Source organism: Lethenteron reissneri, chromosome 14 (assembly GCF_015708825.2).
Source record: "Lethenteron reissneri isolate LAM-NWPU_2019-01 chromosome 14, ASM1570882v1, whole genome shotgun sequence".
Taxonomy (NCBI): Eukaryota; Metazoa; Chordata; class Hyperoartia; order Petromyzontiformes; family Petromyzontidae; genus Lethenteron; species Lethenteron reissneri.
The window spans coordinates 6709130-6772490 of NC_083792.1; the positions used below are offsets into that span (position 1 = coordinate 6709130).

Sequence of the window (63361 nt, forward strand, 5' to 3'; positions counted from 1 at the left end):
AAAAATGTGTTTTGTCGTGAAAGCGGCAATTTTATGAAAAATGTCAACAATTACCGCACCCCCTACTGGATGTTACTAGGTTTTGCGTTGTTACGTTGTTTGAGATTGCCAAACTTTCCGCAATTTTGTGAAAATTCATGATTTAAAGCTGCAATACGTCGAGTATCCGGTATAAATGCATTTATTTGCAAGAAAGTGACACTTTTAATGGGTATATCCATAGAATAGCGCACCCTAGTTGTAAATAGCACCCCTAGTGGTGGGACAGCGCCATCTAGTGGTCACAGCTGTTTTAACTCACGTAAAAATAAACAATACTGTACTTCTACGTAGTCTATTTCTTCCTCTGTCCTCTCTCCGCTCCAAGTCACCTCCACAGCTGGTCCTGGTCTCCACGCCCTTGCACTGCTCCATTATCTCAGCTCCACCTGCACTCACACACACGCATGTTAGTACGTTCACATAGTAAACACACACGTCAATACGTTCACATATTGGACAGTTAACTTTCCACGTCGTGTCTATTCGCCACCCACCTTTGCCAAGGTTTGGACCTCGTATCTCCGGACTATCCAGGCGCCAGGGTTGTCTCGCATCGCCTTGCGCCACCGAGTCTTCACACAGGTACAGGGGGCTCCGCGTGGTGTAGTGAGTGCACTGCGCGCGCACGTGGTTGCGTACATACAGGCCGTGCCGTCGTCACGTGATTTGTAAATGAGCAAAAATCTCACTTGGGATTTCAACCCGGGTCCTTGACTTTAGAGTCAGTCACGATATCCACTCCACCACGCAGACTCACGGATACTGTGTATGTTCCGGTTATACTGGTAGGAACCTCCTGGTTACACCAGCCCACAGGGGATTATTGTGTCCGTCCATCGTGCAGGGAGGGGCTGGGTGTGGAGGGGCTGGGTGGGGAGGATGGGGAGGGGCTGGGTGGGGAGGGTGGGGAGGGGCTGGGTGGGGAGGGGCTGGTCACCCCGTGGTGCCCTTATAAAACTCAACGTTTAACCTACTCACGCCGGCTTGTGCCCGCCCTCACAGTCGGGCATATTTGCAGAATACACCACGCCGCCGTTGACCCTGGCCATTGACCGAGCAACCCAACGTTCCTACCAGCTCCCTCCGCGGGACAATGTGTTTGAACTCTTGAGAGCTGCCCACGCTCTCCGCTTGGCCACCAAACGGTTCCTGCATGCAGCCAGTGGCGCCTATTGCATTGTAACCGTCTACAGACTCAGCAGTGACTGCCACCGTCTTAAGCTTTCACCCCTGATGGTTGTATCTTGGGCCGAAGCTGCCTCCAGGCGGGGCAGCAGAAGAGGCGAGTCGAGGGTACAAGTGGTGCTAATTTTTTTACATTTAAACTAATCTGTTATTTATCAGGGAGAGCCCACTGAGCTAATAACCCTTTCTCAGAGGCGAACTGGCCACACGTAATATCTCATCAAGTGGCTTATAACATGACATTTGGATGATGTGGCAATCATTAATAGCAGCAGCAACATCTATTTAAAGGCACGTTTTTGAACGTGGAAGGCAAAACCGGATTGTATCCCTGTAGTAAGGTTAATTCCTTACCCTGCAGTCTGCCTGAGAGTACGTATTTGCCCTGTGGGTGTAGGATTTGTAGATTCGGGGTGAAATTGACCTTAATATATAAGGATGGCAACTTCTCTCCTGCCCGGCTGTACCTGGCTTCTCAGGTGAGTCTCCTGGACGACGTCAGCGTGCCGCCTGTTTACAAAGACAGGGTCAGGGTGCGGACTTCTGCTGATGCCTTTTTCTCTTATCGATGATTCATCTCTTCGTTTTAGTAATCACAAGAAACCCCAGAGGGACCGTGTGTTTTTTTCTATTTAATTCCGTCGAGCCGATTTCTACTGTCGAGGCCTAACGCCCTCTTTGTTTGACTGGCGCCTGTGCATCGCCTCGGCTAGTGTGCCCCTCCCCCACCCGTGACCGCGTGCTCAATGGCGGACAGAGCCCCAGCGAACAACTCCCAAGGCGTCGTCCCCGCCGGCTTTGCCGGTCAAGGTAGAAAGCGAGCGGCTTCAGCCCGTTATGAAGAAGATCCAACAGTTATCTCGACAGACGGAGGAGTTATTTCTAGAGAGATTGGTGTGCCGAGTTGAAAGTTTAAATGTAGCGGGGCGGGGGGGAGAGGTCACTGCTCACACGGCCATGAAGTCATCAGTAAATATTGAAAAAAATAAAAACATCGAGTGATACATAACAAGTCTTGTATTTATTCGTATTATATCATCCATCACGACAGTACACCTATCATTTATTTAAACAATCATTCAAATATACTCTCTAAGTAATTATTTGTTCTCCGTCTGAACACAAGTAACGGAGGGGGGTTGGGGGGAGGGATCGACGCTCAACGCGTGTATTCGTGGGATACAACATTCCTGTAGGATCACTTCAGCGTTGCCCGGTTCGTCTGTGGAATGAGACACACCTGGGCGTGTTGCTCCCATCACGTTGGGCACGGGATGCCACAAAGTGGTGGGGGGAGGGCGACATTCGGCACAGCAAAATCACGGTGAACATGTCGACCGCACACACGCACAGCGTGCCATTTACAAGGCGTTCGTCTTCGTTCAAGTAATCATACCATGTGTTAGTGTCGGACTTACGAACACGTTTAAATAACCCCTTCACGATTCACACGCATCATTATTGCTCCACGATTGACGATTTTGCACGTGAGGGTTCTTGTGCTGCGAGCGGCGTAATTCATGTCAATCATTAGTTACGCAATTACGTAAAAGCATTTTGTAAACTCAAAAGTAAACATGATTGACTAGGCCTGAAGTAATTCTACACGCGCGAATGATTCGTTAAAAAAAGCTTCGCCTGCGCCCGTCGTGCAATTATCGCGTCACAATTGGTCAACGTCGACGTGGCCTGCGATCCCGATCGGGGGAACAGAAACCGCGGGGGTTCGCGGACTCTCATGGCACCCTCCCCCCCCAACAGCCTACGAAGTTAGCCCACACGGTGGGGGTGTGGAATCGTCTCCAGAACGAGCAGCAAACCCTCACAACGGCACCAGCGGCTGGCTTCAGCCGACCGTCGAGTGATGATCACACGTGACACCCATTGTCCCCATTGTCACGTGTGATGAGACCGTCGAGCGATGACCACGTGACGATGGGTGCCACGTGTTACCATCACAAGACGCTCGAGCGATGATAGCACGTGGCACCCGTTGCCACGTTGCTCGTTTCGGCTGTAATCAATTTTCGTAACGGATCAACGCGCCCCTGATTATTACGTTGTGGTTGCAATTTCTAAAATTACAAGTTCGATCGCCCTCATAAGCATTTTTCGATCGGCAAGTTTTCGGATTAATGAGTGGTGTTTATAATTCTTAAAGAAACAAATTTACAATTTACTGTTATGCTCGTAGAGACATTTTGAAATACCCATCTGTCACGCTCCTACTTATTAGTGCCCCCGCAGATTAATGCTATATACACAATTGCTGTAATTATGGCCTAAATTTAGTTTGCAGCCCGCTAATGTCAGAATCTTGCCGCTACACGCGCCGTGTTCCAAAAAACCTCATCGCAGAGCTCCTCATCAGCCGCGAGCCAAGGACCACGGCAGAATTCCTAATGACCGACGGTCGAACAAAATGCATTTTTCTTCCCCCCCCCCCCCCCGACTCTCCACGCACCCAGCACAGATCCCCCCTCATCCGCGTTGGCTGCGTCTTTGTGCACAGTTCCCGCTGCAGCGAGCAGCCATACCCGAGAGGCACGCGCACCAAGAAGGGTCAACTAACAAAAAAAGAGAGCTCCCATCGGTTGATAAAAAAAAAATTGGTTCGAAAATTAGGCGTTCATTTCTAAGATAGTGGCCCGGAATTCTTACTTGAGTATTCTCACTGCTGAAAATATAGCACGGTATTAACTTATTTCACACTTTGTTATTTTCACTACCGTTTTCTTGCGAGCAAAGGGTTGAAATAGCTCACAGCTCACACCGCCCCATCCCCTCTCAGTCAGATAACAGATTATGGGACTAATACACATCCTGGTTTAAATTTTTGATTTGAAATGTAATTATAAACTTTTAATCCTCATTACAAATTGAGCATATATTTACCCGTGGCTCTGGCGTGACAAGCTGTCGTGGCGGAGAGAATCTGTGCTTTCTGCATGAACGCCGAGCAATCCTCATCTAATTCTGGAGACGGCGTGCGCTCGACAAGTCTCACAGACGGTCGGTTCAGCACTTCAGGCAAACTCTGCAATGCTCCCGTCGCCACTTGTCCACTATTCGTCAATGCTATGGGTTAAACTGCCGTTCGATTGGTCCAAATGTGCCATGTGACCTCGTGGAATTATATTTTGGAACCAGAAAACATGGCGCCGACAATGCTTTACTTACTCATCGTTGCAAGAGCCGCTTGTCAATAAAGCTACCCGCTGCAGAATCCTGACGACCGACCTTTTCAACCCAACATTAACCGCGACACCAACCTCGACATTGCCACGGCTGGCTAATGTGTTTCACCTTCGACGCCGACGTGTACCCCGGCCTAGACAACAAGGCCAAACACGTTTCAAGGTTAAACAATTAAGCGAACGCTGACCCTTAAAAGTGGCCTCCGGTTTCACATCCAGAAACTTGTTGGCTTTGTACGGGCACAAGAAGGTGCGGTTCAGAGACGCAAGCTGCGCTGCAAATGGATCAGGCTCGGGAAAGGGGTTGGGGCGGGGGGATTTGGGGGTTTGTATTCATCCCATCGCGCTGGTATCGGTTAGCTAAGGCCGTTATCCAACAAACAAAACATCTCCAATTAAATAACAGTGCCAAACGCCCACGATTACCGGCGGATTCTAGGCGTGGCGGTCGACACGCAATGTGTGTGCAGCTGCCTGGTGACGAACTCGCGGTTTATTTTCACGAACTCTGCCGAGACACACGGACCGCGTTGACGACGGCGAGGCACTGTCAAGTTTCATTTAGCAATCCTAATTGCGATCAATGTGAGAAAAATACTTTCATTGCACTTGGTCAACCCCAAGCCTGGCGTGGACAGGACCTCGGGATGTCTGCGGGCGACATCCCGAGACAAACGCGAGAGCGCGCGCGTGCCGCTATCTGCCCTGTTCACTCGCGAGCCCCGGAAAGCAGAGGGCGGAGGTAATAATTTCAGTGTCAATTGCTGCAATGGTCAGATTCCGCGGCGATACCCAAGAACGGCCACACGCCTTGCTCCCGGACGAATGGTGCGTGGACGCTAGCGCAGGCTTTTCCCGCAGGCGCGTCCAAACGCGTTTCATTCGACGCGGGAGTCAGAACCGTGAAACTATCGCACGGGTGAGGGGACAAGCGCCACGTCCCACGCAGGTGCGGAATTCACGCACGCACACAGCGCGAGGGAGGGAGAGATGGGGGGAGGGAGGGTTAGGAAGGGGCGAGGGATTGGGCTGAAGAGGTGAGGCCCGAAGAAACGGAACGCGACGAGGGGCCGGCGCGGCATGACGCCCGTCACTCGATCTCCAGGATGAGGTCGTCGCCCTCCAGGTGCATGCTGGATTGCACGTGCAGCTTGGTGATCTTTCCCGTCATGGGCGCGTTCACCACCGTCTCCATCTTCATGGCGCTCAGCACGCACAGGGGCTGCCCCTTCTCCACCTGCTCCCCTTCCTTCACCTTGATTTCGATCACATTGCCCGGCATGGGGGCCCCCACCTGCCCCTTCACGCTCTTCAGCGCCTTGGGGTGCACGTGCATGTTCTGTGAACGAGAGCAGAAGCCACGCTTACGCACAGACCACAGACTGCTTTCCGCCTTTTGTTTCACGAGTACTCGTGTTTACACACCAGGTACTCGTTTAAGGGTGAGTTGACCTAAGGCCCCCCGAGCGCGAGCGGAGCGCGAGCCGCTCCCCTCCATCGGCCGGTGGTCGATGGGGTCGGAGAGGTCGGCGGTCGATTGCGGCCAACGCGGCACAGGGCGGCGTGGCCCCCCTGCTGTGCGCATACGGAGGCGACGACGCAACAAGGCGCGTTGCCGTCACCGCGCTTGCCACCCTCGTCCTGGCGACGCTGCCGATCTTTACTCTTTTCAAGACCACGCGATTGAACCCCGTTTTTTATTAAAGGAATCAGAGCATCGCGCGGAGGCAACGGCAATACATAAAATGCAGCGCGTCTCTAACGCGGCCGACGATTGGATCGTGCGTCTCTACCTTCATGGCCTTGGTGTCCTTGACGAGCACCGATCGGAGCTGCCCGTTGAGCTCAAAGAACACCTCCCGGTGGCCCTTGTTGAGGTCTCCCAGAGCCAGCGCCTTAATGATCAGCGTCTTCCCCCTCTCCAGCTCAACCTGCGCAACACCCGTCGCATTGTGAATTTGCGGCGATATGAGGTTTTGTGAACATTTCAGTGCCCTTACTTTCTGGTGGAGCGTCGCAGTTTGCGGCACGACCCATCTTAGGGCCGACGAGTGATGACGAAGTACGACGAGGTGTGAGGCCTCACCTGGAATTCTTCGGCAATTTGGGGCCCCTCCAGGAAGAGGCGAGTGTTGAGGCAATCGACCGGCCCGTACTGCGCCGTGAACTCCTTGAACTCATCGAACACCTGCACGACACGGCCACCCCAACCCCTTGTGTGAGTCTACCATCAACGCTGGCTCACTGCGCCGCCACTTCACCTCATTCCATCTTTGAATTTGTTAATACAATGTTTTAACATCCCCTTGAGCGGGGGGGGGGGGGGGGGGGGATAATTACATTTCAAATAAAACCTTTAAAAACATCACAGAGCCAAAGCATGTCACCTTATGTTTAAAATTCTACACGTACAAAACACTTTTAAAGCCAACTCTGCACTGAACTTGCAGACTGAGAATAAACACATGTATTAACATGCGCAACAACAAACCGTGGCCATTGAGGAATGCTCACGTCACCCGTGCGGTTGAGCCACACGGAAGCTCGGGGCTTGCCAACGCTCGATGCTCAGTAATGGACTGCTGAGTAGAACCCAGTCAATACCGCACTCCGGAATGTCTCTTATATTTTATAATTGCTCTTAGCATCACCCCTCTGCCCTGCGATCGCGTGCGGCGCACTCCCTTGCCTGCGGGTACATGGAGGCTGACACGACGTCCTCCGGGGTGATGTCCCTCCCGTGCCGCCCCTTCAGATCCTTCTCCAGCTGCACGAAGTCCAGGGGAGGCAGCGACGCCCCGGGGCGGCCCTCGGTCCGCTCCATGTCCTTCAGAATCTGGAGGGACACGACGGGGAAAGACGCACAGGTGAACGGACGGGCAAGCGGACGGGCAAGCGGTAGGCCTGACGGACAGCGGGCAAGTAGAAACGTAGGCAGACAAACAGATGGACAAACGTGTAAGCAGACAGATATATAGGGCGGGCAGACATACAAAGATGAATATATAGGCAGACAGAGATAGACAAATATACAGACAATAGCCTTTTGCGGGTCCAAGGACGGGTGCATTTCAGTAAATCTGAAACTTGCAAGCAAAAAGCAGACCGCGACGTAGTATTCATTGCATCAATTTGTGCGCAATTTGTAAGGCCGCGGTGACACAGACTTATTTCATTTAGAGGTTATAATCCCTTGTTATTCTATGTCTCAATAGCGTTACGGAGATCGCATGACGTGAGGGTTCTGCCTTTGTCGTGAGGGTTGTAAGTTGGCGCTGAGGAGGGGGGAGGAGTGATGTCACCCACTAATTAATATTAATGGGGGGTGTCCATTTGGAAGACGTCACCTCTTCATGATTATTAATGTGGGGGGCTGTTCGATGTGGAGTGACTGTTAACGAGGGGGGGGGGGGCGGTTCTCCATGCGGAGTGACGTCACCCGCTCATGATTATTAATGAGGGGGGGGGGGTCCATGTGGAGGACGTCACATATTCATGAGTTTTAATGAGGGGGGCTGGCCGACGTGGAGTGACGTCACGCGCGGGAGACACAGACATTCTTGGCTCATCATAATAGTAAATATATACAGGCCAGTGGCGGGCCGTGTATTTTACACCTAGGCCTTCAGTGCTATCATCCCGCAATTAAACCGTCTTCGAATAACCTCACCATGACACTAGGGCTATATGCTATTGTCATTCGACGTAACCACCCAATATTCAGTGGAATTAAGTGATTTTAACACGAGGCTCAACACCTATGAGAGTTACAATACACTAATTGCAGAGACATGAATACATGGTGACTGAAACCATCAAAGATGTACCACTATTACGCAGTATGACAGGATGCTGCATCACAAATAGACATCGCGTAGCCAAAATCAATGTCATTACCAAAGAAACAAGAAAAAACTCGCAACAACCAGTCACATTTAATCATACGACCACCAAGCAAGCAAAACAGCCGTAAAACACAAATAACACAAACAGGATTCAACAGGCTTTTCCACAGAAAACAAAAAACTAAAATCTAAGGCACTACATCAAAAAATCTAAACCTCACGAAAGAAAGTATAAATACATCTTAGATCATGCTACGTTACGTGCTAGCTAGTTTTACTTCAGTTAGCTAACTGGCCCTCCGATCACGCCACACGAAAAATGCTGACGTAGGCGGCTAGGCCAGCTAGAAGGCTCCGGCGTGTCAAAGAATACACCCAACCATGGCAAACTCGAAATCTGATTGGTTAAAGAATATGACAAACAACAACATCGTCCCCATTTGCTTCAACAGCAGAGGGGATTCACTCGACATTCTGAAGGCCTCAGGGACAACACAGGTGGAAAATCTGATTGAATAAAAGCTCTCATTTATGAGCTGCACTGGAAGCAGCGCAACTGAGGGAGAGAGTAGCAATGAAATGACTGTCAATAAACTGATGGGAACGAAGTTTGTTAAATACACATAGCATTCATTAAAATATATACCCAATGAAAAAATATATAATTTTGGGATTCTGACAATCTCTAGGCCAGCAGAGAAGGCCTTGCTGGCCCCGACTGCCCGCCTCTGATACAGGCAGACAGGAACATACGCGGTCAGATAAGCAGACAGACAAGTAGGTAGCAGACAGACGTACACAACGGTGGGCACAGGAATATGGGCACACAGACATATGAGAAAACAGGCAGGCAGTATGGCAGAGAGACAAACAAGCAAGCACACAGACAAGCGAGTAGGCGCCGCATATCAGCTGCGGCCTGACGCTATGTGGAAGCCCGTCCTTGCCTAGAAATAGCGTGGGAGGGGCCATCTTCTGCAATGCTGCACAAGTCTTTTAGCCCGGAGGAGCTAATTATAATGTTTGAAAATATTTTGGAGACAGAAACAGGTTTAGAAACTGTTGATTAAAGCAGGTGTACACACATGAGCCTAGTGTCGGGGCCATAGCCATAAAATACGTTTGCAAATGTTACCAGCGAGTTCAGGGCAGAGAGTTATTTTACATTAGTAATATTTCAGGTAAATCGGTTAGCTGTTTCAGGTGTTTTCCAAATTTCAACAGGTGCACCTTGATAAAGTAATTTCTGAGGATGTTCATTTGAAAGGTACATTCATGGCACATTGTGATCATATTTTAGTTTTCAGGCATAGTCAAATGAAAAACGTTATTTTCAGGTTGTGTTAGAGTCTTTCAGGTAGAGAGCTGAGTTTTCAGGTAAATTGTTTGACACGGGAAGCATATTGGCAGGCTTCCAGTGTTACAGGCAGACTGATTGATATAGGTAGTATATGAACAGGTTTCAGCGTGTCAGACAGAGTGTTTGATACAGCAAGTGTATCAGCAGGTTTGTGCAGGGTTACAGGCAGGTTTGGCACAGGAAGTGTATGAACAGGTTTTCAGCGTGACAGACAGTGGTATTTAGACCACTCCCGGCGACTGGGTGGTGGTCGTGCCATGCCTCTGCCGTACGCCTTCAGGTAGGGAGAGTTCGCCGTTGATTAACCTCCCACATTTTTGCAACCAGTGACGATGTCTCCAGTACTGCCGAGTACGGAGGCTGGGAGTCTCCTAGGCATGCATGATTTCTGCAACAGTTGGGCATTCCGCGTCTACAATACCGCCGATTACGGAGGGTTGGAATCTCAACAGGTTTTTGCTGAAGACGGGGTTGTGTGGCCCTACAGAAGGCAGCTAGTTCTCGGTAGAACAGCCATTATACAAAAGATATGGAGAGACAAATGCATTACCATAAACACCAAGGAGAGGCTTGTCAAAGCTCTGTTATTCCCTGTTTCCCTACATGGATGTGAGTCATGGATGCCGAGATTGAGTGAGCGAAAGAGGATCGGCGCATTCGAAATGTGGTGCTGGAGAATAATGCTACGTATACCGTGGATAGCCAAAATATCAAACGTCCGTCCTGAGAGAGATCGGTCCCCATTCTTCCACTCGAGGCCTTATTCGTGAAGCAGAAATTGACAAACTTTGGACATGTAAATGACGACCCCTGGACTAGAAGAATCGGTCTTGCTTGAGAATGGAGAAGGTAGTGGGGACAGAGGTCGACTTCAGAGGAGGTGGATGGACGACATCAAGAACACCGCTGGCCTTACACTAACCCAGCTACGAGAGGCAGCGAGAGACAGGTGTGGATGGAAAAGTCTGGTCGTGAATGTCACCAGAGGTCGTACGCGACCTGACGGCACAAGATGGCAAGGTGAGTCTCCTAGGTACACACGATTGCTGCAAGTTAAAAACTGCGGGCGTTCTACGTCCACAATCCTGCCGAGCACAGAGGCTGCGAGTCTCCCGGGGCTGTCACCCTGCTGCAACTCGTGACAGGCGTGTCTTCATTGCATCAGAGCCCAGGGGTCTGAGGCTGCAGCCACTCCTGAGTCTAGCTCAGGGGTCTGAAGCTGCAAGCTGCTCCTGCATCAGCAGCCCAGTGGTTTGAGGCTGCAAGCTGCTCCCGCACGAGGCCAAGAGGAGTTTCCAGAGTTGAGACCCCAAGGTGCGGTCGGGTGACTTTTCGGGGGGAGACGCGAGTGGGTTGGTTAATGTGATTGTTTTACAATAAGTTGTTGTGTTGTGTTAAATATTTAAATATTAAAGTGCAAAGTGCATTTTGTATGTTTTGGTCATGGGTCGGTCTACACGACGGACCTGACAGAACCATCAGCCAATACTGCAACGTGACCTTTTCCTGATGTCAGAGCGAACAGTTTCCCCGTTAATTCTGTGTGGACCTTAAAGTCTTTAGTCCCTGGGCCACTCTTCCTCCGCTGGCCACAATCACGAGCCAAGTGCCTGGACTTACCACGTACATAAGCAGTTTAATTATTCGTCAAGATCTGGCACTCACAGGCTTCGCACTCGCACCTCCGATTTGCACGGTTGGCTACGAATGGTGCAAAAGGAGTTCAACATACATACATTTTTAACCGACCAATTTGCTCAGCGGTAGAGCGAGCATTCCTCGATCGGAAGGTTGAGAGTTCAGATGCTGGATGGGAAATGGAAAGAGCAACGGGCAGACTCTCACCTTGCTGCGCAGTGGCTCTGGGTAGCCCCCGGGGGGCACCCCGATGGCGCCCTGCATGAACTCCACGACGGACTTGGGCAGCGACAGCTCTTCGGCTCGCTCCTCCACCTCCTGGCGGGTCAGGTTGTTCTGCACCATGAACTGCGCGAGGTCGCCCACGATCTTGGATGACGGCGTCACCTGCAGCCGGGTGGGGGGCGGGGGTCAGGCGGGTGGTGACGCCACGCGGTGCGTCCTGTCAGCTCACCGACGGGAGTCTCACACCTCATTTTCAAGCAGGAACATTTAATAGTTCACACTCTGCCGTGCATACAGAGGCGTGCCAGCGGCGTGTGCAAACGGCGCCTGCAAGCGGCGCGTGCAGGGGGTGCGGGGTGGGGGGGCGGCACCTTGATGAGATCCCCGAGCAGCTTGTTAGCCTCGGCGTAGGCCTTCTTCACCTCCTTGAACTTGTGTCCAAGCCCCATGCTGTGCGCCTGGAAGTGCAAGTTGGTGTACTGGCCGCCGGGGATCTCGTTCTCGTACACGTCCGAGTTGCCCGACTTCATGGTGGCCGTGCAGTCAAAGGGCGCGTAAAGCTGGCGAGCCACCTCCCAGTACTCGCTGTAGTCGAACACCTTCTGCAGGTCGATGCCTGCGGGGAGTCCGATCCGCGCCCGCGTGTTATTGAGCCGTTACTAAAAATAACGGCGAGCGCTCCGCAGCGACCAGGTCGGGATAAGGGTCAGGCCGCACGTCTCCTGAACGACGAGGGAGGTCGCACGCTCGTCGTTGGCTGGCGGCGAATGCTGCTGCCTGGCAGTTAACGTTGAACATCGTGCCAAACGGCGCACAGTATAGCCAGAAAACCCAGAGGAGAGCCACACGGCATAACTAGGTCAACCCGCGCAGTGGTGGCATCTGTCCCCCCGCGCCCGCCCCGAGCCGCGCACTCCCGCCACACCCACCCGTGTCGAACTCCGTGCCCTGCAGCGAGGCCACCATGGCGCCCATGCTGGGTTGCGAGGTCATGCCGGACATGGAGTCCACCGCCACGTCCACCACGTCCGCGCCGGCCTCGGCCGCCGCCAGCATGGACGCGACGCCGGCGCCCGCCGTGTCGTGAGTGTGCACGTGGATCGGCATGTCCGGGTAGCGCTCGCGCAGCGCGCCCACCAGGATGCGCGCCGCCTTCGGCTTCAGTAGCCCCGCCATGTCCTTGGAATTGCGGTGAACGGCGAGGGGCGAGGGTGATCAAGATCATGATGTCATCGAAGCCCAAGCGATTCGCGGTAATGAGCTTTGTATTGCTCACGCTGCCGGTGTCTATTTTGAAATGTACATTATGTTCCTGCGTGCCTTCGCCGATCTGACGTAAAGAGCCCCAGGTTACTTATTTTCTCTCTGTTTTGGGAAACAAAAGTACTTCTGGACTGCCCAACTATAGTCGTACTTGCGAGAGTCAATAAACAAGACGCTCCCCAGATAACAATGTTCTATAAAAGGTTGGCAAAACGCTTCGAGAAGCCTACACTTGCCAACCGGGAGTTACGATAAAACTTGCATTACTCGTGAACCAGAGTGGCACGTAGTGCACGTCAAGCTGCAGTATCATTGTAAAGACTCAACTTGCTCGTTAACAACAATGCCCCGATACGAAACGTCAACAATAGGCGATGTTTTGGACAACGACCCTTCTTCATAGCACCCCCTCACCCGACTATAGACAAGGGTCCCGTTACTTTGTCAGTCGCTGATCACCGTCACCTGACTCCGGCTAACCGCCCCATCGCCCGACTGCGGGTGAGGGCCCAGTCACCCGACTACAGCTCATCACCCCATCACCACCTGTCCACAGGCGAGCCCCCAAATCGCCTGTCCACAGGTGAGCGTTCCCCCCAATCAGCCGAAGCGAGCAAGGCCGACGGGGCTGGAGGCGAGAGTGCCCGCTGTGGTCGGTGGGCCGCGTCGGTACCTTTATGCCCAGGACGTGGGTGCCGGCACGGACCAGGTCAGTCGGCCAGCTTCAGGTAGTACTCGAGGTTGTACTTGGTCTTGGTGGGGTCCGAAACGTCGCCCGTGTAGGAGATGGAGGCCTCAACCACGCCGCCTGCGTTGCCCGCCGCCTCCATGCCCAGTACCATGTTGGGCAGGTAGTTGAGCGAGTCGAATACGCGGAAGATATCCATGCCGTTCTCTTTGGCCACCTCGCAGAACCTGCCACGGAGAAAGGCAGCAGCCGCAGCAGAGAATGCCGGGGCCCTTAGAAAGCACGATGGAGTGACTTCGCTATTCATGCTGCAGGGAGCTGCCACAGTGGTGTCACGGCTGGCAATCCGGAGGTCACCTGAGTCCATCTTCCAGCATTAGTCATTGCCGGCAATATTAACTAACTGTGCAGACAATTCACATGCTGGCAAATATACAAGTGAAAACATAACAATAAAGTTACTAAATTGATACTGTATGAACCCAAACGTCATCACATTTGTCATCAACACCGCCTTACAGCAGACCAATGCACAAGGCCAGATTCACATCGTGAACAAAGAGCCCAAACACGTCATCCAAATGATCTTCGTCTCGTTACGTCACGCCAATGGCATGATTGGGGAATAAAACTGTGGAAAGAGAAACCGCGTGGCCCAGATTTGGTATCGGCACACTCGCGGCGCCGTTCGGCACAGACCGGCTCGTGCGCCGCACCTCGCGAGAGCCGGCCGCCGCGTCTCCATCGCGGACGATTTTCCTGCATTTCCCACGGCTCTGCCCGTTCGCAAAACCGATGAGCCCGGCCGTGCAACGCGCGGGGAGGCGGCAATTAGGAGACCGAGAAGCGCCGCCGGTCCCGTGAGAGCGCGTTCGACGCTCACCTCGCACCGCAACAAGAAAACTGACGGTGCCGGCGTACAGGGGGTCGCCCCGATATACGTCGCCCCGCACTCAAGTCGCTGACTTTTTGAGGAACGCAACGTAAAATGTCCCCGCATATATGCCACTATGTAATTTTCAGCCAAGCCGAGTCGAACATTGCGCGTGGATGAGTAGGGGATCAGCGCGCTGCGCTACTAGCCCGGCGGCACCAGTGACGATTATAATGATCGATTATCATTTTCGACACGGCTCAGCTGAACACAGCTGTGTTCTCTCTCGCATGCATAGCTACGAGTGTTCGTTGTAATCGGCGTGGATTTTATCGCAAAATATTATCGCAACCCTTCAGCACACAACTCATCCAATCCTCTGGGTAAGATCATACACATCATAGGTTAAGTTTCTGTGCACTCTTACATAAAATATAATTATGTTTGAGTCATGGCTTAAGCATGTCACAAATACGTTTGAAAGTGTACAGGGCTGCTTCAAAATGCTCTTAAAAATGGTTTTCAAATAAGTGTTTGAGTATAAATGCTGTTTAAAGGTTAATGAACTCAGAGTTGGTTTCAATATGTGTAGAGTATGCAGTTGTGCAGTATAGAACAGGTAGTGCACACGTACGATACGAATATTTTCGTTGCTATTTATTCTCTCGGAGGGGTTTGGGAATTCTGCCGTTAAACGTCGTTTCGTTCCAGGTCGCAACTTTCCGGTCCCTAACCCCGACGTATATCGGGGACCCCCTGTATCCCGCCTGCCGCCACGAGAAGCGGGGGATGCGAGGCCGCTCACTTGAAGACGGAGTTGTCGGGGTAGTTGGTGTAGCCCACCGCGTTGGCGCCACGCAGCAGCATCTGGAAGGGCACGTTGGGAATGAGCTTGCGCATCTTCTGCAGGCGCTTCCAGGGGCACTCGTACAGGAAGCGCATCGCCACGTCGAACGTCGCCCCTGGGAGGTGGCAGAGGGATGGGAGAGGGCGAGGCAAGGGCAAGGAGGGGGGGGGGCAAGGCAGAGGCTTACGGCTGTGGAGTGACGCAACTGGAGGTTGTGGAAACGGGTATCATTCCCCTGGCTGACAATTCAGATATGAAGTGGGAGCCACACGAGGCAGAGGGAAAATTTGGTGGACGCAGCAGTAAGTATGCAACTAAGCTCGGAATGATGGCAAGGGGGGCTAAGGCTGTGCTACAAAAGTACAAACACGTACTGACAAGTAAGCCTGGACAGACATTTGGCAGAAGCCATATCCAGTGCCTTTAGCTGAGCAGAAAATTGCGTCAATGAAGGACATGGGGGCGAGAGTCACTCATTCTAGTCCCGTGGTGTGTGTTGGGAAGAAAATTGGATCAGTCCGCTTTTCTACAGATTACCATAGACTGAATCGGGTAACAGTACAGGAAGCGGAGCCAATTCCCAACCAAGAGGCACTCTTTGGACAACTAAATGGGGTGCGATATTCTACCCACCTAGACTTGCCGAGAGGCTACTGGGACAAATTCCAGTGGCAGCTGAAGATCGATGCAAGACTGCTTTTGCAACGCATGACGGGCTGTACGAGTTTAAGGTGATGCCGATCGGAGTTGTGAACGCACCCGGCAGTGTTTACATTTTTATTGAGGCAATGCGCGTGCCCGTTACATCGCGTTGTGACGCACGTACACACCGTCGAGGAAACTAAACCGATCATAGAAGGCAGGGGATTGAAAGATGGGAACGAACCCGCTGCCCCAGCACTAGCAGTGTTTAGCCGAATGATACGATGACTGCTACAGGGGTGTCACACAGGCAGTCAAATGCATCGACAAACGTACTGATTTACATCGAGACATGGGAAGAACATTTGACGGTCCTCGAGAGACAGTTCTCACAACGACTCGCCAACGGACACATGACGGCTCGACCGACAAGGTGCCAAATGGGATACGACGGTGCTCGACTCCCTGGGACATGGGGTAGGTGAAGGGCATCTCCAACCACAGGACGAGAAAGTACAGAAAAGGTCTCAAGCAAAAGGCTCCAACCGGTAAAAAGAAGCTTCTCGCTCATTCTTGGGTGTCATGGGGTATTCCAGGAAGTTTATTCCAAAGCGAGCAGAGATTGCAAAACCCCTGACTGGCAAGACCAAGAAAGGGGAGCCCAACAGGATCAACTGGGATCTAGAGACACGGTTTAATGAGTGGGAGGTGGCACTCAACTCCGTTGATGGCATTGAGCTGGAACTTCAAAATAATTTGGTGGGGGCTTTTTGCGGTAATCCATTATTGAGCCGAGTTGATCAACGCCACACGCCAGATGACTGCTCCAGCCCGGCATTAGCTCAATGTAGCCGCTAGGCAACCTCCATGCTCAAAAAGAGCCAAGGAGATGTATTGCTAAAATGAGCGTTGAGGCGGTGCTCACTTCCTGCTTACAGCCCTGAGCCAGTGATGTTCCCCACGCTCCTTTGGTGGGGGTGAGAAATATCCACAGGACAACCACTGCTGAATACCCAAAACTTAGTTTTTTAATCAACCCTGGGAGGAAGGGATGATATTCTGCGTCAACCTCCATCCAGGATTTGAATTTACAAGCTTCCAATCGCAAGCCGCTCCCGACCGCCGAAGTATCTCCAACGCCACCGACATCACCTCCGGGGTTATACGCGCAACCCCGCGGGGTGGGGAGGGGCGGCGAGGGAGGGCATACGAGCTGGGCGCCACTCACCTCCCCAGTTCTCGATGCTGTAAAGGTTGCTGAAGGAGTGAGCGACGAACGGAGAGATGGCCTTGAGGTCGTGCGTGCGCACGCGCGTCGCCAGCAGCGACTGGTGCGCGTCGCGGAACGTGGTGTCCATGAGCAGCAGGACCGCGGTGCTTGCGCACTGCCTTGGCAAAGGCCTCGGGGCCCTGTGACACCAGCACGTCCCGGAATCCCGACGGGGGCCCGCCTGCGCACAGGCGAAGCGGTACGCGCCATCAGCTCACCTGGGGTGCGTTCAACGGCCCAGAGTGCTCTGCCGTGGCGCTACGAGGCAGAAGCTGGCTCTTACCGAGCGGTGCGTTAAGGTGGGCCTGCTTCAAAATGGGGGACATTCACTATCAGATCTTGAAATGATCTGACACCACGCCCACCTAATGCTCGGTGAGAGAGCTCATCAGACGGCTAGCTCCTGTTACGATGCGCTCTGGGCTAACAGGACGTTCAATTGAAGAGCACTCTACCCATTGAATATACATGTGGCAGGCTAGGGGCAAGGTCCACTCACCTGTATGTAAGTTGGGGTAACCTGCGCACAAGTAGGGGAATGCTCAACTACCCTGAATCGAGATGGAAGGTACAATCGGCTGAGCTGCAGGCAGGCGAGTGTGAAGTGAACTAGACTGCAGGGTTTCGGTCAGGTCTGTGTGGGTCGGCGACCCAGAATATAATTACGCACCCAGCACACCACATCCACAATGCCTCTCTCTATGGCCGTGCCTACTCGCCGCATTTCACGTACTTCAGTATACCAGTAAGCCTGTAATTATCGGGCGAGAAATGAAGCCCTCCACAGGGCTGCGGTGGCACAGTCGCACGCTTATCACCTCAACGTTGCAGTATTTTCGCTTTAATTACGTCCATGGGGAAATGCTGCGATCCTCATCCTGTAGGTCCAGAGCCGCTCATTTTAGCAGTTTGAAAGATTTACAAAAGTGTGATTGCTTCTCTTTGCTTCACTTTGTTCGTCACGAACAACCAAGGTGAACAACGGGGGTTCAAATACTCCCCATTTGGCATCACGAATGCGTTCCTTATATATGTAAATACCCCCCAGCTTGCATCATGCATTTCTAAAAAGTGCGCCGACGAATATTCAAATCATGCAAATCAAAGCAATTTACGGGGTAGGTGGTGGTGGAGGCGAAGGCTGAGAGGCGACGGATACGAGAAAGGACAGACGGTGGTGATGCTGTCAGTGACGTGAGCTTGGGGTTGAGGTGACGCGGAGTAATAAAGTGACGACGTGGTGCGTTAAATCGCGAATGAGTAGGATGACGATGCTGATGGCATGCACAGATCACGTCATTATACAACGTAAATAAGAACATAAGAAGAGTCACAAACGAGAGGGGGCCCATTCGGTCCATCTAGCTCGCCCGGCTGTGAACAGCGGATCGATTGTGGAAGCGAATCCATTACCAAGAGGGACGTCCGGCACCACGGGATCGATGTCGGAGACCTTGGCCTTGACTGGAAGCGGGGTCATGGCTCCATTCACCATCACGTGACCTGGAGGGGGGAGGGGGGGGGCGGCACAACGTCCGATTGTTCCGACATCAAAAACCGAAGAGCCGGCAACGTCATAAGTCGCGCTGTTCCTTCACTGCTTTATTTACGCGAGCGGCCACTTCCAAAAGTTGCCGAGGGGCAGGCCGGGACTCCGACGTCAGTGCCCTGGCCGCACGCTTATTGTTTGCGTTGTGAACTACGGCGGTGGATGTGCACCACTCGGGGGGGGGGGCCCTGGAGCGGGCGGCAGTGCCGTTGGCGCGTGTCCTTCCCCTGCTCAGATCCTGGCTTCGGATCTGGGCTTCGGCCGCCCGTGACAGAAACCAAGGCTGTGTGCCACCGTGCACACGCCCGAGGCCTACCCAGGTAGTAGAGAAGCTTCTGGGCACGGTTCTGGCCGGGCTTGAGGTTGAAGAGCTCCGGGTTCTCGTCGATGAACTGCGTGTCCACGGTGCCGTACACGAACTGGGAGTTGTTGAGGACATTCTGCAGGAAGGGGATGTTGGTCTGCACACGGACAAGGACAGCGGTCGCCACGTTAGGCAGACTAGACTTTGTTGTACTCTTTAGAATATTGAGCTACACACCGTGTGAAAGATGCTGATGTTGTTTTTGCAACAAAATTGCAGATCACAAAACCATTGCAGTCAAGGTTCGTGTCTTAATACAGGACGGGGTGGAAAGGCCCAAAGCCTGACTCTCTATCCTAGCCACTAATCCGGATGGGCCGGACCAAGGAACTCACAACGAGGCTGTGCCCCTCCTGCACAACAATCGATCCTCGTGCACACCCGTTATTAGCGCAGCGCGCTAACCTTTACCCATCTACACCCACACACAATCGTCAATACCACAATTACAAGGGCGTCCCTCCTGCGACCTCCATCAGAGAGCTTGCCCCATGCATGCCTCGGCAGCGCTCCCAGGGTGACGCGTGCACACATGGTGCGTCATGGAAGTGTACTTGTCAGGACCGTGTCACTTCACGAAGAAAGGAGCCATGTGTCGCTTCACTCGCAGGAGCGGGCGAGCGAGCGAGCAGCTGGGCAGGCGGCGGCCCCACGCCATCCATTGACATCGACAATCCCCATGGACTGGCCACGGCTCCTGGCGGCGCTGGTATTTGCAATTTTTATTTTCAATAAACGGGAAAGCGCTGGAGAACGACGCTAATTTGCCACAAGATCCAGAGCCAGTAAAACCATTACCGAAAGTCACGGTCTCTAGAGTGGAGAGCGTAGGATCAAGCCCCCATGCAAACCGCCCCAACGCATCCCAGCCCCACCACCCACACCACCCACACCACCCCCGCCTCGCTCACAGCTCCAGCGCGGACGGGAGGGCGGGGCGAGCGTTCATTTGTCGAGACACGAGATGGCCGATCGCTCTCCCGACCCATCGCACGCTCGGACGCTTCACTGCCTCGCCGCCGCCGAGCGACAGAGGGAGAAGTGAATCAACGGCAAAACCAAAAAAAAACACGCAAAAAGAACGATCGCGGAATGCGGGTTCATCCGTGCCTGGCTGCCGGTGAATTCGAGGAGCGGTGGCTCCGGTGTCCTCTTGCCGACGCCATGGCGCGTCCCTGCGAGAGAGCGCGCGCGCAGCGCCGGGGGCACCGCACTGCACGTGAACGCGTGTGCAGCGAGCAGGCGGGAGGCACCGCTAACGCATCCTCGGTGCTCGCCTCACCTTGACCCCGCGGATGCGGAACTCGGCCAGAGCGCGGCTCATCTTCTTGGCGGCGGACGGCTGGTCCTTGCCCTGCGCGATCACCTTCACCAGCAGCGAGTCGTAGTGCGGCGAGATGACGGCACCCTGGAACGCCGACGCGCTGTCCAGCCGGATCCCCATGCCCTCGCCGCTGCGGAACACCTGCACCCGAGGCGGCAGCGTCGTCGCAACCGGCAAAGGCTAAGTCAATTCCCGGCCGCGGCTGACATCAGGGGCGAGTGACACGTGAACTGGTTCTGGGCGCGCTCCCCACCCCTTCACCAACCCGCACTCGCCAGCGTGGTGAAGTATGATCAACCCACCCCCGTGACTGATAACGGTGTTCGAGGGAGTACTTCATCCAGCAGTGGACTCAAAAAGTTCTTAATCGCTATTCAATTACATCTCAAGTGCCTAAAGAAGAATTTATTTCCCTCTACCTACGACTACACAATAATCAGAGACATAGACATTTCAAAACCAAATGTATTTTTTTTTTTTACTGCAAGAGGCACCCGCGGAAGTGCGCAATGACGACGATGCTGAGAAACAGGAGAGGGGGACGGATTGGACAGCATTAGACGCAAGCCAGAGACGCCCCACGCTGACCGTGAACAAACGTAATTGGGCTTGGTGCCAAACGCGTCGCGAGCGGCACGCACCTCGATGCGGCCGGTGTCCGGCTGGAACCCGCGCGCCGGGTCCTCGGTGGTGACGCGGCACTGGATTGCGCAGCCGTTGATGCGGATCGTGTCCTGGTGCAGGCCGAGGCTGGGCAGGCTGCGCCCCTCCGCGATGTGGATCTGCGAGTGCACCAGGTCCACGCTGCCGGCGGACACGTGACGACAACGACGACAATGAGAGCAGCAGAGGTTGGCCGGCGCAGAGGAGAGTCGGGCAAGGTCAACGGGCCTCAGAGGTCGTGTGTGGGAAAAGTAAGATGGAATGGCGGGTGGATGCGAATCATTGACGCGAATAATCGATTTTTGCACACACAGTTTGATGCGTGCGTCTCGAGCAGAGGACTCGATTATCATCGACAGATCGCAACGTCTCGAGTGACGATCGTCGTGGCAGAGGTGGTCGTCCTCACCCGGTGATCTGCTCCGTCACCGTGTGCTCCACTTGCAGCCGAGAGTTCACCTCGATGAAATAGTGGCGGCCGCTCTTGTCCAGCAGGAACTCCACGGTGCCCGCGTTCTCGTAGCCGACCTGCGTGCGGGACCAGAAGACAGGACGCGTCACGTGACGACCGACGCCAAGCACCACAAACAACAACCACCACAACAACAATCACCACAACCACCGCAACAACCGTCGTCAAGGCCGTCGCCATCGACACCGAAGTGCGATCGCTCACGCACGCGCGCGTGGTGCAGCCACCGACACACGACTCAAACGCCGCCACGCGGCCAGCGCCAAGCCCTGCCGCGACCCTTGACACGGAAGCAGACGGGCGTGAGTCACGACTCGGAGGGGGCTGCTCTGGGATCCCAGGTCACGTCCGCGGTCAACTTAGTCCCCCTTCGAAGCGGCCACGTAAGCAAATCGCGAACACGCCGGTCCCACTCGATCCCTATCCCCGTGCGAGTAAAGACACACACTTACACCCGTACACACACAATGACAATCGCCATTCACCACGAAGTGGCAGTTATGTCATCACAGCGCTTGCGCCAGGCTACTTTAAGGCCACGTGGAGTGTCGAACACCCGCTGGGAGGAGGTCACGGTACAGACCCAGGTGCCATGGGTTGACCGACTGAGATGACTGGCCGATGCACCACCTTTTCCCCGCTACTGTGCCAACTCGCTGTTTTTTTTCCGCCTGGTGCTCCGCTCGTTGTGAGCGTCGCTCCTTTGCCTTCCGTTACACCCGCGCACACAAGTAAACACACGCACACTGCAGCGTCGCCAAAGGGAGCGGCTTGCGCATCGCCCGCCCACCTGCTTAGCCAGCTTGACGGCGTCGTTGGTGAGACGCTCTCGCATGGACGGGTCGAGGTTGGCGCCCGGCGCGATCTCCACCACCTTCTGGTGGCGACGCTGGATGGAGCAGTCGCGCTCGTACAGATGCACCACGTTGCCGTACTTGTCGCCTGTACCGCGGCAGGGTAGGCGGAATCCGGCAAACGTATGCTCGTCATCACCGAATTACTATCGTACATAGAGAGTGGACCAGTGGTGCGCCCAGCCACCGAGAGTGCAATGTACTTATACAGTATGTGTGAATCACGTACAATTTTACATTTGGGAAAAATCTCAAAAATGGTCTGTGGCAAAAACATGGCCCCCCTCCTCCTTCATGGTGCACCTCTGCAGCAGCCCCGCACCCCTGCAAAATGGATTCGTTCCCCACCCCCCCCCCCCTAAAATCTCCACCGTGGGCCACAGCGTCGCTCGGCGGCACCTTACCCAGGATCTGCACCTCGATGTGCCGCGGCTTCTCGATGTACTTCTCAATGAAGAGCGAGCCATTGCCAAACGCAGCCAGCGCCTCCGAATACGCCCTCTGGAACGACTCCTCTAACTCCTGCGTTGGTCAGTGTGGGAGGGAGGGGAGGGGAGGGAGCTACAGTTAATAATATCATCCACCGTGGAGATGAAGCGATGGTGTTGACTCGTGCGTGGGTGCTGGGTGGATTCCTGCATTGCAGGACCACGGGGGATGGTGGCGACTTGGGGTGGCCTTCATCCAGCAATGGACTGCTTGTGGCTGCTGCTGCTGATAATGAATCCACACTGCATTGTAATTGAGGACGGTTTTCAGGCGAGCGGAACTTGCCTCGTAGCTGCGGACGACGCGCATGCCGCGGCCGCCGCCCCCGAACGCTGCCTTGAAGATGATGGGGAAGCCGTAGGTCTCGCAGAAGTGGCGCGCCTCGACCAACGAGACGACGGGCTCCTCTGTACCCGGCACCACGGGCACGCCTGCGCCACCACGTGGCCGCACACGGGGAGTTACGGGGTGAGCGGGGGTCCGCGTGCCGGAGAGTACAACTTGTGCGGCCAAGTGGGTGAGATGTATAAAGTCCACGCGTACCGCACGTCGCTAGCTCTGGTCGCCGGGTTCACAGCGCAGTGTGCAGACAGCTGTGCTATGAACCCGGCTTTGTTAATATCAATGGGCAGTGATATCTGGATGGGTGCGTGGGTGGGTGTATGGATGAGCATGTGGGCAGGGAAGTTCGTGAGCGAGCGAATGGGCGAATCGCGAGTCTGTGAGTGAAAGGCTGCCACCTTGTGGGAAGCAGCGGTGAGCGCGCTGCGCTACAAAGCCGGCGAATCCGAGCTCAATTCTCGCTCACGGCCAAACCAGTGGTGCATATCTGAACCGGTCCTGATCTACCTGGTGCGGTGCGTCAACATGGGGAGACAAAGGCGGCCGGGGCGTGATGCTGGCCACCCACCCCCCCTCGTGTGCCGTGCCGTCCTTCACAGCTGCTCCTAGCAACAGCACTTACCCCAACAGTCCGTGAAGGCTACACGGGGGATCTTTGTCGTCATCACGCAGGGGGGGGGGGGGGGGGGCAAGAGCGCTCGCTCGCTCACCTGCGCTGAGGGCGATGGCGCGGGCCTCCACCTTGTCGCCCATCTGCCGCACCACCTCGGGGCTGGGCCCGATGAAACGGATGTCGGCGTCAAGGCAGGCTTGCGCAAAGTCGGATCGCTCCGACAGGAACCCATAGCCGGGGTGGATCGCGTCCACGGCGTTTTCCTGCAGACACGGCGGCGTCAGCGGTGCACGCGGTCTTGCATTGCACGCGACGATTCCGACTCGCGATACCATCAGTTTTCGCGACGTCGTGGTTATTTGGAAGACGATATCGATATAATCAGTGTATCGCGAGATTGCTTCGGGAAATTTGATTTCGCAGACAATTTTCGCGAACTCACGTTCCAATAACCTTGTATTTGCGATTATAAATTCGGTGGTGTCGTGTTTTGCGCTCTGCCATACTTCTCGTGAGAATACAGGTAACGTTAGAAGTTCTTTGAATGGAGTTCACTCAACATGAGACTGCCATACGTTCCTAATCATTTGTTACAATGCACGTGCTGTCAGTAACATGCGACATCAATTATTTAATTAACTTTCACAAGAGTCTAATGGTGAGCTATTTATTTTTCTGTTGTTTCACAAATATAAGTCAGAAAATGAGATGTTATTTTCAAGTAAAACTATGAACTATTACGATATTTTGCAAAGCGGACGATAATTTTATTATTTTATCGTGGACCTTATATCTAACGATGCACCGTAATAACCACAGTAACGCGGGGCATGCCCGCACCATGCGGCCAGCGAGTCAAAGGGGTAACGCGTCGGGGAGTAAAGGGTCATCGCAGTACGATCGCCGAGGGCTCCGACGACTCTCGCCTGCAATGCGTTAGGGATTTATCTCGACCTCTACTCGTCGCAAACAACTCACGGGGAACGGGTGTTTTGTCGAGTTTGATTCGAATTTCAGTCGTGCTCCATTACACGCTTGTTAAATTACCTCCGTGGCATCAGCGAAGAGGACTCGAGTGCCAAATCGCTTTGAGCAGAAACTCGCAGAGTTCCGTGGAAAAAAATATTTTTAGATTTAAAGCTTTCGTGACTGCAGGGATTCATCTTCTTGGTTCTTTCGGTAAAGTCACGTAGAAGGGAAGTAATAAAATAATAAAAATAAAACATAATAAAATAATTCTCACGACGTTTCGGCTACAACGCAAGCAGCCGTCCTCAGCTAATTATGTTATTACTTCCCTTCTACGTGACTTTACTTAAAGAACCAAGAAGAGAAAAAAATATATTGACAGCATTCTTCTCGCTAGCCCGTTGACTTTAGCAGCTGGGGGGGGGGTGGGGGGGGGTTCGTGGACCAGCGCTGCGGACTCGAGGGGGGTCGGTGGGGGTGACGCAGGTTTGGGAAATGCCCGAGGAGTGCTGGAGGCAGCAGTTCCGCAAGCGGGTTCATGAACCAATCTTTGTTGTCCTTTGAATGTTATCCCTTTGTACTTGTTTTTTTGGTCCGGGTGCTCGGGTTTACTCCAAACGCAGATTTAGCATCTGAACGCGAGCACATCTCAGGACCCGTTGAATAAAGTAATTTTTTTGTAGAAATATATTTTTGAATGAAATCTAAATATGCAAACAAAAATATAACCACCTTCGCCATTAACACCATCCCATAAGAGAGATATATGCGTAAAAAGTTAATGCAGCGTTTCAGGCAATGCCCCTTCTTCAGTCGAGAGGGCAGCCAGATTGGAGATTGGAGCCAGTACTTTACAGTGGGGCGTGTTAAAATTGACGGTTAAACCCGAAAAAAGTTGACAAATGTGGAACAAAAGTAGAATTCTCACATGGGGTTTGAATAAATGAATACAAAAGTGAACGGGTCAGACGTCTCATTTACAGGATAGTGAATAAATACTTTGAGGCCCCCCTCGATAAATGAATGAAGACATTATTTGTATTGTTATTTGTGGTATCACAGAGGGTTGTCGCATGAAAGTGTAAAACCCACAGAGGCTGCAGAAATGTCTCTGTGAGATGGAGAATGATTTACAGGTTGGCATCAATTATTGCCGGTGCAGCCTCATGCCACTGGCAGGGCCTTACCACAGTTGGCTGGATGTACCAATGTCACAACAACAACAACCACCGCCATCACCAGAGCAGTTCCATAAACTGGGCCACCTCACAGCCAACATTTCATAATCATCTCAATAAAACAATACCGAATGGGAAGTGTCACTTTGAAGGGGATGATCTTAGCTTCTGAAGATAAGGCTCAGTTATGGAACAAGTCAATGGTTTGACACTTGCACGAAACTGAATGCGCCATCACCATCCCAGCGTGCATGGCAAGGTCAGTTCGTCGGAGTACCATTTGCATCACCAGCAGAACCACCAGCGTCATAGCCAGGGCACTCCATGCCCCAGCGCGCTATGTCGGTATACGAGCCGATGGTATCGGTGTCATAAGCAGCGACTTCGGCAATGTGTAATCAGGGACACTTGCACAAAAGCATAATTCCACATAATTGTCAGCAGAGATCACAATAACAAAAAGCGACTGGTGCCAAGTGGGGAGACGTGACGAGCAGATGCCTGCGAGATTGAGGTGGTGGGGGGGGGAGACGCATCCCGAGGACGGATGGTGAACATGTGGTACGGTGGGTTCTGCAGGCGGGCGTAGGAGTCACGTGACCCAGAGGCAGGGCAGCGGTGAGCAGGAGAGACAGGATCAAGGAGGGTATGGCCAGCGTTGGTCTCGGGCAGCAGGTCGAGGGGGCAAAGTGGAGATTGAGGGTGAGGAGCGGCGCCACCGACCCCGTGTGCATGGGGCCAGGCGACGAAGAAGAAGATCACAACAACAGCATGATGGGCGAAATTAATGGACGTCTGTTTTTGCTTTACAAGACTCTGCGGAGCTACGCGCGGTCGGAGCCTGCCGTGGACCTAACCAGCGATGCGTTTAGGAGATTTGGGATTCATATGAATATCGGGAACACACAAGAAAATCTAAAAAAATGTAACATGCCAAAAATTAGACAAAAAAAATTCCCTTCAAATTACTCAATTGAAGTTATACACAGCAACAATGCCCTCTCTGCTGCAACAACTTTGCAGGATCCTCCTGAAAGAGAGTCTTAAAGACTCTGTGAGGATTTCCCTGGGCAAGCAAGCGTAATTGTAATAAATAAATAACACCTGTGATTAGCTATGATGAGGAGCTACTAAAACAGCAGGGTGTGAAAATGTCAAATCGCTTTCTCAAAGGGCCTTAGCCGAGATTACCCATGACCGCCATTACCGTGCGCACATGTGTGTCTGTGTGGGGAGCGGCGATGCAACGGTTAGCGTAGTGCGCTACAAACCCGGTGACCAGAGTTCGATTCCCACGCACGACCAATAACAGTGGAAATATTTAAACTGGTCCTGGGCCTCCCCCCTAGGTCGACTCGGCCTCAAATGAGTACCTGGTGCAGGGTTTAAAAATCGCCACTGAAGGAAACAAAAGGCGTCCGGGCGTGGTGCGGGCCACCCACCCCCTCGCGTGCCGTGCCGGCCTTCGTAGGTGCTCGCTACAGCACAATCTGTTACAGGCTATACGGGGGATCTTTGTCATTGTGTGGCTCGGCTGTTTACCGAGGCCGTGCCTTTCATTCGACCGATATCGCCTTTCAATTGCGTTACCCAAGCTAGCTCCACTTATTATTTAATCTGCTCCAGACCAAAGCAAACTAAGCGGAGGGAGCCCTCTCTGTTGCTCTCCACACACAGAGATGTTTACCACAATCGCATCACGATATCATAAAACAAACAGGGCCTGTAAACAGCAGGTCTAGGGTCTCTCAAACGTAATTCACAAAACAAATGTGGCACAAAGGCGGACACTCTGGCACAGAAAGTCCCAGAGTCAACAAGACGGTCCTGTTCCCCACTCCCACCCCACGAAAACAAATACCAGAAATGTCCTTTATGCAGCAGCGTCTCACGAAGCCTCAGACTCGTTTTCATGAGGGTCCTACGTTCATTAGGCGGTTTGGCCGAGTCCATTAACGCATGCACGTATGTTGAACTTCTTTTACACCGTACGTAGCCAACCGTGCTAATCGGAGGTGCGGGTGAGTTTGGCTCCACGGAGGGAGGAATCCAGAACACCGAGACAAAATCCACCATGCATACAGACCCTCTCTGCGTTGAAGGTCAACGCAGAGAGGGTTCGTGACCTCGGGCTCCACTGCTCGATGCTGACCCATGCAGCCCAGTGGGGCGCTCAGGGCTGTAAAGGGGGAGGAGATTGGCACCTACCTCAACACTCACGAGAGCAGGAACTCACTTTGACACCGACGGAAACAAATAGAAATCGGAGCAAAAACCAACCACATTACAGGATGAATCAAAAAGACCAAACCCACATAAATCAACAGAAAAGAAAATAAGATTTCCCGAAACGGACATTCGACCCAGCTCGCGCCAGCGACCACGACCTCTGACCTGCGCCACGCGGATGATGTCGGGGATGTGCAGGTAGGCGGCGACGGGCGCCAGGCCCTTGCCGATGAGGTAGGCCTCGTCCGCTTTCTGCCGGTGGACCTGCCCAGTTGTCCTGCTCCGAGTACACGGCCACCGTGCGGATGCCGAGCTCCGTGCACGCGCGGAAGACTCGCGTCGCGATCTCCCCTAGCGCCACGACGCAAACAAAACAAAAAGTCAGCGGGGACGATCGTCGCCCGTTAACCTCCACCAGCCCCCCCCCCCCCCCGCCGCCCCCTTCCACGTCCGAGTCTCGACTCGTAACGCCAAATATGGGGATGAGCATGTTCTCCCCGTGGCCGCAGTGGCATTTTCTCCGGGTCCTCCGGTTTTTCCCTCCACATTTAGAATCAACGTCACACGTTCAGAGTATTTGGCTGCTATACATTTCCATGTGATGATAAGCCACTTCGTTGAGCAATCATTTGTAATCAAGTCGCCTCTGAAAAAGAGCTATATAGCTCAGTGGGCCTTACCTGCTAAAATTAAAACCTTGTTTCGTTTCATTTATGAGCGACTTTATTATTTGATTATCGATAAGCTTGTGTACCCAGGCAAGCCTCACCGAGTCCCAAGGAGGGTCTTGCCAAGTTTTCGCAGTACGGGGGGCTGCTGCCGTGTGTGATCCAAAGGAGTAATTTGCAGGGATTTTTTTTTCAACATCGGGATGTTTGGCCAATACCAGTTACCATGTGTGCTTTATTTAGCTTGAACGTGCGATAACTTCTCAGAAACACTCACATGCATCGCCAGTCTCAACTACTTTAATTACTCGATTACGACTACATGCACGATTGCTACAGCTAGAGTACATTCTACATGAGCCGGTGCACCATTGAATTATTTACCTTTGTTATTTATTTACAAGTTTAGCTTGTGGTGTCATGGCCATTGTATGAAAGTCTACCTGAGTTAGTTACAGATCTTCACACGCTCGTGTCAACGCGTGTTTGGCAAGTGTGTAAAGTCACCCCCTGGACACCACTGCGATTGAGATGTTCCATCTCTGGGGGTTTTACAGGCGACACATTTTCATCAATGCAAGGAATGAAAGTGGAAGGCAGCTAAAATAGTGGCGACGTACGGGCAGCTCCATGGCGTCGCACGTATGGTTCCTACCTCGCTGTGCGTGGTACAATTCTAAGTAAAGCACAGGGTGATTGACGATAAGGCACTCACCTCCACGATCACCCCCGGGCGGTCAGCCTCACCCCTTTGTCACTCTTCTATTGCTACTACCTACCATCGTTACTGTTCCTGTGAACTTCACTCAAAGACTCCTCAACCCACGTCGATCGTCTCATCCACCACACTGCAGGTCACTCACCCACCCACCCACTTACCCACCCACTCACCTAACTACTCACCACACTCCAGGTAACCTCACTCCTCTTTCTGCATCTTCACTCACAATAATACACTTTGGATTTCCCTCCCATTATCGTCTCTTCTACCCCAAGCTCTTACAATTGAATAACCTTGCTCAACTCAAGAAAATGCATGACACTCTCTATCCATTGCAACTTTGCTAGTGCCGCTTGTTGCTGGCCACGTGACGTTTTGGGGCCGCGTTTATACATTCAGATTTTTTATAACAAATCAGCGATGGAGCGCCGTCCCTCACCTCGGTTGGCGACGAGCACTTTCTTGATGGGCTTGTGCACGCTGTCGAGCGGCTCGCTGCTGTACTGCCGCGTCTGGCCCGGCACCCGGCACGCTGCGAGCCTCCGCAGGCACCGGCCCCGCAGGCCGCCACTCACCACTCCCACTTGAAGCATGGCTCCCTGCGGCACACGGCGCGGTTGGGATCACGACACGGTTGGGATCACGACGTGGCTGGAATCGCGACGCGCTTGGGATCAGGACGCGGTTGGGATCACGACGCGGTTGGGATCGCGACGCGGTTGGGATCACGACACGGTTGGGATCACGACACGGTTGGGATCACGACGCGGTTGGGATCACGACGCGGTTGGGATCACGACACGGTTGGGATCACGACGCGGTTGGGATCACGACGCGGTTGGGATCGCGACACGGTTGGGATCACGACGCGGTTGGGATCACGACACGGTTGGGATCACGACGCGGTTGGGATCACGACGCGGTTGGGATCACGACACGGTTGGGATCACGACACGGTTGGGATCACGACGCGGTTGGGATCACGACGCGGTTGGGATCGCGACGCGGTTGGGATCGCGACGCGGTTGGGATCACGACGCGGTTGGGATCGCGACGCGGTTGGGATCGCGACGCGGTTGGGATTGCGATGCGGTTGGGATCACGACACGGTTGGGATCGCGACGCGGTTGGGATCACGACGCGGTTGGGATCACGACGCGGTTGGGATCAGGACGCGGTTGGGATCGCGATGCGGTTGGGATCACGACGCGGTTGGGATCGCGATGCAGTTGGGATCACGACGCGGTTGGGATCAGGACGCGGTTGGGATCGCGATGCGGTTGGGATCGCGACGCGGTTGGGATCGCGATGCGGTTGGGATCACGACACGGTTGGGATCGCGACGCGGTTGGGATCACGACGCGGTTGGGATCACGACGCGGTTGGGATCACGACGCGGTTGGGATCACGACGCGGTTGGGATCACGACGCGGTTGGGATCAGGACGCGGTTGGGATCACGACACGGTTGGGATCACGACACGGTTGGGATCAGGACGCGCTTGGGATCAGGACGCGCTTGGGATCACGACGCGGTTGGGATCACGACACGGTTGGGATCATGACGCGGTTGGGATCATGACGCGGTTGGGATCACGACGCGGTTGGGATCACGACGCGGTTGGGATCACGACGCGGTTGGGATCACGGCGCGGTTGGGATCACGACGCGGTTGGGATCACGACGCGGTTGGGATCACGGCGCGGTTGGGATCACGACGCGGTTGGGATCACGACGCGGTTGGGATCACGACACGGTTGGGATCACGACGCGGTTGGGATCACGACGCGGTTGGGATCGCGACACGGTTGGGATCACGACGCGGTTGGGATCACGACACGGTTGGGATCACGACGCGGTTGGGATCACGACGCGGTTGGGATCACGACACGGTTGGGATCACGACACGGTTGGGATCACGACGCGGTTGGGATCACGACGCGGTTGGGATCGCGACACGGTTGGGATCACGACGCGGTTGGGATTGCGACACGGTTGGGATCACGACGCGGTTGGGATCACGACACGGTTGGGATCACGACGCGGTTGGGATCACGACACGGTTGGGATCACGACGCGGTTGGGATCACGACGCGGTTGGGATCGCGACACGGTTGGGATCACGACGCGGTTGGGATCACGACGCGGTTGGGATCACGACACGGTTGGGATCACGACGCGGTTGGGATCACGACACGGTTGGGATCACGACGCGGTTGGGATCACGACGCGGTTGGGATCGCGACACGGTTGGGATCACGACGCGGTTGGGATCACGACACGGTTGGGATCACGACACGGTTGGGATCACGACACGGTTGGGATCGCGACGCGGTTGGGATTGCGACACGGTTGGGATCACGACACGGTTGGGATCACGACACGGTTGGGATCACGACACGGTTGGGATCACGACACGGTTGGGATCATGACGCGGTTGGGATTGCGACGCGGTTGGGATCACGACACGGTTGGGATCACGGCGCGGTTGGGATCAGGACGCGCTTGGGATCACGACACGGTTGGGATCATGACGCGGTTGGGATCAGGACGCGCTTGGGATCACGACACGGTTGGGATCATGACGCGGTTGGGATCAGGACGCGCTTGGGATCACGACACGGTTGGGATCATGACGCGGTTGGGATCAGGACGCGGTTGGGATCACGACGCGGTTGGGATCATGACGCGGTTGGGATCAGGACGCGGTTGGGATCATGACGCGGTTGGGATCACGACACGGTTGGGATCACGACGCGGTTGGGATCATGACGCGGTTGGGATCACGACACGGTTGGGATCGCGACGCGGTTGGGATCATGACGCGGTTGGGATCACGACGCGGTTGGGATCACGACACGGTTGGGATCGCGACACGGTTGGGATCACGGCGCGGTTGGGATCAGGACGCGCTTGGGATCACGACACGGTTGGGATCACGACGCGGTTGGGATCACGGCGCGGTTGGGATCAGGACGCGCTTGGGATCACGACACGGTTGGGATCACGACGCGGTTGGGATCACGGCGCGGTTGGGATCAGGACGCGCTTGGGATCACGACACGGTTGGGATCGCGACGCGGTCGGGATCATGACGCGGTTGGGATCATGACGCGGTTGGGATCACGACGCGGTTGGGATCACGACGCGGTTGGGATCATGACGCGGTTGGGATCACGACGCGGTCGGGATCGCGACACGGTCGGGATCACGACGCGGTTGGGATCGCGACACGGTTGGGATCACGACGCGGTTGGGATCACGACGCGGTCGGGATCGCGACACGGTTGGGATCATGACGCGGTTGGGATCACGACGCGGTTGGGATCATGACGCGGTTGGGATCGCGACACGGTTGGGATCACGACACGGTTGGGATCACGACGCGGTTGGGATCATGACGCGGTTGGGATCATGACGCGGTTGGGATCGCGACACGGTTGGGATCACGACGCGGTTGGGATCATGACGCGGTTGGGATCATGACGCGGTTGGGATCATGACGCGGTTGGGATCATGACGCGGTTGGGATCACGACGCGGTCGGGATCATGACGCGGTTGGGATCATGACGCGGTTGGGATCGCGACACGGTCGGGATCGCGACGCGGTCGGGATCATGACGCGGTTGGGATCGCGACACGGTTGGGATCGCGACGCGGTCGGGATCATGACGCGGTTGGGATCATGACGCGGTTGGGATCATGACGCGGTTGGGATCGCGACGCGGTCGGGATCGCGACGCGGTTGGGATCAGGACGCGGTTGGGATCAGGACGCGCTTGGGATCAGGACGCGCTTGGGATCACGACACGGTTGGGATCACGGCGCGGTTGGGATCGCGACGCGGTTGGGATCAGGACGCGGTTGGGATCAGGACGCGCTTGGGATCACGACGCGGTTGGGATCACGGCGCGGTTGGGATCAGGACGCGGTTGGGATCAGGACGCGGTTGGGATCAGGACGCGCTTGGGATCACGACACGGTTGGGATCACGGCGCGGTTGGGATCGCGACGCGGTTGGGATCAGGACGCGGTTGGGATCAGGACGCGCTTGGGATCACGACACGGTTGGGATCACGACACGGTTGGGATCGCGACGCGGTTGGGATCAGGACGCGGTTGGGATCAGGACGCGCTTGGGATCACGACACGGTTGGGATCACGACACGGTTGGGATCACGGCGCGGTTGGGATCACGACGCGGTTGGGATCAGGACGCGCTTGGGATCACGACACGGTTGGGATCACGACGCGGTTGGGATCACGACGCGGTTGGGATCAGGACGCGCTTGGGATCACGACACGGTTGGGATCACGGCGCGGTTGGGATCACGGCGCGGTTGGGATCAGGACGCGCTTGGGATCACGACACGGTTGGGATCACGGCGCGGTTGGGATCACGACACGGTTGGGATCAGGACGCGCTTGGGATCAGGACGCGCTTGGGATCACGACACGGTTGGGATCACGGCGCGGTTGGGATCACGACACGGTTGGGATCAGGACGCGCTTGGGATCACGACACGGTTGGGATCACGGCGCGGTTGGGATCGCGACGCGGTTGGGATCAGGACGCGCTTGGGATCACGACACGGTTGGGATCACGGCGCGGTTGGGATCACGACACGGTTGGGATCGCGACGCGCTTGGGATCAGGACGCGCTTGGGATCACGACACGGTTGGGATCGCGACACGGTTGGGATCACGGCGCGGTCGGGATCGCGACGTGCTTGGGATCAGGACGCGGGGTTTTGGAACAGTGTCCGGATACCCGGGCGCCAGGGGTCCGGGACGGACGCGAGGGATTACGCGGCAAGGCGGCGGGGTACTCGATGGAGGGAGGCCAAAAGGGAAAGTGGCTGCAGTGGAGTTGTTGGAGATATTGGCTGTGGCACAAACCACTTGCCCCGGGTGGGCACAGAATAGGGGAGGAGGAGGAGGAGGGCCGATTAGCGATAAGGGCATTGGAGTGGTCTCCACGAGTCTGGCCACCAAGGGGAAGAGAAGACCTAAGTAGGAGCACGTGATGGTTGGAGGCTGTTCAAGCGGACCTTGCAGGTCGCGTGTCAACTGCGCAGCCGCTGCAGGGGAATCTGTTGGGAGGGGTGGAAAGCATTGACGACGAAGTGTGGTGGCATCGATGGATTCGGTCAACGTGGCTTCTTGATCTCGATCAGTACATTTACAGTACATCGTGGATTCATACGGCATCTACATGCGACGGCGTCTCAACGCGCTGCACATAAACAGTGGGTAAGTTTATTTCGAACAGAGAAAGAGACGGAGCCGTAGACAGAGCATACAGACAGAGGACTGGAGCCTGAAACTGAAAACAGGGGCATAGGAGCTCATGACTATGAGGGCAGCAGAGGAGTTTGAGCGACCTCCCACTGTGCAAAAGTTGACTCGAGGTGAGTGTAGTGAGCTGAGAGGGGGAGAGACAGGATAACTCATGGAGGGGAGTAGAGTGAGAGAGAGGGGAGAGGTTTGAGAGTGAGATGAGAGGGGAGGGGGTGGGTGGAGCTGCCGTACGCTTGCGCAGGAGCGCACAGAGTTTTTTTTAAATCTTTGAGTGGATGTTTTGTTGAATCCATGAGTGGATGTTGTTTTTATTTTCTTTGACATCAATGCCACGGTGGCTGGCCCAACTTGGCTCAAAGCTTCGATCCTTCTGGCACCACAGTCGCGGAGATTAAGTATCGACCGTTGGATCACACGCACAGCTCCCATCGATTATCAAAGGCAAAAGGGATCCGTTTTCACTCTCAGCTAAGTTGAACCGAACGACCTTTTTAATTAAAAATTAAAAAGTACGATCTTTTTTTTAGTAAAGAAAAAAGTACGATCTTTTTTTAAATTAAATATAAAAAGTACTATATTTTTGTATTAAATATAAAAAAGTACGATATATTTTTTTTATCAAATATAAAAAGTGCGATACTTTTCGACAATTTAATCCTGCCTGTAATCTGAATCGTATCACGAGACTGAGTGTGCATTCAGATCCCTCGCTGGAACACTGCAACCCTGCCCTGTTAGAGAACGGACCGTGGAAGCGGGTGCCGTAGAGCTACCTGTGAAATCTCAAGTGACCTCTGGTCGACACAAGCAGAGGGCAGTACTTTCCCATCCGCTCTGCCACGGAGAGGAAGCTTTCGTGACTGCAAGGATTCATAGGTTACCTACGTGACTTTACCGAAAGAACTAAGAGTAGGAATGTTCATCACGTGACAGACACACTCATAATGTTTTAAAAAAAAATTCTCACTGCTGGAATTTATTCAAATTAAGTGCACAATCAAACTGAATGTGATTTTGTGCGTGTGCGTGTGCAGTGATTGGAGACCAGGCTGAGATCATCGACTCACGAGACTTGAGAACCTGGTGAGATAAAAAAAAAAAATCACAGGCGGCTGCAACCTGGATTTAAACCCAGGTTCGGAGCGGTGCCGGCTCGGCACTCGGGTCGCTGAGCTGCCCGGCCACCGCCGATGAAAGCCCCTCTTGATGCACGAGCACCAATTAAACACTTGGTCAACACGTTCCGGGGCACTGCGATGACGCGTAATCACAAAGTCACCGACGGGTTTTATTTTTCTTTCTGCACTCGAGTGTCGAGCCACACGGCGTTCTCGCTCAGGAACACGTAGCATCGCAGCGGTCAACGCGAACGTGCCTGAATGAACTCGCTGGGGGGCCGTGTGACGGACGGAGAGCCCACGCGCGATCGCTGTGGGGTCACTGCGGGGTCACTGCGGGGTCACTGCGGGGTCACTGCGTGCTCCACCCCAGGGCCGCAAGACTCGCGCTCCGAGCTCGGCGCTCTGCACTCGGCGTTCCGAGCTCTGCGCTCCGTGCTCAGCACTTCGGGGATTGTCAGAATGTAATGGGTGTGCATACGCCCCAAGCGACAAACAGCTTGCATAATCGCGGCACATACTCAAAACTACACAGAGAAACGTGACGAGTAGATACATGTTTCTTTATTTTGGAAAAACAAGCCTTGCTACTGATAGCAGTGACGCTTATATAAGGGTTGCCCCGGGTGTTGGGAAAATTATGCTGTGACTTTAAAACCTTACGTTGTTTATTTTATAATTTCTTAACAGAGGCTAGGACAGGAGAGACTTGCACAGAGACTTACATAGAGACCCATAGCCTTATTCAGAGACTGATAGCTTTATACAAAGACCCAGAGACCTACATAGAGACCCATAGTTTACATAGAGACTGTTAGATTTACCCAGAGACCCAGAGACTTACATAGAGACCCAAAGACTTACTTAGAGACCATATACATAGAGATCACAGACCGATATAGAGACCCAAAGACGAGCATACAACACAATGTGGATTTATAGGCAGAGGAGAAGCAGAAGGGCTTGAGCCTGGACTTAAGGGAGTCTACGTCACGGACGGCTAGGGGAAGGGAGTTCCAGACTACGGGGGTACCAGAGAACACAAACGACCTTCCACTGAGCGGTTCACCGGCAAAGCCTTGCCAGGGCCTGTCCTCTTGTCAGGTCAGCCAAAACGCGACAAAGAGCTCAGCTGAATAACGCAAAGAGGAGTCACGCTGGGGCCCTGGGCTCCTCTTCAGCACCTGGACAGCGTCACGAGGGGCCGCCAGCCAGGGACAGTCGTGCTGCTATTTGTATCACGCCATTTACCGACGACCCGGTCCGTTTTCCAGCCCCGTTCGAAACGCTGATGTCAAACCGCAAGTGCTCGTGAGCATCATAGAGCACGGCTCCCCACCCCCCACCCCCGCCCGCCCCCCCAGGCTGCCAGACTCCCCCTGGGCAAGTGGCTGCCTCTAAACGCCGAGATAAACAGCGGCGACCCGTCTCCGATGTTAAAGATACGGAGCCAGGCGGGGGAGTCCAACCGGGACGCTGGTACGTCTCGGCGACGCGGTGGCACGCTAGGCGACGCGGTGCCACGCCGGGGCAAGGGAGTGGGGGGGGGGGGCACAGCGAGGGAGCAACGCTCATCCACAAGGGCAGAAGGAGTCGAGAGAGGACGCGGCAAGCGGAACGGAGGGCAGTGGAGCCACTGCTGGTGGGACCTGCTGACGGCCCATTGGAGGGTGGGCACGCCACCCGTTGAAGGGTGGGCTCGCCACCCATTGGAGGGTGGGCTTGCCACCCACACGGGGACGGCCCCTGGGCATGGCCCGATGGCACGAGTCTCTCTCACGCCTCGTCCCATCCCGGCCCGAGGTCGTGAACCCATCGTGCCGTGCCAACGCCCGGCCCCCGCCCGCCCGCCCCCGCCTGCCCTCCACCCGTCGACGTCGCAAGCCCATCACTGCGGTGGTTATCGAGTGTGCAGGTGGTGCAATTGCACAGGGGAAACCCGCACCGGGGTCCGCGGGTCGGATGGGACCAGGTGCTAGACTACGAATGAGAGGTTTACTGGACACGTGCGGAAACAAGCTTCATAGCTCGTTGGATTCCTCCCGCAGTCTAAATAAAGGTTCTGGTTCTGGTTAAATTGGACAGGGTGCAGTGGGAGCCCATCTCATCCCCAGAGACTTTCACCTCAACAATCTGAGGACATTCTCCCACAGCGTCCGACGCAGCCCTGTGGTCACCGACAACGATATCTACAGCGGCATTCTTCGCCGAAGTGCCAATTGGATTGTGATTGCTTACAAGTGACGCAATTGCAATTTCGACGTGGCGCCAGGTCCGGTGCGATGGCACCAGGAGGGAGCCGGGCTGGGCAGCCGTGCCCTGCAAACGGCGCACGTGCCCCGCTTTGCCAGCTTTTACATTCATCAAGGGGCTATTAATAAATACACAGGGCGAGGTTACGGACTTTCTCCGATAGGATAACCCGGTAGGTTAATGAATTACCCTATCTGGACAAACAACCCCACAGCAGCTTCCAGTCTATCATTTCGGACAAACAAATAGGCAGGAAAATAAAACATTTTCCAGTTTAACTTTCAGTAAGAAAAATAAAATCCCATCTAGTCCAACGACGGGGCAGCACCAAGCCCTTATCGATTCTCCACCCCCTCCCACCCCCGCACGCCACCATTCGCTGCAAGGATCAATGCCCTTGTTCCTCTTTAGCTACCGCAGTCTCATCCTACGTTCCGTTTCACAACGGCCTCCTCCCGTGTCCCTGAATGTCCCTTTGTTAAGTTTACATGGTGCGCGTTATAAATGTTGGCTACGTACGGTGCGAAAAAAGTCCAATGCACCGTACACAGCCAATGAACGACAGTGGCCTCCAGAGGCACCGGGGGTCACGTGATATCATTGAGTACAAGGTAAAGTATTCAAATCGAAAATTGGGCCCTTACACGTACAACTCGCGACATTGGATAGCCATCGGCGAACGCGACATCGTCACGCTCACCGACAGCGGTAATATCGCACGAGGAGGTGGGGGTGTCTATCAGCGGCGACGAGGTTCGATGCGCCAGCCCGCAATAGCAGCAGCAGCAGCACTCTCGCCAATCTCGCGTCTGGTGATCCCGGCGGCAATTGTTTCACGAGCCTGACACTGCTGATGAGGTCCAGGAGATTAAAATCAGTCCACGGTTTATTTGCTTGCTTAAACAAGCGCTGCTGGATAACATTGATCTGGAATGCCAATAATAGACTGATAATAAGAACTCAAAGCGTTTGTCAATAACACCGTGGTCTTAAAAGTAAAAATATATTATAGCTGACGTTTCAGGCAATGGGCCTTCTTCACGGCACAGGGCTGGTGGACTAAACGGGGTCTTTATTTACGCGTGGCGTTAGAACATACTTACGATGGCACGCTTATCGTAACAGAACAGTCCGTTGTAATTATGCTAACTTAGTGATTACGCCATTGTTATTCTTTACTCGTGTTGCAACGGAGCTGATCGTAGGTCTTTCACCGGGGCACGGCTAACATCACTGACCAGTGCGGTGAAGTATAGTCGAACTGCCTAGATGACGAGCAACGCGTGGGGGAAGGCCTTCGTCCAACAGTGGAGTTGCACAGGGCTGTAAATATACTTACAGGCAATGTAGAAATGTGGTTCTTGTTTACGACGCCATCAACAACGAAAACTAATATCACAGTTTTCGTGACTGCAGGGATTCATCTTCTTGGTTCTTTCAGTAAAGTCACGTAGAATGGAAATTATATAAAATAATAAAAATAAAACATAATAATTTTTTTATTATAAGTAAAAATTATATAAAATAATAAAAATAAAACATACATATTTTTTTATTATGTTTTATTTTTATTATTTTATATAATTTCCATTCTACGTGACTTTACCGAAAGAACCAAGAAGATGAATCCCTGCAGTCACGAAAACTGTGATATTAGTTTTCGTTGTTGATGGCGTCGTAAACAAGAACCACATTTCTACATTGCCCGTAAGTATATAATAAAACAATTATTATGTTTTATTTTTATTATTTTATATAATTTCCATTCTACGTGACTTTACCGAAAGAACCAAGAAGGATAATATCACAGTATTTTTACAATCGTGGCACAGAAGCTGCAAGCTGTTTGCATGGCACCGTATCCGCGTGTCGTATACATTTGTTCTAGGGGACAGTTGGGGTTTCTGGAGGGGCCGAGAAGCTGACCTCAGGTCAACTGGAGAAGCATGTGGACAGAGACAAAGTGGGGTGTGTCGGGATTCTGCAATTCCTCAAACCCAGAAGCAACACTTCCCACATTCCTCAGCTCACTCCACCTGCACCGTGATAAGCTCAATGCGAATCAATTAAAACAATCGTCATTTTGAAAAAGTCTTTAGAAACGTAAATTGTACTTAGTTCAATACATATCCTGTGCTGAACTTAAGATGAATCTCTTCTTATCTATGGCTGACTGCGTCTATTAAACTCATACGGTGTGCCCGCCGCTTCTGTACAGCGTCTTTGATTAATTATATTGCACGGACTCAACAGACACACCCAAGACTCGCACACATCCAGAGACCCATCGACCTGCAGTGACCTACGAGTGCCTCTATAAAAAGCAAAAAATCCTCCACACGCACCGTGTCAACACGGTATACCTGGGACGGTGTCGACACGCTGTGTAAATCCACATTGTATCCCACACGCACGCCTTTTAAACGTACATCAACTGCGCACTGTTAAACACGTTGGTTTCCACGAACAAACTTCAAATCTAGAAAAAAAATATTCCGCAAACAACATCATCCATAATACAGGTTTCTTTGGTTTTGGGTTAAATCGCGTACAAGATATATACGCGATCTAACCCAAAAAACCTGTATTATGAACTGCGCACTGCTGGGCGCAAGATGCGAAAGAGCTTCAAGGGGTTCCACTCAGCCCACATTCCATGAGCAACCCAACCTAAAAAAACCACAACCCCTTTACCCGCAAACCAACGCCTTGGCGTGAACTCAAGCGCTGGCAACGACGACCCAAGAAAGTGCGGCACGGGGGCGGACTTTACGGACACCTCGAGCCAAGCCGACGATTACCAACAAGGCCACGTGCTCGCGTGCGCGTGAGCAACGACGCTCCGTCACCGCTCCGGGGGTGCGAAGCAACTTCCTCCGGCACCTGGACGGCGAGCCACGCATCGCGTTCCACGTGTCGCCCCCGAGTCACTTGCCTGCTCGTGTGGTCTCCGTGTACGCCGGACGTCGTCTCGCTCGTAGCTTCAGCGGCAGCGGCGGCGGTGAGCCGGGTGTCTGCACACGGAGCCGGCCACAAGCGATCAAGCCCTGGGCTTTTCTGCGAGATTTGTATGCAACTCCTGAGCGCGAATGAATGGTAGAAACAAGCAGGGCTTGTGCAATCGCTGGAAGCCACACCCTCGCCCTAGCCAATCCAAGCCCCAGCGCCGGGGATGAATTCCTGCCCCACCGCCACCCAGCCAGCCCTGCCCTGTCCTGCCCGAGGGGCAGGCGCTGCCCCTCTCACGGAGTCCGCCCCCGACGCCACACCCCCCCCGCCTTCCACCCAGAGCCCCAGCCACACGCGCACACGTCCGAGCTTGGCATTCAACAGCAAAGTGGTCCTGTTTTCAGAATGCTCAATCCCCCCCCCCTCCACCCACTCCATCCCCCAGCCACCCCACAGCCACCCCTCACCCACCCACAAAAAAAATTGGGACGCAGTTCACAGTTGGGAAATCTGCTGGGCACGGCTTAAAAAGAAAAAGGCGGCGGTGTCGCTGCTGCTGTTGATTAGCGGCGTCGTTAAGTACGACGCGTTGCACAAAGAGATGGGCCTACATTCTGTTTTCGTTTCAGATAAACGAGCGAGAGGCGAGGAAGCGAAGCACGTTCCCTGTGCTATAAATAAATATATTACTTCTCAGATTTAATTCCAATTGTGCAATGGTCGTCGTGCCACAAGACGAGGGATCCCTTTGGATGATCTCGCACAGCGGTGCAATGCTCTGTGCGAGAGGACGGCCAAAGGAAGCGCTATTACAGAGCTACTTCCGAGATCCCTTCAAGTGACCTCTGGTCCACACAGCAGCGGGCAGCACTTCCCACCCCCCTGTGCATATGAGAGTGAGATTCGTCACGAGACAGTCAAATCAATATTTCATACTCAGGCCTGGAATTTAGCCAACTTAGGTGCAGAATCAGATTTAACGCAGTGTTCTTTTGTGCATTTATCGGTGACCAGGCTGAGACCATAAACTCCACTTGGGATACCCGGGCTCTCAGCGGTGCCATCTCAGCGCACTCGACCTCCGAGCCACTCGGTCACCTGCATGAAGCTCCCTGTGTGAAGCAGCTGCCTACTCGGACAACGCAGTCAATAGCTTCTCCACAACGCCGCTCCACATGCCGACGATGGACGTGACCTCCGCGTGACCTTCGCACATCGCACGCTGGTCTCTTGCGGTCATAAGCAGCAAGACTTGGATCGACGTCAAGCGTTCGACGTGCGCGCAAGCGGCCAAGACAAGAGCCGTGTCCATCACTCGCAAAGTGCAAACAGACGCAACGCAGATGGCACTCAAACCCGGTCTGGACGGAGGACGGCCCTCAACGCCAGAGCCAGGTAATTCAGGGAGAGGGGCGTCAGCTGCACGGACGCGCTTTGTACCAGCTGCATATTCGCATCATGCCACCGCAGAACACCAAGCCCTCTGCGTCAGCGTCACACGTCATGTACAAAAACAAAACCCCGCACGTGACTGGGCACACGGTGACGCAACAGCCACCTCCCGTCACCGTCACAACAGCAAGCATGGTCTCGCGTCCTAAGAGTTATCACCGAGCCTTCTATACCAGCGTATCTGGTAATGGGGCGCGGCTGTATCGCGGCGATTAGCGCACGGCGCCATGAAACCAGCCACCCGAGTTCGAATTTATTCCACCTCGCGGGAATACCTGCCCTTTCCTACACACCGTGTCGCGGAGAACTGTTCACCGAATTAAACGAATTCCAAATTTCACGTGACGGAATGTTTCTGTGCGTTCACTGGTAATCGGCCAGGAGGCTATCAACTGGTTCCAGCGGAAAACCCAACTTCATCACGGGCGGGCCGAAACCGGGATCTGCGCGGCGCCGACCCAGCGAGCGTCGTCTGCTCCGATTCTCCAGATTTAGTCCGTCACCTAAAAGCCAAATAGGTCGAATTGGCAAAACCATAAACGAGTAATTAGAGTTCATTTGGGAGGGGGGGGGGGTACTGGGAGAGGGGGGGGGGGGGGTTTCCCTATAATTTTATGCGGAAACATCAGTAAAAACTCATATAACCAACCCACTAAACAGCGGAGAGTCGGCAGTGTTTGCCCTATTAATTGTACCTGGTCCCACCATAGAAATGTGGAATTTACACCACGGGCTTGGGGCTGTAAAAAGAAGACGAGCAATTCCCAATGCTCGTTACGGTGGAAAAACCACTGCATTTATTTTTGATGAACGGTACGTCAAGTTGTAAAGCTTTATTTCTCTTCTATGATATTGCTCACAACAGAGGTTGTCTCAACCGAGGATCCAAATTTTGTTCCCCCCCAGCCAGATCCATCCCATCGAGCCGCTGCCACTTGGCACGGACAGGCGGTGTGCATATCCACAACATCCAAAGAATGTCACGGTAAGAAGTTAAAAGGCCAGTAGAGGTGTGAGTAAGCAGTTGCTCCACGAGAGATAGCTCTGGAGCTCCTCCAAAGGGAATTTGCCCAACCTTACTGTTCCATGCTGACAAGCTGGAAGAGGTGGAGTACCCGCACTTTACCCCACCACACACAACTTACCGATCATAGACTAACCGTGGTGAGCCCATTTACACTGCTGGGGGCAGGGCCGTCCGTAGGGAGTGCGTGGCCCGGGGCAAATCCAACTGTGGGCCCTGCAACGCCTTCAAATTAAACCGGAAGTATTGCCCCCCAAAGCGCGGGGCCCGGGGCGGTCGCCCCAATTTGCCGTGTACCCCCAGGGACGGGCTCTGGATGGAGGGACAAAGGAGGCGCAAGGGATTTTTAAAAAAAATTTGCCTAATTGTTTCAACTGCCGTGCCGGGAGATTGAATCGAACCGGTGGACCTCTGGACGGCGCGTCCAGCATGCCGACCGTTACACTCTGGCGCGGTGAGGCACCGCAACCGACCGTTATTTGTTTGCCTTGAGCACGGCTTGGACTGTGTCCTGTTGCTTTTGTTCGGCTACGAAGGGCATTATTGACCGGGGGACACCAATTTCCCAATCTGCACTCGGCAATATGAGGAACCGGCAGCAACACTTGGACGACACCGCACGCCGTGACATGCTTCTTTTAAATCCCGGAATAAAAAAAAAGTTAAACAATGACTCCACTGGACACACAAGAGCAGGACTTTCAACGAAACAGCCACATTCTATCACCTTGGGGAATTTCGGCCAATCCTATTGCTCCAAAATGTTTAGAAACATGTATTTAAGAGTATTTGGCTGCAATAAATGAACCTTATGGTGGGACCCCGGGGTCCCAGAAGCCCCTGGCTCTCGCATAAACTGCGTCGCGACGTCATTTTATGTCTATTGAAAGTGAACAATACGGCCATCTATCCCTCCCGACAAGCTCTACACGATGCGCTAATCAATGTTTAAAATTTTGTTTCTTCTGCGCATTCGTCCTCACTGTGCATGGACGACACGACAACAAAATTATCTGCGCCAGGCGGGTCGCGGCATTTATGTGCGCGGTGAAACGGAGTCGCCAAAAATAAGTTAATTAATTACGATTTTGACTTCCGTTTATTCGGGACCCCATGGTCCCGCCACAAGGTTCAAATGTCCACATGATAGGCCACTTCATGGAGCTATCTCATTTGTGGCCAGGTCGCTTCTGAAAAAGAGCTACGTAACCCAGTGGGCCTTTCGCCAAAAACAAACGAGGCTGAGCGACATTTGCCAACACGTAAATGAGATCCGCCACACGGCACCAAACCGCCGTGTGTTTGCACGCAATCCCGAGCGCGGTTGCTGCCAATACGAGCCGCTGTGCCCAAGACAACAACAGAACCACTTTCCGTGACGATTACGCCGTTCACCGGCTCAAGACTCCCACCTCGCAGCCAGGATCAGTGTTGACAACTTCGCGTATTTGTTTTATTCACGCTCAGCTTCTGTTGCGCCGTACGTAGCCAACCGTGCTAATCTTCGCCAGATCTAGTGACTTTGTGGGTTCCGCTGGTGACGATATATCTCGTAAAAGTGAGGAGCGTCAAACCGAGTGACTTTCTGAGATGAGATGCAGATTCAGGGGCGATTGCAGATAAGCATTAAGCATCCTGTACAAATTCACTCTGTGTAACAGCTGGCAAATTGTCTGCCAGGGCCGACTTTGGAAGGTCTATCCAGCGACATCTGGTGAATATTCTAGCTCCGTTTAGCGACCTTCCGCTTTGAGGAGTTGGCAACGCCGGCGAGGCCGTCCCCTCGAGAGGGGATCTCTTCATCTCCTCCGCAACGGCGCTTCAATCGGGGGGGGGGGGGGGGGGCAGTGGTTCCACTGCACTGCGCCACGCACGAGGAGGAGCCGCCGCCGTGTCCCTGTTTGGCACTCGCTGTTGCTGTTTGGCCGAATAAACACGCAGGCACTCGCTGTTGCCTCAGCGGCTCGCGCAGATATGCGAAACCGGAGAGCACAATGTGCAATCTGGTGCCATATGTGCGGAAAATCAAACCCTCACGCTCATCACTGGGCCGGGCGAGCGTGAGCGCGCGAGCGTCGGCACGCGCGAGCATCGGCACGCGCGAGCGCCCATTGCGAAATCTGCTCGACTCGAACGAAAGTGACCGGGGTAAAACCTACGACAGCCTTTTTTCGTTTTTTTGTCGCAAAAACAACGCAGCGACCGCGAAGCAAGCCGAGACGGACCGCTGCGTGTCTGCCAACCGCGGTCGCTTTTTGCCGAGCCCGCGGGCAACTTTAACGACACCGCAGCAGTCCCGGCCGCTGCACAGCAAAAGATTAAATTAATGCCATTATGACGAGAATAATAAATCGTCTCCGCCTACTCGAGCTGGCAGGCCAATGGGGCGCGCGAGGCAGCCGCACAAACGGGACTTTGGCGAACGGGAGCCAAATCGGCTGTTGCCCAAATGACGCTGCAGCCAATGAGGTGCAGCGGTGAGGCAGACACCACCGCGGCACAAACAGGTTTTACACGGAGCCCGTGGCTGTGATTCAGGAATACAGTGACTTAACAGAGTTTTGCGAAGGCCTAGCATCCCCTTCACCCTACAGCGTGTCCCACCCATCCACTTGACCACCTGATCATCTGCCTGACCTTCCGCCCGACCTTCCGCCCGACCTTCCGCCCGACCTTCCGCCCGACCTTCCGCCCGACCTTCCGCCCGACCTTCCACTCGACCGACCATCCACCTGGCCATCCGCCTGGCCGCCCAGAGGACGTCGACCTGAAAGTTATCTTTCTCGTTGGCAGCGCGGTGTTTACAGAGCACGGTTCCTATTTTAAACCTAAAAGGCTCACAGGTTACCTCTCCTTGGGGTATTTTGGCACCACAGTGTAAAGTACGATCTCACTCTATGAAACAGCCAATCTCACTGCCCTCTCTCTACAATGAGAATGGCCCAGTATCTGAAAAGGCAGGCCTACTTGGGCCTTTTTATACGATAAGGCATTGCTAAAGATGAAAGTGGTGACATTGTAAGCAAGATAATTGTGGTGTAAATATGTAAACTCTGTAACATTATGAATATGCAGTGTTATTTAGAAATCCCAATTGAGTAATTTCCAGAGAATATTTCAGCATTGGGCTGTTTGGCCAACACCAGTTTACATTATGTGCATGTGTTTTGTTTAGTTGTGGGAGAAAACTATAGAACAAGGAGGAATCCAATGCATAACAGGGGAAGAACATAGAAACTCCACTCAGAAGGCGCCCCCAGTCAGGAATCAAACCCAGGTGCTTTTTGCTGTAAGGCACGAGCGTCACCACGCCGCTGCCACCAAGACTCCCTATAACCTATAACGATTCTCAGTTGTTGATTCGAAAGCGTTGGAAATCTATAGATTGTCCAGTGGTGTGAATCTACAGCGTTGGAACTCTATAGATACTACAGTGGTGCGTATCTAAAGTGTTGCAAAGTCATCCCTTCATGAATCTCAACGCGTGCTGGCAGCTGTGGAGAATAAACCCGCCGGGCCTATTCGCCTGCGTAACGGCGGAGAGGCGGTGTGCTCACGTCTCGCGGCGTGCGGACGAGGAAAGTTCGTCAAGCCGCAGGCTCCGTCGCGTCTCAGCTCGAAGGTCGAGAGGGGGCTGCTCGTGTCCCGTGCGGCGGCGGGCCTTGACGATTAAAGTTCACTGCTCCCCTCCCACGCTCTCTCCGGTGGGCCACCGCTGCAATCGAGGAGCCCCCTTTATTACTGGGGCCGGAGCGCAACATTATTACCCGGCACCTAAACATGCATCGCAGCGCCGTCTCTATCGAAGGCGGAAGTCCCACCATCGCATGGGGGCAACCGCTCGGTTTATTTCCCTTGTGCTTCTACTCTGTGCCTATTCTCGATTGGCATCCGCTCTGCTCACACCGAGATCCCGCAGACTTGCGTGGAGATTCATAGACTTATTCGGAAATCCAGCGACTCGCATACTCCTACGTGATGCATAGACTTACACAGAGAACCAGAGACTTCCACAGACACACTTACATAGACTTGCAAAGGGACCTAGAGAGCAGAGGTCACAACCGGGTACCCGATACCCGTACCCTACCCGATACCCGGCTACCCGTACCCGGCTGGGTACGGGTAGCCGGGTACCCGTTTGCGACCCTGGTGCGGCCGGGTATGGGTACGGGTAAGGAATCAAAACCCGTTTGCGACCTCTGCCAGAGAGTCGCATCTCTTTCTCAACCGAGCAGCCACTCCCCACAATTGCATGGGGGGCGGCCCCTCGGATTCTCTCCCTCCTTGTGCTTCTACTCTATGCCTAGTCTCGATTCACATGCACCGTCCTCGCATCTCCTTCCACTTCACCCTCCCCATCTCACCCTCGTCCTCCTCCTCCTTCTGCGGAGATGCAGCGGTGGCGACTCCGCAGACCCTTCTCACCGTGTCGGCTTAAGTCTCTCACTCAGCACGTGCCCAACCCATCCAGGCCTCGCCTCCCCCTTGCCTTCTCCCGAACGCGAGTCACCCCAGCTACAACACGGAGTGACACAGGCAACACACCGAGGTTCCTTGTTAACGCTGCCTTGCCGTTCCCTAACGCAGTGCCTTTATCTACACACGAGAGACCCACTGCGTTCCTAGATTACTTTTCAAGAGGGTCCCCCGCTTTGGGATGTCTGGCCAATTCTCTGGACGAGTCTATGGCTATCACGGGGTAATAAAGCCTGAAGTGCTTGGAGAAAGCCCGTGAGGATAAAACACACAAAGCTCCACACAGATAAATTCCACCCTCTGCTGTCCTGCCAGGGGGGACGGAGACTGGTCCAGCAACGTTTGAAACAATCGCTCACCGCTCACATTAGCCGTGGCCGGCAATCAACTCGGGTCACCGGGTTCGTGTTGCACCGCTGCTCCACCCACCCACACACACGCGCACGCACACACACGCGCACGCTCTCGCACGCACGGTCTCGCACACACCCATCAAAACTCACTATGCAGCAGGCAAGCCCACTGGACAACGACAGGTGGTGGGAGAAAGTGATCGTCGCCGAGGACTGCCGCAGCTCGCTTCTGAGAGACAGTTCTCCGTTGCTCGCCACGCACGCCCCGTCCCTCTCCTCCTGCCGTGACGAGCGACGTCACGGCGCAACAACGTGGACAGAACCGACGTCGACGCGGAACGAGCGTCTTGCCCCTTGCACGGGAGACAAAGCTCAACGACGGCGCCACTCGCAACCCGGCAAGCCGGAGAGGGTTGCGCGGCAGCTCGCCCCGTTGGCCGCGGAGACCGAGCGAGGCCACGCGGCGCGACGACGCGGCCGCCTCACTGGCCACGAAGAGGGCTTCTAGATCCCGGCGGACAAGCAGCAGGGTGGCAGGAGCCAACCGTGACCCGATACCGTGTGTGTTGAAACGGGAGACGCGCACGCGGGCGCGCGCTTGCGTGTATATTGTAGTATCTGGGGCGTGTGCGTGGATAGGAACGTTGGCACGGGGTACCGCGGGCACGGTGGGGGGACGTCTCGTGGCGCTGCCGGTCACGCGGTGTGCAGCCAGGCTGTAATCCACGGGGGGGGCGAGGACTCTCGACGGGCACCCCCCACCCCAGGGATTTGTTGCAGCTCCAATGAATTTTCAGGGTTGTGCCGCGCGATGTTTGGCGTGGTGTCCGACGTTTCGCGCCATATCCTGAAAGCTTTTTCAGAGACTGAATTCAGAACATCGGATGAAGCGCCCATCACTCGGGCTATTGATAAATTCCTCCAATTCAGGAAATGAATTGAGCCGTGGTGCCAGGAATCGGGACTGAAATGTCCCGCCAATGCAGCGGCCGTGCGCATCGATTCCACAGGGGCGCGCCAGGACCCGTGTGCCCTTCTTACCTGAACACCGTGCCAGGCTGCACGCAGCCCAATGCCCAATGATGTATTGATCTTGTTAGGAAATCGTTTTTATTCTAAGCATTGCATCTCTATTCCAGGCTCAGAATCATGAGGCTAGGAATCCTGAAAATCGCCCATATCTGTGTCTGTATATACAGACTTCATGTACAGACAATGTCATCTTGCCAACCATTTCACTATTTGTAAGCCAATTATTTGCCCTGCAGCCGTTGTGGGGGTAAAAAGAAAAGCTGCTGCATCAGCAAAAGAGCTTCACACGCTGACAGAGATAGAAGCAGCGTGGGTGTATATGTCTCTGGGTGTGTGTGTACATGTCTGTGTGTCTGTGTGTACATGTCTGTGTGTGTGTGTGCGCATGCATGTGGGTGTGTCCGTGTGTATGGGGAGCGGTAGTGTAGTTGTTCGCGCGCTGCGCTACGAACCTGGGGACCCGGGTTCAATTCCCGCTCACGGCCAACACTGGTGACGATTATTTGAACCGGTCCAGGGCCTCCCCTAGGTCGACTCAGCCTCAAATGAGTACCTGGTGCGGTGTGAAAACATCGCCACTAGGGAGACAAAGGCGGTCGAGCGTAGTGTCTGCCACTCACCCCCTTGTGTACCTTTCCGGCCTTCATAGGTGCTCACTAACAGCACTTGCCCCAACAGTCCGTGAAGGCTATTGTCTTTGTTTTTGTTTTATGTGTATGGGGAGCGGTGGCGCAGCGGTTAGCTAACTGCTCAACAAATTCCGGTGACCCAAGTTCGATTCCCACTCACGGCCAAGACCAGTGACGGTTATATTATCTGAACCGGTTCTGGGCCTCCCCTAGGTCGACTCAACCTCAAATGAGTACCTGGTGCAGTGTGTAAACATCGCCGCTGGGGAGACAAAGACGGTCAGATGTGGTATTGGCCACCCACCCCCTCATGTCCTGTGCTGCCCTTCATAGGTGCTACTCGCTGACAGCATTTTCCCCAACAACTACACGAGGGATCTTTGTCTGTGTTCGTGTGCACATGCGTGTGTGCGCGTAGCACTTTCATAAATGATGGAAGCACCTTAATGTAAGACTTGTATGTCTGTAATGAACTTATTTCCAGCTGAGAATAGCCGTGACATGCGTGACAAACCGAATTCACGGCTTCAGTTCCACGCTCTTAGACCTCTCACTGTCAAACGTTCCTGCTAGCTAGGGTCACGTGTGGTGCGACAAATTAGCCGGGACGCCGCCCGGCTTGGAACGCGACGTGGCCTACGGCGACGCCGCCGCCGCCGCCATCGGCCGAGGCCGCTCGTCTGGTTGACTTTGCGATTCTGACGATCTTCTTCTTTCGCGTGGCTGCTGATGCAGATTGCAGATCAACAAACTACAATTTGACATTCAGGTGGTCAGGCCGGACAACCGGGTCAGGGGCAGCGGAGTGGAACGCCGCAATGTCTCCCTCGTATTTGCGGATCTGGAATTGCGTCGTCATACGTTGTACCGTCTGTTCTGGATGGCCACAGTCGCACACTACTAGAGAGTTTTTACTTTTCCATCAGGTGTCCGCATCTGCCATGGTTTAAGGGGATGCGACTTAGGGTGGACCATGAGCTTGGTGGAAGATCAAACCCAGGCATCTTCTGCATTGGGTCTGTCACAACAAAGTTTTTTTTTGGGAGTAATTTTTAACTCTGTTCAGCTCTCCAAACTTCATCCGGGTTGAACTCACATCGTTTAAGGTTAAGCGCATGGGTCCAAAAGGGCTTGCGGCGAGACTTCAAGCGATGGACGAGGGATTTTATCAAGCTCCTGATGAATGGGAAGTCGATTCGCATGACTTCCTGGAGGGTTGCACAGCACCACGGCGGATGGGTGGGGGGGGGAGAGATTTGTGACCGTACGGGCAGCCACGGTGTTGGGGTCGACTTGAGGGTTCCAGTGCTACAACGCACTGCGGTGTTCAGTTGGAGATCTGACGACAAGCGATTACTCTCGTGCAGCCAGTGCCGCACCCTCCGGCAACTGTTTGTCATCAACATACGTTCCACGTTGCAATTTTACGTGAGCATTACGAGGGCGTTTGATCGGAGAATTAACAAAAACATTTCCTTGCCACCCACGCAACAATGCTGTATGATCCACCGCAGAAATGCCTTCTTCAAAATCACTATTCCGCAAGCCGGTGCTCCCAGAGTCTGCTGCCTGTAGCTGGTGACTACGGGGGGACGGCAGAGGGCCTTGGGTTCATGGCGTGCGCTAATTCCACACCATTTCGCGAGCCCCCAGTTGCCACTACAGTGCAATTCTCCCCAGTGAAGAATCCGCATTCCGAGGCCGATGCAAATTAGCGAGCGGTTGTGCAGCTAAGCCGCTGACACATTTCGCGCCGGGCACCGGCGAGAGTTTTTGTTCTTTGGCATTCCGCGTCACCTAAAGCTCGTCGAAAGGAGAAGTGGCCGGGTTACGGGGACCCAGATCGAAACCGACCCGAACCCCGGGCTCGCGCTTCCTCACGTGCGCACGGCCGTGGGGAGGGTGGGGAGGATGTTGCACAAGCTCTGCGGCCGCCGCATCACCGGTGACGTAGCGCGGTTGGCATGGTCGCAGGGGGGCAAGGAAAGAGAGGGGGGGGCAAGGAATGAGAGGGGGGCCAACACCCCCACCCTCCTCTTCCTAGCCCGGCGACTGAACCCCTCCGGCCGTGGGAACTGGTGCAGTTGCACCGCCTGCACACTACTCGTCATCCGCCTCACTTCGCGGCCGCCAAAAGAGCCGCCCCCCCCCCATTCGGAGACTTTTCAATGCGGTTAAGAATGAAAGCAAATCGCAAGGTGTTCGAGCATCCGCCAAACAAACAGCCAGCAGACACGCACGCACACACCCACAGCGAGCGCCACACACCTTCTGGAATCTCACATTTCAGAGGCGATGGTATGCGCACTGGAGGCAAGCGATGTGACAGATAAGGCGATACCACAGCGTGGGTTTCCACGGTTGCGATGGGGCATTTCTCGCGTGTTTTCGGGTTGCACGGACACCACGTTTTCTTTTTCGGCAACGACGCCCCCAAGTTTGGCTCCACCACACGGTACTATAACCGAAAGCACATGGGAGAGCCAAGGAGAGGATTGCCCACCAGTGAATGAAAGAACCGAGGAGAGGAGCAGTGCAATGAGATGACGAGCCCCCAAGAGAACCAGCTACGGCTTTCAATTTCACCCCCCCCTCCCCAGCAACCGTACGGAGTGAGAGAGAGAGAGCAACTAGAACTGGCAATGCGTGGATGTTAATTGCAAGGCCTCTGGGCAGAAGGCTTAATGCTTGTTTAAAAGGCCATTAAAGCCGGCCAAGCGTTGTGCCACTCCTACAGAGTGAACACAGCGTTTGGAATGTGCCGAGTCTTTCGCTTTTTTTTGTTTCTAATTGACATTTTTATTGTATTGTTTAAGTTCTTTGTTGTTCTTCTCGTATGAATAACATTTCCATAAAAGTCTTCAACTCATTGGAGCGATCTGTAGTATCGCTTGGAACACACGCATCACCAGCCTCCGTCCTCCCAGCAGTGTTAATGAGGATGCCAGAGGTCACAGATCGCCAGGTCGCGTGTGGTGGAGTAAAAGTGTGCGTACTCCAACATTCTTCCCAGATATCTGGCCGGCATGGAAGAGTAGGCCAATACAGCCTCTCTCTCGGGCTCCCTCTCGTGCAGGCCTTTCCGCCAGCAGTGACGCGAGCGAGCGCCTGAACCTTTCCGATGACTGCCGCACAAGTCGACTTCCTCGATGCTGAACGATGCCCTGCGGCAACGCCTTGTGCTGACGTAGCACCCACGGCGCCCACAAACCCACTTTCACGTCGATGACGGAGGACGACAACCCACCTTTGAATCTCTCCGTTGGTCCATTATTGGAGTGTGGTCTATTATTATTGTTATTATTACCCATCATCGGCCATGATCAATCGACTGCTGGATGAAGGCATCACCGAGCTGTTTGCCATCTGTCACGGTCCTGGGATGCACGCGATCCATCTCGCACTGAAACGGGAGCAGATTTCTGGGGGGCGTTCCCGCCTTTGGCTGCCACTCTGTCACCAGTCTCAACCACTGCCTATCATGTCCCTTCTAGCGACACATCCCTGGCCAGGAACACGTGCCATTTTCAAGATGACATTTTTTTATTTATTCGTCCAACATGGATGTCAATGTCGGTTCTGCGTAAAACCGAACCGAATCATACCATGCGACGATCTCCTCGCAGTCAATTTGAGAAATTCAGAGCCACAGCGGCAATTCTCGACAGACAGCGCATCCCGCGCGATGACCGACGCAGGCCAGCGGACGTGGCGATTCACGCGTTGTGAGATGCGGCGTGCGCGATATGCCAAGCGGAAGGAATTTTGATGTCCCTCTTATCGGTCATCAGAACAGAACATTGACAAGAACAAGGGTGGTGAAGAACATCTATTATAGGAAGCCAGAGATTTTATCTGTACACTGGTTTAATTTTGTGGACTGTCAAAAAACATGTTATGCTTCGTCAATGAAACGCATCACAGTCAGGAACCCTGAAACAGTGCTCTCCAGTTCTGTCACTGGCACAATGTACAGTGTTTAAGTGTTTGGTAGTGATGTCACGAGAGTGATGTAATAGCACGCATGGCCGAAAACTTCTTGTTTGTCTATTTATTTTGGACCTTTTCCCCAGACTCAGGTTAGGAAATAAGGAATCCATTCAGATCTCTCGCACAGCAATGTCGAGGAACGGGCAGTGAAAGCGGATACCAGGGAGCTACCTCGATAAATCCCTTCAATCTATTCTTTTTTTCGTAATTCTCGGAGATGGAAGTTAGCCACATGATGTTGCGGAAGAAAAGAATGTGAAGGTTTTTTGTTGCGCATTCATTGGCGAGACCATAGACTCTCTACGCTTGAGAACTAAGTCAATTTGTTTATATTTTCTCATTAACGTTTGTTTTGTTTACATTTCTATTGGGCAGCCTCATGAACGCGTACCGAGGAAGATGTCTGAAAGATAAAGGGCTGTTTTCTTGTTGGGTCGCATCACATTGGTTAAGGCCAATTGTGTAAAAAGTGAGCTATTAAAAATATGCAAAACAATGCGGTGCAGCAATTCCTGATAAAGGAGCACGCGAATTATTCAACAATAATAGCTCTTAACTTACAAACAACAGCAGGACTCGTTTCCACCTGCCCTCCAAGAGGAAGTACGCTGGAATTCCGTACTATCAGCGATAACATCGTGCGCGATTCAAGTTGTCACTGTGTGATCACAACAAGAGTCACCGCGTACGTGAACTCTTTGCGGAAATGAGACGTGGGGGGGGGGGGGACTGAATGGACCAGTTCTGGGGCGGTGTAGGGGGGTAGGGATCCAACTGCACAATGACATTGCCATTCTTTGGGACAATCCGAGACAGCGTCACACACTTGGCATGCTCTCGGCCCCACCCGTGGAGATGCAACGCATGAAAAAATTAACCCGTAAAAACAAAGTTTTTCACTATAAATCCTTTATATGCGTGGCGGCTAAAGTCCTCTCGTCCTCTGGCTTGAGATGGCTGCCACCTATGGGTCAGATGATTGCCTGCCACCATTAAGCAATTGGTAATTAAATATAAAAATAAAAATTCTCCTAAAAAGTGTAAAATTTTGGGAAAAAAATTTCACGAAAATTAATTGTCACGCACGAGTCTGTGTGCAAAATGTCAGCTCGATTGGATCACAGGAAGTGGGTTAAAAAACGACCGAAAGATTTGCACGGTCGTAAGCGCGCAAGCAAGCAAGTGAACTTAATATAAAGGATTTTAAAATGGCAACACAAGCTGACGCGTGCAAGGGTGTCCTCTAGATGTGCCGTCTCATTGGATATCCACGTTAAATATTTTACCTTTAATGCACTTATTTTAAACGTGGCATATTCCAAACGGACTTTGCCAAATTGGTGAAAAAAACTAAATTAAGCCACAAGGCTCTTTTTAAAAAAAATGCTGGCCCCAGAATTGGTGACCGTTCCCAGCGCCGGATTCCGAGAGCGGAAAATATCCGTGCCCTCTCCTCCCTATAACCTCAAAGCAGCCATGGAAATATGTCGTGTTGTTGATATTATTCACATGAAAACAATGTGAAATCAGTCTCACTTTTCTTATCACGAAAAGTATTTTTTTCTTTTTTACCCGTCGGCCCCTATGGAGTTTTGGACCGGAAACAAATGGCCCATTTTCTACCCCCTAAATCTGGCCACAACCATCCTCCCTACTGCCCGTCCCACCAGAGTCCAGCTTATAGAGGTGATAACCAGCTGCATCCAAACCGTCGGAGCAAGTTGGGACCAGATCTTTTTTTCTCTTTTTTTAAACCGAACCGAGACACACAACCGTGGTGCCAAACCACCGCCGCCTTGCATCGTGGGGGGAAAAAAAAGCATGTGACGCGTGATTCTTGGAAGTGAGAGGAGATCACAGGGGGATGGTGTTCGGGCTTAGGGTTAGAGATCTGGCATTGGGGGTTGTGGTCAGGTTTCAGCGTGGTCAAATTCGAGAGTCATAAAAACGCTTCATCATCATCATCAAAGACAAAGATCTGCATGCAGGCTCTAATTCAGCATGTGCGGTTATAGTGAGAAGCCATGAATCAGGATAATGAGTTTAGGATGGGGTCAAGGTTTGCGTTCCAGCGCTTTGACGATATATATACAAGCCAGTGCTTAAGTAATAGCTCCAGATTCTAAAGTTGCTAAGTATACGCTTTGACCCACTCAGATAAAAGCCCTCTGCTATAAATAAATAACAGAGCCGTGCTTTAATGTTATGGGCACGACAGCGCGCCCCCCTGCATGAGTGGATCGAGTAGCACGCCCTACACACCAGCCCTGCATGCCGTCTCACGTCGTAATATTACCACGAGCCCCCCCCCCCCAACTCTCACCCACAGCCCTAACCCCTTCCCTAATCATCCTCGTCTTATCCAAATCCCTCACACCAATCACAAGCGGACCACTAACCCCGTCATAACTCTTACCCAGAACCCCTACCACCAACCCTATCACTTATCGATAATGCTACCCCTAACCCTACCACTTATCGATAACCCTACCACCAAACCTAACCTATAACCCTACCACTCATCGATAACCCTACCACCAAACCTAACCCTTACCTATAACCCTACCACTTATCGATAACCCTACCACTAACCCTACCACTTATCGATAACCCTACCACCAACCATATCCCTTATCTATAATCATACCACCAAACCTAACCCTTACCTATAACCCTACCACTTACCTATAACCCTACCACTAACCCTATCACTTACCTATAACCCTACCACTTACCTATAACCCTACCACTAACCCGACCACTAATCGATAATCCTACCACCAAACCTAACCCTTACCTATAACCCTACCACTAACCCTATCACTTACCTATAACCCTACCATTTACCTATAACCCTACCACTAACCCTCCCCCTTACCTATAACCCTACCACTAACCCTATCACTTACCTATAACCCTACCACTTACCTATAACCCTACCACTAACCCTCCCCCTTACCTATAACCCTACCACTAACCCTATCACTTACCTATAACCCTACCACTTACCTAACCCTACCCTACCCTACCCTTGCCTATAACCCTACCACTAACCCTATCACTTACCTATAACCCTACCACAACTCGTATCCCCAACACTACTTCCTACACAACCCCCAGCCATACCCGTGCCCCCCACCTCCTCTCCTTCCACGCGCACTGCGGCAGCCCCCCCCCCCCCCCCCCAGCAGAACGAGTTCGATCCCCGCCTCCGGCACATTGAGAGCAGCCCCTGCTGCGGCTGAACGACTCTTTACCGGAGCGCGCCACCTGCCGTGCAAGACTTCAGAGGGACGGGATTGTCATTTGCCGTCACCGCTCCGCATTTACAAAGACACAACGGCATTCACTCTACATAGAGAGAGAGAGTTTATAATATAAAGTGTACACTCAAACTGCAACGTCCGGTGGCTTATCGCTCAGCAAAGACAGCCACAGCAATCACCCCATAGACCCGCGGTGACTGCTATGAGCTGCTGCTGCTGCTGCTCGCAAGCGGACATCCCCAGGTGTCGCACAGCAGGGCGATGATGCTACACTCCCAGGCACGCTCAAATAAAGGAGACACAACACACACGACGTAGCATTGAGTCGGCAATGCAGCAACACACACAAAAAATCGAACGTCCCCGCTGTGCGCTCTCTCTCTCTCTCTCCACCGCCCTTCACGGAAGCGTGCAAGTGACAAGCGTGGTGAAGTATGGACAGACAACCCGCGCTGCGTGCACGGCGTGGGGAGGGAAGGAGGGTGTCCCTCAACCAGCGGTGGATGAACAAAGCAGGCTGCAGAGACACCGATCACACCACCATCATCACCATCACCGCTTCGGCAGTCGCCGGGTTACAATGCGCTCGTCCGTGCCACGTGGAGCCGATGCTCGCCGGGTTCGACGTGGAGGGGGGGGGGGGGGTCCCCACGTGTGCGACACGCGGAGACCCCGAGCAGAGGGGGGGGGGGAGCGGGACTCACCTGGCCGAGGGGGAGACGAGGGGGGGCGGCAGAGGGGAGCAGCAGAAGGGGAGACGCGGGGACGGGAGAGCCGCCTCGCTTGGCCCCTGTGAATGCAGCAGGCACTCGCCAGGGACCGCGGCGAACAACAGCCACTTGTAGCCCCACCACTGCATGCGGCAAAGGGAGGCGTTTATTTACATTTTAATTGGAGCGTGTGAGAGTGTAGAGTCTGTGCTGGTGTGTGTGTGTTGGTGTGTGTTGGTGTGTGTGTATGTTGGTGTGTGCTGGTGTGTGTGTTGGTGTGTTGGTGTGTGTGTGTGTTGGTCTGTGTTGGTATGTGTTGGTGTGTGTGCTTGTGTGTGTGTGTTGGTGTGTGTGTGTTGGTGTGTGCTGGTGTGTGTGTATGTTGGTGTGTGTGTGTGTGTGTTGGTGTGTGTGTGTTGGTGTGTGTATTGGTGTGTGTGCGCTGGTGTGTGTTGGTGTGTGTGTTGGTGTGTTTGTGCTGGTGTGTGTTGATGTGTTTGTGCTGGTGTGTGTGTGTGTTGGTGTGTGTGTTGGTATGTTTGTGCTGGTGTGTGTTGGTGTGTGTGTTGGTGTGTTTGTGCTGGTGTGTGTGTGTTGGTGTGTGTGTTGGTGTGTTTGTGCTGGTGTGTGTTGGTGTGTGTGTGTGTTGGTGTGTTTGTGCTGGTATGTGTTGATGTGTTTGTGTGTGTTGGTGTGTGTGTTGGTGTGTTTGTGATGATGTGTGTTGGTGTGTGTGCCGGTGTGTGTTGATGTGTTTGTGCTGGTGTGTGTTGGTGTGTGTGTTGGTGTGTGTGTGTGTTGGTGTGTGCTGGTGTGTGTGTGCTGGTGTGTGTTGGTGTGTGTGTTGGTGGAGTGTGCTGGTGGGCTGTTGTGTGTTGGTGTGTGTGTGTGTGTTGGTGTGTTGGAGTGTATGTTGGTGTGTGTGTTGGGGGGAGCGGTAGTGTAGCGGTTAGCGCCCTTCTAACCCGGTGACCCGAGTTCGATTCCCGCTCACGGCCAACACCGGTGACGATTATCTGAACCGGTCCCGGGCCTCCCCTAGGTCGACTCAGCCTCACACACAAAGACAAAGATCCCCCGTGTAGCCTTAACCGACTGTTGGGGCAAGTGCACACGAGGGGGTGGGTGGCCAACAACCACGCCCGGCCGCCTTTGTCTCCCCAGTGGTGATGTGTACACACCGCACCGGGTACTCATTTGAGGCTGAGTCGACCTAGGGGAGGCCCAGAACCGATTCAGATGATCGTCACTGGTCGTGAGCGGGAATCGAACTCCGGTCGCTGGGTGCGTCGTGCAGTGCGCTAACCGTGGGGTGGCCTCTATCCAGAAAAGAGCTGCAGTTTGCATCATTGATAACAATGTGGTTGGAGCGGTGGCGCAGCGGTTAGCGCACTATGCAACGTCCCCAATGCAAATTGGACTCTCACTTTTGTACCGCAGCGTTTAACCTCAGCTTGAGTTGGCCGGAGCTGAGCTCACTAAAATGTTCCCGCCGCGATCGTGTCTGGGGCAATTGGACCATGCAACACAATGCGGCATCAGTCGCATTTCCCTATTGCATCACTGCTGCTATTCCAAAGTGGCACTTGCCACGTGTGCAGTGACAGTGGTCGTGGTTGTTCGCCGCGGTGCCTAACTGCGAGCGGTCTCTTGAATTGTAATTGAGCCGCAGACACGTGGTGAGGCGCCAGCGTGTGCCGGCATTACGACACGTGGTTAGGACAGGGGAGACCACGCACCCAGCCCACTCACCTGTGTTGATCACGCACCCAGCCCACTCACCTGTGTTGATCACACACCCAGCCCACTCACCTGTGTTGATCACGCACCCAGCCCACTCACCTGTGTTGAGCACGCACCCAGCCCACTCACCTGTGTTGATCACACACCCAGCCCACTCACCTGTGTTGATCACGCACCCAGCCCACTCACCTGTGTTGATCACACACCCAGCCCACTCACCTGTGTTGATCACGCACCCAGCCCCACTCACGTGTGCATAGCACGTCGCTTATGCCATACAGAGTTGATGGTTGATCGAGGGAGAGTTGACATGCCCATCTCTTTGGCTCCCGCGTCGATGCTCCCCGCTTACCACAATCCGCTCCGACCAGCGTGGTGGAGTATGGTCCACATAACCCCCATGACCAGCATGGGCCGTGCAGGCCCCAGTCCAGCAATGCAGCGACAAAAGGGCTGCACTTGCCCATTCCTCTGTCTTCATAAACAGACTGGGCGGTGGTGTTTAGTGCACTTTGTATTTGCAGTACAGTACTTATCCCATGTAACAATACAGTAATCTCGATTTAAAGCTTTCGTGGCTGCAGGAAGTCATCTTCTTGGTTCTTTCGGTAAAGTCACTTAGAATGGAAATAATTAAATAATTAAAATTAAACATAATAAAATAATTCTCACGACGTTTCGGCCACAACGCAAGCAGCCGTCCTCAGGTGGAGAACAGGTCTGTCGAGAAGACAGAGTCACGTGTATTATGTTTTTTTATTTTTTTTTATTTTATTATTTCCATTCTACGTGATTTTACCGAAAGAACCAAGAAGATGAATACAGTAATCATACATTCCAGCCATACTTAATCCACCAGATGAATGCCTCCCCAGGGTACGTCAGAAGGGAATGTATTTTGTTCATAATAACTTCCCCGGATGGTGATTGTGGGTTTGTGCAGCGGTGGAGGTCGTAGTGTGCCCGGCTCCGATGCCACCGCTGTAACCGATGTTAGCCCTTTCTCTCGTCAAATTCACACATTGGTTGTTTTTATTCGGACGACGCAAATAATTCGCTTGTTTTTTTTATAACACTGTCTATGTTTTGTCTGTGGGTCATTACAATATTATCTAATTGCACGTTCGGTACTGTCCCGTTGAGCGAGGAGGGTGGTGATGGTTGCTGGAGACAACTACACAATAGTCATTGTGTAATTGAAGTTCTCCGTTTCTCCAGGAATCTGACAGTTTGAGGGTTCAAGAGTTTCATCAGATAAAGCCGCTCGGCTCACACTCACGCCACAAGTTAAACATTATTCAAGCCGCGATGACGATGGTGCAGAGATACACCTGCGTGGCTGCACCAACCCCGGTTAAAAATGATGTTCGCGTGACGATCTCGTCGGGTGGCGGCACAATTGCTTGGCGCACTTCACTAGAAACCCGAACGGCCTCGAGTTCAAATCCAGAATCCCGTGGGTGGCAAGCGATATCTGTGAACCTGCCCTGAACCTGCCCACTTCACCAACCCCCGCACCAACCATCGGGGCGAGGGAATGGCCAAGTGACGCCAATGACTGACATGGGGAAAACTTCATCCAGCAGTGGGCTGCCCTGCGAATTGTAAACGCGGTGAATGCGTTACTTATACTTTTTTTGTTATATAAGCCAATGATACTTTATGATTCGGTACAATTATACATTTGCATTGATTTGCAATACGAGAGCCAATGACAGTGTATACTTCATATGAAGGAGACTTCGTGTCTGCCTATTTATTTTGTTATACTGTATACCGTGCTGTTATTCACCACAAGAATGCTCAAGATTACGTGAACTGAGAATAGGGTTTTCCCTGTTCATCTGGCAACAAAACAGGTGTTAAGTTGTTAAAACACCAAACTTAAACCTTTAACAAGGAATCTTTTCTGCATTAACCACAATACTTGTGGTCGAAATGCAAACTAAAAACTAAAAACATACTCTGATAATATATGCATTGTCTTTGAAACTGATTGGTCCACACCAGAGACAGCTTTCTTTTGAGCCTCGTCTCAAATGGTGTATTGTGGTTAATGCAGACATGATTCCTTGTAAAAAATTCAGTTTGGTGTTTTAACAACTTAACACCTGTTTTGTTGCCAGATAAAAGTGCAAAACCCTATTATCATATTTTGCTACTGGCAAAGCAGGTCCCATGATTACGTGAACTGTGAAAGTGCGCCACTGTTACCCTCCGTGTCCACAAGAGGGCACCCCAGCGAAAACCACCACTGATATCACCCCCATTCGTCACCGTGTTCAAAGCAACATCCATTTGTCAATCCACTGCTGGACGAAGGCCATCCCTACGCCGCGTATCGGTCATTGAGGTTGGTTAACCATACTTCACCACTCTGGTCAGTGCGAGTAGGTGAAGTGGGGGAGCGTCCATATCCCCCTCCCAACTCCGCACCGCATTCACCAATCCGCGGTGAAGTATGGTTAAGTAAACACGGCGCGGGGAGGCAATCATCCAGCAGTGGATAGTGCGGACGCAAACACAAGGGTCAATGCTACGAGCCCCTCCGTGATTGGCAAGGCGCTCCGTGGAGCTGTGTGGACTTCAGCTGCTGCCCACACGCATTCTAAACTATAAACTAAAGCTATGTTTTACTGGTAAGAACCACCTGGTTCCACCAGCCCACAGGGGATTATTGTGTCCGTCCGTCCGTCGTGAATCCAAAAATGGGAGGGGTCGGGCTGGGTGGAGAGGGGAGGGTGGGGAGGGGCTGGGTGGGGAGGGTGGGGAGGGGCTGGGTGGGGAGGGGAGGGTGGGGTGGGGCTGGGTGGGGGGTGGGAGGGGTGGGGCTGGGTGGGGAGGGGCTGGTCACCCCGTGGTGCCCTAATAAAACTCAACGTTTAACCTACTCACGCCGGCTTGTGCCCGCCCTCACAGTCGGGCATATTTACGGAATACACCACGCCGCCGTTGACCCTGGCCATTGACCGAGCCTACCAGCCCCCTCCGCAGGAATGTGTTTTTTATTTTACCAGGTAAGGCGACTGAGCTATGTAGGCCTTCTTTTTTCAGAAGCGACCTGGCCACAAATGATAGCTCAACGAAGTGGCTTATCGTGTGGACATGTATGGCAGCCAAATGCTCTAAACGCGTGTTCCTAAAGGTGGAGGGGAAAACCGGAGGTCCCGGAGAGAAATCCGCGCGACCACAGGGAGAGAGACACGCAAACTCCAAATATTCAGGCGTCAGGGTCGGGATCGAACCCACGTCCTCCTGCATACCAGGCGAGGTAGTTAACATCTCACCACCGCGGCGCCATTCCTCGCATAAAGCCCCCTTTGCTGGCACGGCGGGGTCAATTTTGATAGATGGCTAACACAACAACAGGAGCACGGTCACCTCCTACCAGAAGCGAGCCTTCCGCATTTCACGTGACGACCTCAAAGGGCACCTAGCCTGGCACGAGCGCCATGGTGATGTCACCGCCACTTAGTGGCGAACGGCGGTTGTTGTGCGTGTGTGTGACTTTTTCCATGTCTGCGTATGCGGTTGTGCAAGCACGTGTTTG

At 53.4% G+C, this 63361-nt stretch overlaps 1 protein-coding gene across 1 annotated transcript; it reads right to left on the reverse strand.

Moving 5' to 3' along the window:
• Nucleotides 1-3831: 3831 nt before the first annotated feature.
• Nucleotides 3832-60274, reverse strand: LOC133342275 (pyruvate carboxylase, mitochondrial-like). The gene is given in 26 exon segments (XM_061551333.1): nt 3832-5763; nt 6218-6355; nt 6511-6612; nt 7114-7260; nt 11475-11654; nt 11864-12108; nt 12422-12671; nt 13429-13467; nt 13469-13670; nt 15123-15279; nt 17035-17173; nt 17175-17257; nt 18490-18579; nt 18942-19086; nt 20272-20454; nt 20955-21117; nt 21386-21504; nt 22239-22390; nt 22707-22824; nt 23077-23222; nt 23844-24009; nt 28288-28395; nt 28397-28473; nt 29951-30110; nt 58063-58211; nt 60164-60274. Coding segments are annotated over 24 exon segments (3552 nt in total). The 5' UTR covers nt 30105-30110; nt 58063-58211; nt 60164-60274; the 3' UTR covers nt 3832-5514.
• Nucleotides 60275-63361: the final 3087 nt, after the last annotated feature.